The 71,039-nt window shown below is 41.3% G+C and overlaps 3 protein-coding genes and 6 non-coding genes across 10 annotated transcripts; 6 read left to right on the top strand and 3 right to left on the bottom strand.

The window, feature by feature from the left end:
- The first annotated feature begins 5,172 nt into the window (after positions 1 to 5,172).
- Positions 5,173 to 5,244, top strand: trnan-guu (transfer RNA asparagine (anticodon GUU)). Its single transcript has one exon. It is a non-coding gene; the product is annotated as a tRNA-Asn (tRNA).
- Positions 5,245 to 23,631: 18,387 nt separating this feature from the next.
- Positions 23,632 to 25,927, top strand: LOC148669972 (uncharacterized). 2 transcript variants are annotated; one of them, XM_088632525.1, is made up of 4 exons: positions 23,632 to 23,728; positions 24,441 to 24,541; positions 24,623 to 24,736; positions 24,845 to 25,927. In XM_088632525.1, exons 1-4 carry the CDS (start codon positions 23,713 to 23,715, stop codon positions 25,733 to 25,735), a joined length of 1,122 nt encoding a protein of 373 aa, XP_088488651.1. In that variant the 5' UTR covers positions 23,632 to 23,712; the 3' UTR covers positions 25,736 to 25,927. The 2 variants fall into 2 exon arrangements, with proteins under 2 accessions (XP_088488651.1, XP_088488650.1); XM_088632524.1 differs by having other exon boundaries at positions 23,646 to 23,728; positions 24,394 to 24,541.
- A 2,375-nt stretch (positions 25,928 to 28,302) lies between these two features.
- Positions 28,303 to 28,374, top strand: trnaa-cgc (transfer RNA alanine (anticodon CGC)). The gene has a single exon. It is a non-coding gene; the product is annotated as a tRNA-Ala (tRNA).
- Positions 28,375 to 30,128: 1,754 nt separating this feature from the next.
- On the top strand, positions 30,129 to 30,222 carry trnai-uau (transfer RNA isoleucine (anticodon UAU)). Its single transcript has 2 exons — positions 30,129 to 30,166; positions 30,187 to 30,222. It is a non-coding gene; the product is annotated as a tRNA-Ile (tRNA).
- Positions 30,223 to 31,945: 1,723 nt separating this feature from the next.
- Positions 31,946 to 32,017, top strand: trnat-cgu (transfer RNA threonine (anticodon CGU)). Its single transcript has one exon. It is a non-coding gene; the product is annotated as a tRNA-Thr (tRNA).
- A 1,918-nt stretch (positions 32,018 to 33,935) lies between these two features.
- trnat-agu (transfer RNA threonine (anticodon AGU)) lies at positions 33,936 to 34,009 on the top strand. Its single transcript has one exon. It is a non-coding gene; the product is annotated as a tRNA-Thr (tRNA).
- Positions 34,010 to 44,636: 10,627 nt separating this feature from the next.
- trnal-caa (transfer RNA leucine (anticodon CAA)) lies at positions 44,637 to 44,747 on the bottom strand. The gene is made up of 2 exons: positions 44,710 to 44,747; positions 44,637 to 44,682 (listed from the first exon to the last, which is right to left on the bottom strand). It is a non-coding gene; the product is annotated as a tRNA-Leu (tRNA).
- Positions 44,748 to 51,914: 7,167 nt separating this feature from the next.
- LOC148669966 (zona pellucida sperm-binding protein 3-like) lies at positions 51,915 to 52,992 on the bottom strand. The gene is made up of 5 exons (XM_088632632.1): positions 52,886 to 52,992; positions 52,587 to 52,687; positions 52,436 to 52,509; positions 52,086 to 52,268; positions 51,915 to 52,006 (listed from the first exon to the last, which is right to left on the bottom strand). The coding sequence occupies exons 1-5, from the start codon at positions 52,979 to 52,981 to the stop codon at positions 51,999 to 52,001; spliced, it is 462 nt and encodes a 153-aa protein (XP_088488758.1). The 5' UTR covers positions 52,982 to 52,992; the 3' UTR covers positions 51,915 to 51,998.
- Positions 52,993 to 53,246: 254 nt separating this feature from the next.
- On the bottom strand, positions 53,247 to 54,237 carry LOC148669965 (uncharacterized). The gene is made up of 3 exons (XM_088632640.1): positions 53,701 to 54,237; positions 53,484 to 53,599; positions 53,247 to 53,418 (listed from the first exon to the last, which is right to left on the bottom strand). Exons 1-3 carry the CDS (start codon positions 53,842 to 53,844, stop codon positions 53,295 to 53,297), a joined length of 384 nt encoding a protein of 127 aa, XP_088488766.1. The 5' UTR covers positions 53,845 to 54,237; the 3' UTR covers positions 53,247 to 53,294.
- Between the last annotated feature and the right edge of the window lie 16,802 nt (positions 54,238 to 71,039).

The following is a 71,039-nucleotide window of genomic DNA, read 5'->3' as shown; positions in this document are numbered from 1 at the left end:
CTACACGCACTTTATAACGCTGAAAATGATTCAGGAAGCACAGCAAAGTTCTATAACCAGCAAATGCATCTGCATACATAAAATGTCAATTTTTCAAAAGTAAAATCTTCAGCTTTGAAAGATTGTCATCTATATATTTTCGTTTTTCTCTTTTTTTACATAACACGCTTTCGAGAAACAAACTGTCTTGTAATGAAGACTGCATTAGAAAATGTGTATCTAGCTTTGTCAACACAACTAGTAAACTTCAGTTACAAATTCTAGTAACATGGCAATATATATAGTAATGACAAACTACATGATCCTGCTAATATTTAACTCAAAAGCACATTTCGATTCAAATATAAATTTTAACATTTACAACTTATATATTTCCACGTAAATATAATTAATGTAGCACAAATGCTACTTTCTAAAAAAGACAGAATGAAACTGTTTGTTTTGTGTTTCATGGTGATCCTCCTCTCGATACTAATGAAATGTTTAATATGATCCCTCGAGAAACAAAAAGGAGTCCATTTCCGCCTGGAATGATTGATGCCCCATCAAACATTTTGTAATATCCCCGGAAGTTTATACAGTAGAATCCTGGTTCGTGGCTTAAATTCAAGGTAAACAAGACTAAGAAAACGAGTTGGAAACTTGATGTCGAACTGGGATTTAAATCACCTGGAACATTTCACTACATTGGGCAGTATGTGCCAGGGAGCATTGCTTAACATGTCTTCGATTGCTCAGTTGGTAGAGCGGAGGACTGTACTAGAGTCAAGAGGGGATCCTTAGGTCGCTGGTTCGATTCCGCCTCGAAGGAAGGTGCTTTTTGTGTACTTTAATCAAAGAGTTAAAATAGCGAATCTTTTTCACTCAGACATTGATCAAAAGCTCAATAAACGACGAAGCAGAGGCTCCTGTTCCGAACTCAGCCCACGTCTGATTGTCTTGTTTTGGCCAATATCTGATCTTTGAATTAAGGGAATACTCTGTTTGCTTTGTAATTAAAAAAAAAACATACAGTACAAATGTCAATTTCATTTTGGTTTCAAGATCGCAATTTAGTGTGAAACATAAAAGCCAGCTGGATAAGCTTTATTATTTTCCCTCACGGGATCAAAAGGGTATCTATCTATAAATCTCTTATACGTCATTTACAATGGCCTTTCAACTAATAGCCCGTGCAGGGATCAAACCCTAGCTGTTGGTACACTACGAGTTGCGTAAGGCTCTGTAACGCGCAGATGAGAAACTAACCTCTGCTTCTTCATTATATACACAGTAAGCTATATATGCGAGCTTACTGCCTCCTACGGGCTCTGTATTTGTTAGCGGTACAAGACCGGCCGTGGAGAAATAAAGTGAGGAGGGTGTGTACATTAAAAGGCTCATAGCGTCCCTGGAAGGGCTCAAACCACCACCCTTTTGGTTAACAACCGAACCACAAAGACGCATGTACAGCTTAACACTTCTCGGTCTCAGTGAAAGTGATACACTCCGTAAAATTTCCAGAGATTCATTTATTTTAAAAGGAAAATCACCAACAGCGGCCGAGATCTACTGGAGTTTTTTCATTCTATACTGTGATTTCTGAAGGGTACCCTGTGAAAATACGAGTTTTGACGAGAAGGGATGGACATATAAGGTCAAAAGGCTTGGGGAATTGAACTTTAAGGTGAAAGGCTTGACTGCGGGTTCAGTAGCAGCAGAACCTGATCAGTATCAGTTGACTCCGATATACATTGAAAATGAACTTGGGGATTTAGAGTCAGACGTGCTACCGTTGCACCATGGGGTACTTAATTTAAAAAAATAGAAAAAACAATCAGTGTTCCTGGATCTGTAATTGAGAACAACACCTGCACAAGAGCTGCGCAGGAAGAATAAAAGCCGTAAAAGGTGATGGTCATCCTGTCACCGTAACTTAGTTGGCGCAACAGTAGCGTGTCTGACTCCAGATCAGAAGGCTGCGTGTTCAAATCACGTCGAGGTCAGCTGTTACCTTTTCAGGTTCTGCTGGTCCTGAACACGGAATTCACACCATGCAGTTGAGTTCTATCTGTACACCACATAGATAATCTAAACAAAATAGAGCAGTACAGGACACGCAGTGTGGAGCTCACACAGGCTTACAGTCTCCAGCATTGGAGTGAAGAGGAAAAAAAGAACTTTGTTTTTTTTTTAAGAGAAAAGGCACAGATCACATCTGCTTAACATCACGTCCAACTTTACATCAGATAATGGAATCACGGATGTTTCAGATAACTTTTTTTTAATACAGGTTCAAGCAAACATGAAAGTTAATGAGTTTCCGGACACTTTTGTTTTATTAAAAAGTGTCTGAAGCCTGAAAATGTAATTTGAAAAATAAATAACCGGCTATTGGACATTAGCAGGTGCTTTTTGTAACGATTTGCTATTTCATGCTGGAAAACAAAGGAAACAGACCCAACGTTTGCTTTCAGGTGCGGTTCATTACATAATATACATCTATTACTGAGGAGCTTGAATAAAATTTACACGAGCCAGGTAGAAGTCGAACCTACAATCTTATGATCCGAAATGAGACGCGTTGTTTAGTAAACCGCTGGCATTTCACATGACCTGAATTTCCCCATAGTGTGCTCAGCGCCGCTACTAGTAATGCACCGCTCCGTCTAAAATTTCAAAGTGAGAAACGTGTTTTCTGATTTTTTATGAGTTTTAAAATATAATATATTTAAATCAGACAAGGGGTTTATGTTTTGCACTGAAATTCCGATTGACTGAGGATTCAAAGAAAGACTGTTTTCTTCCACAACACCGTATAATTATCACATCCACCAGACTCTCCAACCTCTCCAGACCTTGCTGGTTGAGCAATTGCTCCGATAAATTAGGTCACGTATCATGTTAAATCATTTCTTCTCAACACAACATTTCCTGGTGCACGTTTTCTCTATGAAAAAAAAGACATTTTTCCCTTGCACGATTTCTCGTTTTTTATCAAAGCGTGCAGAAATAAAAAAGAAGAAGAAATAGTGTCGCAAAAGAACTCTGTCGCCCTTGGGAGATATCAAACGCATTGGACATGAAAATGCCAGATAAAAGCCAGTTCTCTTCGTTTCTCAGTGTCGGGGCTGCTACAGTGCCTTGCGAAAGTATTCGGCCCCCTTGAACTTTTCAACCTTTTGCCACATTTCAGGCTTCAAACATAAAGATATAAATTTTTTATTTTATGTGAAGAATCACCAACAAGTGGGACACAATTGTGAAGTGGAACGAAATCTATTGGATTTTTGAAACTTTTTTAACTAATAAAAAAATGAAAAGTGGGGCGTGCAAAATTATTCGGCCCCTTTACTTTCAGTGCAGCAAACTCACTCCAGAAGTTCAGCGAGGATCTCTGAATGATCCAATGTTGTCCTAAATGACTGATGGTGATAAATAGAATCCACCTGTGTGTAATCAAGTCTCTGTATAAATGCACCTGCTCTGTGATAGTCTCAAGGTTCTGTTGAAAGCGCAGAGAGCATCATGAAGACCAAGGAACACACCAGGCAGGTCCGTAATACTGTTGTGGAGAAGTTTAAAGCCGGATTTGGATACAAAAAGATTTCCCAAGCTTCAAACATCCCAAGGAGCACTGTGCAAGCGATCATCTTGAAATGGAAGGAGTATCAGACCACTGCAAATCTACCAAGACCTGGCCGTCCCTCTAAACTTTCAGCTCAGACAAGGAGAAGACTGATCAGAGATGCAGCCAAGAGGCCCATGATCACTCTGGATGAACTGCAGAGAACTACAGCTGAGGTGGGAGAGTCTGTCCATAGGACAACAATCAGTCTTACACTGCACAAATCTGGCCTTTATGGAAGAGTGGCAAGAAGAAAGCCATTTCTCAAAGATATCCATAAAAAGTCTCGTCTAAAGTTTGCCACAAGCCACCTGGGAGACACCCCAAACATGTGGAAGAAGGTGCTCTGGTCAGATGAAACCAAAATTGAACTTTTTGGCCACAATGCAAAACGATATGTTTGGCGTAAAAGCAACACAGCTCATCACCCTCAACACACCATCCCCACTGTCAAACATGGTGGTGGCAGCATCATGGTTTGGGCCTGCTTTTCTTCAGCAGGGACAGGGAAGATGGTTAAAATTGAGGGGAAGATGGATGCAGCCAAATACAGGACCATTCTGGATGAAAACCTGTTGGAGTCTGCAAAAGACCTGAAACTGGGACGGAGATTTATCTTCCAACAAGACAATGATCCCAAACATACAGCAAAATCTACAAAGGAATGGTTCACAAATAAACGTATCCAGGTGTTTGAATGGCCAAGTCAAAGTCCAGACCTGAATCCAATCGAGAATCTGTGGAAAGAGCTGAAAACTGCTGTTCACAAACGCTCTCCATCCAACCTCACTGAGCTCGAGCTGTTTTGCAAGGAAGAATGGGCAAGAATTTCAGTCTCTCGATGTGCAAAACTGATAGAGACATACCCCAAGCGACTTGCAGCTGTAATCGCAGCAAAAGGTGGCTCTACAAAGTATTAACGGAAGGGGGCCGAATAATTTTGCACGCCCCACTTTTCATTTTTTTATTAGTTAAAAAAGTTTCAAAACTCCAATAGATTTCGTTCCACTTCACAATTGTGTCCCACTTGTTGGTGATTCTTCACATAAAATAAAAAATTTATATCTTTATGTTTGAAGCCTGAAATGTGGCAAAAGGTTGAAAAGTTCAAGGGGGCCGAATACTTTCGCAAGGCACTGTATGTAAAAGAGGCAATTTGCTCTGAGCGCAGGTTCAGCGCTTACTGAACGCAGATGTCTCAGAGCGGTGTGTCCAAGTGGCTGTAAAAGGTGATGGGTGCCCTGTCACCGTAGCCTAGTTGGTTAAAGCACTTCTCTATTAACCGAAAGAACCGAGATTCAAATCCCAGCCGTGCCTTTCTTCTTATCTTGTAGTACAGAACGTATCATTTCGGGCAATCACAAAGGGCTTGATTTCGTTAAATGCATGTGTTCATTTCCTTTCTGGAAAACTTGTTTTTGATTAAATTCACACAGCTTGCGAAAAATGAAATTCAATTCTTGGTTATCAGTGCAGAAGAAATATTACCGTCTGGCAAAATAAACGGTAAGAGATTTTTTTTTAACCGAAAACTTGTGATTCGAGAAAATACCCTACCAGTCATTGTCTGTGGCGCAATCGGTTAGCGCGTTTGGCTGTTAACCGAAAGGTTGGTGGTTCGAGTCCACCCGGGGACGGGGTTCTTTTGCGATGTAAACGTTGTCTTCAGTCAATTGGATATCTCAGCGAAACCATAACCATTTTAATATTTGCAGGAAATGCGAGTGTTTAACACGTGTCAGGGTCACCGGGAAATGTCCAATAATGCCCAACATTGCAACTCCCCAGAAAACCATATTCACCCAAAAAATATTATCGTCGAATCTTCATTTATATTCCAGTTGAATCCTCTGCTGAAATATTTTAAAAATACAATGCAGGTTTGTTTGAGAACTTGACAAGCACTGTTACGATGGCACTGTGCATAAATATGTCAAAAGGATTTTGATATTTTGACATATTTATCTTAAGTTTAAACATAAATACTATACAGTCTATTGTAATTTTAAAATATGTTAGCTGAGGATGCAAAGGGGTGAAAGGGAAAGGTCAGAGGGTATAGTAAAAACGAGGTTAGGATTGGTGGAGGTGGTAGGGATGTTGATGGTTTTTCTCTGTAGAGGATGATTGAGTTTTTTATCCTTCTCTGAAGTGAGAAATTGGAAGAGTTGGGAGTTGAGGGATCTGATGAGGTTAGTTATAAAAGGAAGTTGATGTGGAGCTGTTACCTGTTAGCCGTAAAACTTCCTAACGTCTTTGATATTGTCATCAAAGATAAACTGCAGTAAGCAAAGATAAAGAAAATTATCTTTGCTTACTGCCCTGTCTTTCTCACACCTGAAGAAGGCTCTACGGCCAACAGGTAATGTTTCCTTTCTTCTCTTTTCAGCATGGAATAATCCTTTTTTCAGCATGCGTAGGCTGTTCCTTTGCAGCCTACGCATGCTGACACAGCTACTCACCTGATATATAACTTTCCTATAATCACAACTATGAATGTCCACTGTGGGTATTTTTTCCATTATTATTTATTTTGGCATTGAAGCATATTTATGTAATACCGAAGTGTCATAATCACTGAAAAACATATTTTTTCATTTAGAAAGAATTAAAAAAATATAAATCACTATGAATTACATTTAACCTGTTCTGATCTAGGTTTTCTATATACTTTAACATGCCATGTTCAGAATGTCACAACGCAGAAATGCAACAGTGAAGTTTTGTAATTACAAATGTTCGTGATGAGTGATTTTGTCTCTCTTACCTTAGTGTCAGAATACTAAGATGTTTTGGTAATGAGGAAGGAGGGAAAAAGTAATTCAGCAGAAGGGGTGCTATTTTGTCGACTATAAATCCTCACATGCCATGTTTAGAGGGTCATATTAAAAAAATGGTACAGTAAATTTTCTTATACTTCATGATTTTCATAATTTGTTACCTTGTGTCTCACACCTTTGTGTCACAATTCTGAGATGTTTTTTTCTAAACAGGGGCCATCGCAATACAACAGAAAGAGCAATTAGCTTTTCCCTATAAATTCTCTCATGCCACATTCAGAGGGTCATATTTTAAAAATGGTACAGCAACATTTCCTGAAGTTCAGGATTTTGAGAGTCTGTTACATTGTGTCTCACACCTCAGTGGCAGAATTGTGAGACAATTTTATAATCAGGAGGGAGGGTCATAGCAATAAGCAGAAAGTGTCATCACCCTTTGCTCATCCTCCGTTAACCATATATTCTCATATGCTATGTTCTAAATGTCCCATTGTAAACTGCTATAATAACATTTCTTGCAAAATGCAAGATTTTGAGACTTTGAGAATTCACGTTTTGCCTTTGTCTTATTTACTTGTTGTCTAACATGCCAGTTTGTGTTATTGTGAGTTTTGAAAATTGGTTTTCGATTTTCTGAAATGTGTTTCATACAAAAATGCAATTTGGATAATCATTACTTACATATTCCCCTTTACTGAGGATATGTGCAGTAATCAACTCGGATTAGTATTTTTAAAAATGACTATAGAGAGCCATCTACAGGCGAAAGGCGGCATAACATCACAGCAGCAGCACTTAAGGTGGAACGAAAAACGCGAATAAGAAGCTGGCGAATAAGCAGCCAACTTCAGCCTCGTTAATGCAGCAGGATTGGGTGAGGTAGAAAAATATTTCTTCCTCTGAATCCTAACATTTTTGTTGGTGTTCTAGGACTTCTCGCCTCAGATTAAGCTGCCAATACATCACTTATTTCTACTCCATCAATATCAGCAGTGTTATCAGTACTGAGCCCTAAGTGTAGGTCCTGTCATCATATAAAAACTTGAACGTATCGACTGCATTCACCTGAAAAAATCTGATAAAATTGAAAAATACATCGGAAACAAATTTGCACTGTTTTTTTTTTCAGATCCAGAAGAGAATCATCATGAGACTCAAAACAGACCTGTTTTTAATTCTTTCCAGGAGGAAAGATTATTCAGATGCAAACATGGGTCCAAAATCAATGTACTCACCTATCGCTGTTGCTTCTTCAAATCCTTCAACTGAACGTCAATATTGAGGGATGATTTCATACAAATTTTGGTTTTCTTTTAAAGCAAATTTTATTAAAATATGAGCCTCTATTATAGTTGTCTTGGATGTTTCGCAAGGTATAATAGTTGTGCATTGGGAACAAAAGGGAGACTTACATGGATTTTATTAGGTTTTAGGAATCAGAAAATGTATTTTTACACGTTTATGCCTACGAGCAGAAATAACTTCCTGCTTTCAACGCTTTAATTGTTTCCGCTTGTAATCTCGAACAGAGAAACCCAGTACTGACTCACAGAAACGCCCCGGAGTTTCTGTGTTCCTGGGATTTAAGAGGGATGTATGAAGACAGTAAAGGGGAGTTTTTTTTTTCCCGCTGTAGAAGGCGGTGTGACGAGTCTGGAGGGAGGAGACGCGCATTCCGCACGGGGAGCGCAGAGCAATGAGTTTCACCTGCAGCTCGCCGAGTCCTGTCCTATATAACCGCTGAGCCCGGACACACACAGCGTCTCCAGCCAGTGTTGGGGATGCACTATATCAATAGTTTTTTTTTTATGCAGAAGCTGGGATCTTATTCTTATTCTTATTCTTATTCTTATTCTTATTCTTATTCTTATTCTTATTCTTATTCTTATAAGTGGATTATTGGAGTTAGTGGTTACTATGCTAAACTGGCGCGAATGGCGCTTCTATTTCTTCTGTCTGCTCAAACACTGCTGGGCAGAGCTTAAATTAAAACCCTTTTTCTGAAACATTGAGTGTGAGGGGTAACAGGTGGAGTTTATAGCCAAATAAAGGGCTGTATTGGATGAAAGTAGTAGATTGCGTGAGTGACGAGTAACGAGCTCGATCAGACCCAAACTCCATACGTGCGGTAAAGTAAAGAGTACAGATGCAGCCATTCAAAATGGGTGGGGTATTCCGCAGCATACCCCGGTGGGCGTGTCGCGGTGTCACGCAGTATCACGTGGTTAATCGCGTCATTTGATGCCATGCTGGAAACTATCCGCGTCACCTTGTAAAACCGCCGGGGGGAGCTTAACCTCTCATGTACAGCATTTGAGCTTTTAATTTTGAACTGTGTATTACAGTATGTTAATCATCAGTCATTAAAATGTTGGTATATTTTATTAAAGCAAGATTGCTCAGTTGGACAAAAGTACACAACCTACCTTTATCAGAAATATTTATGCATCAAAGCCTTTACCGAAGATGTTACTAATAGTATTAATAATGAATGACTTTGGACAAGCTGTATGCTCAAAGTATAATTTCTTTAGCACATTTGTACAAGCACTTGCAATCTGTCCAAGCCATACTTTGTCAGGCATTTTGTTTTACTTCAACAAGCATAAAAACTCCCTTGCTTTTAACAGGGCGTTTCATAATTTCTAACTATGAAAATTATTTAAAATGCGACACCTATCATTCAACTAGAGCTCAAAATATCACAAGGATCCTCAAGAGCACAGCAAAGACTGTATTAAAAGATACTTGTATGTATCAACGCTTTCTTTTCCGTATACCTGATTTTATGGAATCACTTCAGAAGGGTGTCAGCCAGTCAGATTCCAGGAATCGGTACTTTAAAGGAAAAATACACACTGGTATTCCATTTCTCCCTAACAATTTTAAGCATCCAAGTATTTAACTAGCATGTGAAATAGCATGTGAAAAAGTGGTAGTTTTAAGCTTTTCTGCTAATATAATATGGAATCACGTATCTAAAAAATTGAATAACGATATGATTATATTCGTGTACTGCGACAGGGCTGTGTAGGGCTGTTTCGCCTCTCTCTTCATGTGACTTCCCTTGTAGCCTACTGGTCTATGTGCCCGATTACCAACTCACGGGTTGTGTGTTCAAATCCAGCTGGTGCTGGACTTTTCTCTTAAGAAACATTTCTTCGAAAAAATAGAATAGCGATAGTATGGACAGTCAATTGACTTTTTTTATTTCAAAATATCACAACATGATCGATTCTAAGTCATTTTTGATAACAATGAATAGTCACCTTCTTGCCTTCTGACAACGGTCCCTGCTTCTGCTTCCTGGTTCTATTGTGTGTGTGTGTAATAGAGTAAATTTTTATAGAGAAATGGAGGCTGGACAGTATGCGTTACAATATAAACATTTATATTGATTTAAATCGCAAACGTGTGTTTAATTATGTGTTTTTTTTATCATAATCAGGCTAATGCAACATAAATTGATACAGTATCTTTGTCTTCTAAGTATCTTAATAAACTTTCAGCATAACTTTCTACCCGTTTAGATTTATATCTCTTGGGATTTTGGGATCAAACGTGGAAGGATTAGATTGTAATCATTTTTATTTTTCAAGTACGTTTTAGAAAAGTGTAATCTATACCTGCCCAGACTGAACGCCTTCCTATACCCCGCCTTTCATTCCTGTAATGCTCTTCCCCACGCACCCCAGCCGGGCGCTCTTCGGCCTCTGCCTGGGAGGAATGTATATTTTGATATTTACACCCGGCGCGGCACTGAGGGAGCGTCTGCATTTAAAACTTAGTTTTTAAAATTAGTCAAGCAATATGAAGCATCTCCTTTTACTTTTAAGTCCCTTAAATACATTGAGCACAGCTTTCTCACCACTTAAGATTGCTTTTTGATACCATCCTTACACAAAGCAGAAACTTTCCGATGACATACAGTACAAGTGGAAAGATTACAGATTTTAATCGTCTTTAATTTTGTTACGTTATACGTTTCATCTAAACAAACACCACAAAACTATTCTCGATTGTATGTCTGAATGTTATGTTACACCTACAGTAGTTTACTGCTTTAAATACATCGAATTAAGAAAGTTATGTGTAGCACTTTAGATCTTTTTTTCTGAACCAGGGAAAATCTGATCATGTTTCTCTATAACAATAATAAAAAACTTTATTTTACATATCACTTTTAAAAGTGGCATCTCAAAGCAATACAGTAGATCGAAAAACAGTTAAAAGGGACCAAAGTAAATACCAGGCAAACGCGTTTTTAATAAAATGCTTTTATTCATTCAGCAGAGAGAGACACACACACCGGTTTCCATTGACAAAATTGTTTTTTTTTCAATTCCTTTTGTCTAACAGGAATGTTTTGTTTGTGGTTAGACTAGAGGAAAAGAGCTCCTCCTTCTACGAAGCATTTCGTTGATCCGATCACAAATTCTTTTCCAGTCGCACGCAGTAAGGGTTGTAAAGTGCTGATTCTTATGGAATGTGTTCCACCGGGGATTAAAAAAAATATTTTTTTTTAATCGCGTATCTAAGAAAAATTGCAGTATAACTTTGTTCATGCACATCATTATACAGTATCTCATTTTGTATTTCGATAAAAAAAATCGTTTGCCCAGCCACTATTGTTGTTATTGTTTTTATCCTGTAAAGCGCTTTGAGGAGCACAGCTTTCTCACCACTTTCTCACCTTCTCACCACACCATCCTTACACAAAGCAGAAACTGATTGTATTTTCCGATGACATACAAGTGCAAAGATTACAGATTTTAATCGTCTTTTTTCTGAACCAGGAAAAATCTGATCATGTTTCTCTATAACAATAATAAGCTTTATTTAACATTTCACCTTTAAAAGTGGCATCTCAAAGCAATAAAGTAGATGAAAAAACAGTTAAAAGGGACCAAAGTAAATACCAGACAAACGCAAATGCGTTTTTAATAAAATGCTTTTATTCATTCAGCAGAGAGTGAGAGGGACATCCAGCAGAGAGAGACACACACACACCGGTTTTCATTGACAAAAGTAATTGTTTTTTTTACATTTTTTTTACATGTTTTGTTTGTGGACAGACTGTCCACAAATGTGAGACTCTCTCTCAGACTTACATTCCCGAATGTCCTCCGCCCTGGTCAACAATCCTAGGAAGAACACGAAACAGCCTGTTAATAAAATTGTTACAATTTTGTTCAGTCAGTTCTTCCTCACAGAATTTATAGATCGCATCGATCAGTTCCTGCTTTGTGACGGGCTTAGCAGTTTTCCGAGCGTAGTCTTTCAACGAATGCCAAACCATCTCTATCGGATTTAGATCTGGTGATTCGGCTGGAGTTTTCACCCAGTTCACTCCTTCTGCTATAAGCCTCGCCCTTGCTGCTGTGTGTTTCGGTTCGTTGTCTTGAAAGAGACGGTGCCTTGATCCAAACTGCTCCCTGATATATGGGGCGGCATGGTGTGTGACCACGACTTCCTCGAAGAATACACGGTCCATAATTCCTTCGAAAATAAGAAGTGGTCCCGGGCCTCTTCTAGATATACCCCCCCAGACATGAACCTTCAGTGGATGTTTGGGCTTTGGCTTGTCCACATGTCTCCCCTTTTTGCAAAATGCCATTGTTGAAAACTGTTCCAGAGCCACTGTTGTTTCGTCGGTAAAAAGTACATCCTGAAATGCCTCCCCCTGTTCAATCCATTGGAGCGCTTGCTTGAGTCTTTCCTCTTTGTTTTTTAGTCTTATCATGGGGCATGTGTTGGTTTTTCTGTATCTCCATCCAAGCCTCCTGCGTACTCTTCTTATCGATGTCGGGCTAATGGTCGCACCAAAGTCAGCCCAGAGCCGTCTTTGGACTTGCATCGCCGGTAGCTCATCATTTTCATCAGTCAGTTTGTCGATAGCTCGCACAATAGGACTTGAAAAAAAAGAGATCAACAGTTAGTTTTAAAAATAATGTGCGTAGTTGTATTTACATGCAAGAAAGGAATTTTTAGAAATTTATTTACCTTTGAATCGTCCTCGGTTTAGATTCTCTTTGCCTCCTCTCCCCTTTATAATGCCGTCTCACTGTGCTTTCAGAAACGAAGATGTCCATCAAAGCCAACTGCTGTACAATGTCCCGTGTTGACTTCCCGTTTCTCTTCATCTTCATTATTTGGTGTGAGAGAGTCTTCGTGATTTTGGTCATTGTCTATCTCCTTACCAGAGCGATACAGTGGTGCAGCTTGAATTCTGTACCTATATACTGTATGATATGGTACAGATAAAACTTACACTATACCGATGAGCTAATGCCAGGGAAAGACACTCCTATTTTATTTAAAACACAATACACCAGGAAATGTGTCTGATGCATTAGCAAGTTAAAACAATTGGGTCGAAAACCTGGGCGTAACACCATTTCCTTTTTCTGATCACTCGCTTTCTGGATACACGTCTCACCTGTCCTGTTCTTTGTTTTCCTGGTTTGCTGATTAAGCCTGCTGCGGTCCACTCCTACCCTCACACCTAAAGAATACTATTTTAAATTTCATGGCACAGTTCATTAACCATTGTATGTGCTGTCCGTGCCCAAAACGCAATTTTAAAAAAAGTCAAAAACCGCGCTCAAAATGCAATTTAGAGCTCTCTGGCAAGAGGAGACACCCAAATCAATGTAACATGCCACAGTTTGTGCATGAACAGGGTTATACTGCCTATTCCCTTTGATACCCGATTAAAAAAATAAAATAAAAAATGTTTTGAATCCCCGGCGGAACCAGGCATCCATATGAATCAAGTAACAGGTTTATTCCATGCTGAAAAAAAGAAGAAAGAAAACACATTCCATAAGAATTGACTGAGCTCCTATTCTTTTTATGCTCAGCTATTAAGATTTCCCTTCAGTGGTAAAATTCAATATCTACAACGGGCACAGTAAAGACGTTTACTGTACTGTAAGTCTTTCTACGACAGACCAACGGACTACGAGTGCCCCCGTCGGTCAACCAATCACATACCGCGGTACCCCGCATCATCATGCGTCACGATGCGCGATGCCGTAGCCAATTACTTCCGGTACGTGTCTGTACCGCGCACTTTGAATGGCTGCATCTGTACCTCCTTGTGATGCATCAAGAATACACAAAACTAAGGAAGTCCGTTTCCGCCAGGAAGTGGAAAAAAAACGCGCTATGGTATCTCAAATTTGCGATTTCGAAATTAACCCCATTTAATTCTGTCCTTTTGTTATTGTAATGGATTCAGGTTCTAGGGCTTGTGCACTTGCCGCTCCCGCCCTAGTTCGTGCCTCACTGTATAGGCTCGAACCCAGGTCTTGCCAACTAAGTTACGGCAGCGTGGGGAGTCTGGTGAGGGCCACAACTTCCCGGGGTGTGAGCGCCAGCCGCGGCCGGGTATCAGACTGGTTGTCCGGCCAGCTGGCTTATACGCTGCACAAGCCAGCACGTGTGAGCTTTAAGAGAAGCAGGACGCTGGTACCTGAAATGGACTGGCAGTGGCAGGCCGACTTGGTGAACATGAGAGACTACAGTGAGTTCAACGATGGTTTCTGTTACATCTCCTCACATATAGACATGTTGTCTAAATATGCCTGGGCCGTGCCACTGAAAAGTCTGGAGGTGTCGTGACAAATTATTTCCGAAATATATTTCAAGAGGGTCGTACTCCTAAAATGCTACAAACTGATGACAGAAAAGAATTTCTTAACAGGACCTTCCAAAATGTTCTCAAATGTGAGAATATTGAACAATTCATTATGGCCAGTGATGTGAAGGTTAGTGTAATAGAGAGGTTTAACAGAACTTTTTCCACAGCACGTTTCATTTCATGTATGAGCTGATCGATGTTGCAGTAGTACCCTCTAGGTAAGGTACATGTTCATCAGCGATTAGACTATATGGACAGAAAATCTTCATCTTGATCAAACGTGTTTAGCGTATGCGGATAGTGCAGCTCGACCAGACCCACTTCCCAGCTCCTGTCCAGGTCAATCGCCTTTGCCAGATGCTCTGTGAAGCACGCGCTGGTGTTCTTTGGAAACATTTTTGAGGATGAATTACTGGCCAGCGTAACCTAGAAGACATTGGGGTTCATTTTTCAGCACCTCTATATTTCTTTGACCTCGGAAGCCTTTACCCAACTATTGAATTTATCGCTCTATCTGCGCCACTTTACCAAAATCTGTTTGTTTTTTTCACGCCCCCTGGCTGCTTTAATCTTTTGGATGCGATAGACGCTCTCAGAATTGGGGTTTATCTTCTGTAGCTGTTCTGCGTAGAAAGAGCCCTTAATGTCATCGCCTGCGTAGTCCTGCAGTTTGTAATAGAGTCTCAGAGCCGGGGTCCGCTCTTTGACAATGAAAATTTCATCTGTGAAGGTCTGTTCATACCCCTTCTCAAACATTCCCTTTTATTTTGGACACCCGCACATGATCACCTACATTAAATGAAAACTTTGACGGTTTTCGCTTAAAGTGTTCGCCATAGACGGTTCTCCACATCTCAAGGGAGTTATCAGTCGTAACAGAAGCCGTGGGTCGTTTAATAGTCATGTGGTAACTATGATTATAAAAGTAAATAAGATCAGACAGATCGATATATCGAAAGGTGTTTTTGTGTGTCAGGTACCTCCACATTTTTGTTTTAATAGTTTGGTTAAACCTCTCTATCACACTACTGCTCTGTGGGGGAAGGAGGGACATCCACCCTATAACAACACCATTGGTTGTAAAGGGGGTGGGACATGGGGTTTTAAAGTTTTGACAGACGCTGCACACCACAGTGGGGCAGGCTTGAGTTTTAGTAGCTCTCAGTTACCAGCATTGGCTAGCAAGGTGCCCGGTACGTTGATTTCGGCCATTGCCCCTGTGAACACATCCCAATCTTTTAGCTTCTTACCGGCCTCAACTGATTGCTGTTGTGTGAGAGCCCTGACAAGATCAATCATGTGAGAGCCCTCAACGGGTGCCCCTTTGTACACAAATTTTCTTTAATTCCCAGCTATTAACGGTTTATTGTGTGCCATAATCTTTAACAATATCTCGGCATTTCTCTGGAACCACTGAGACGCACTGTCTAAAATATACCCAAAATCAGCGTCGGTCGATGACGGCTGTTGTGGTGATGCGTGTGATAGATCGGCGGGTGCATTTTCGGGTCGTACAACAGTTAAAGTCCCCTCTTCAGAAACTTCCTGGCATACTAATGTCAAATACCGTTGTAACAGCTGATTATATAATTTCACGTTTTCATATTCAGGCAGATGCGAGTTCTGAAAAATGTCTCTCATTTCGTCATCCAACCTGCGGGTTGTTATTTTTCTCACATCGGTTTCTTTGCCGGACCAGTCTAGGAGTTGATTGAGCTGTTTTTGAGGTACAAGGTACATTTTTTTTCAGTGTGGTCCATTATCGGTGTTGTAGAAGCTCCGTAATCAATGGTACTACAATACTCAACAGTGTCCCGATAAAACTGCCGGACTGGTTCACCAAGAGTCTCTTTCTTTTAAGAGAAAGACCCCTTTGACTCAAAGTCTTTAAAAGCTTATGCTTTCTCTTCAGGGTCCCAAACTGCTTGGCAGGCTTAGCTATTGCCTGTACAAGATCATCTGAAGCCCCACAGAGAATAGCTTTCCGGTGACTGGGGCTGGCTTTTACCAGAAAATGCAAGTGTCAGGTTTCTCCGAACGCGTGAAGCCATGACGATGGCCCGAACGTGTTTTTTTGACTGAGTCTGTGGTTGCGAGATCACCGACTTTTAGATTCTTTAAATACATAAGCCACGGGTACATCTGGGGGGAAAAGACCTGTTCACAAGCGATAGTCATCTGGGGTGTCGGCATTTAAATCCACCAACAAGTAACCGAAAGGTTTTTTTAGTAGCGTCATCAAACGCTTCCAAAAAAATCTGGCTTTACCGGGATACATATGCCGTGACAGGGTTGTAATCTGTAGTTTATCTCTAGGGTTTTTAAACAGCACCATGTACTTTGTATTTAACGCTATGGTTCTACTTTTCCGGCCTTGACAAAACACATTTTGGACGATATACATGATGCTGAGGTTTCAGTGGTGTACGTATTTTGTAAAAGCTTTTTCTATCTCATCATTTTCACACGCAGACTCCATCAAATCATCAACTATAATCAAATTTACTCTATCCGGTGGCAGTAGCTGGTCATCGGAAAACGACGTCGGTAGCCCTTCTATAAACTGAATGTATGGAAATTTCACAAGCAACTCAGCGGATAGAGGTTGCCAGCAGCTGTAACACCAGACTATGTTTTCGGGTTTACGAGTCATAACAGTATCACTGTTCTCCAAGAGCTGTTTTATAAAATAACTTTTACCGCAATTCGAGGGTCAGGAAAAAATGCATGAAAAAGGGTGTTTTAACCTGACATCCATCGTGTTAATATCCGTAGGGCAACAATGTCAAATTTTCTTGCAGCACCCGCTTGTCGTACACCACCTTCTGGGTTTTCTTTAAGGTCCGGGTCTCAATGCGCCAATCCTTTTTAACACGCACGATCATCGGCTGTTGAATAGAAATGTTTAAATTCCCGGCACTCTGCATAAGGATTAATGCCATAGTCAAAAACCAAGTCCCGCAGACTCTCAAAGTTAACTTTTTCACAATTGTTCACATTGAGCGTAATGCCTTTCACCTTTAAACAGGCTTTCCCACCAGACAGCTTGTACCCGTACGACTTGGGTCCTGTTGATACAAACTCGGTGATGTGTTGTCCAGCAGCTATTTCGCTGGTCAGCTCACCCAAATAGTCACCCAGCCCCGGATTCCACTCACCCTCCCGGCTCACAAAGATAACGGAATCTGTGTCGTGGTACAGACAGTGGCCTTGCAAAGCGTTTAGCAGATTGTATAACTCCCAGCGGGCATAGGCGGTTGTAAAGCTAGCGATGAAAATGTTAGTGTTTGAATGGCCTGTATAGTGGTGTTTAGTGTTTCCACGTAACACAGGCTGTGTTTTCATTGATAAACTCGCAGGCTGACACCTCATGATATGGCGTAAATAAGTACCCGAACAATTCATCGGGGTTTCTCACAATGGTGGTCTGTGGTAAATTGTCTCTTTGTCCATACTTCCCCCACAAACTGTTCAAGGCAATTTTTGAAAGCTGTCTTTTGGCCGGATTCTTTTTAATGTTGCCGGGGTCCAGCCGGACATCCTCTTTTTCATAATATTCGCTGATATATCTTTGTTGTTTCGCGACATCTGTACACCCCTCTGGAAACCCCAAAGCTTCCTGTTTCCCTTTCAGATGCAGTTTGATGTAGTCAGTAAAAAGATTGTGTGAGGACTTTTCGAAATGTCAAATTTCATAAATTTTACCCACTCTATACCCCAGATCTAAGGCCATAATTCAGGGGCGCACCAGACACCAGTCAAGGCGCGATCTTCATCACCGTGCTCACAGGGGGTGGTCTGTTTTGTTTCACCACATGTACGACAGTGTTGACAGTTTTTTTGTCAATTTTGGTTGGAAGAACTGGAAAGTACAAACATCTGGGTGGGTAAACTTTCACCTTTGCTAAACCGAAATATTGTTTTAAATCTCCAAAGTTCTTATAAATTATTCGGGGGTGCCCCAGTGGGTATTTTTTAGTTCTGTTCACAAATGGATACAGACTGGTGAAATCATAGTAATGGATTTTTTCACCGGGCTGCGCTGTGTAATGCAAACAAATCTCATTTGTTCTCCCCCCAAAAAGCGACCCGCTGTTAGAAATTTACCCAAGTCTCCATTTTCAACAAGCATGTCTCTGAACTCGTGCTCCCACAAAACACGCACGTTAAAACCTCTCATTTTGAGAAAATTAATTTTCACCATCGTCTTTCTGTACAACCAACCAAAAGTAGTGTTTGTCAGCGGATTAAAATCGTTTAAAATCGTTTTTACAATAACAAACGCTACAACCGTGAAAAAAGCAACCGTTGAACTCAAAGGCTGTCGGCACTCCGTCAATTACAGCATAACCATCCAGAAAATATGGGCCAACCTTGAACTCACCGGCCGTGGTTAACGCGTGTTGGATTTTAACGGGCTCTGTGTGTTCGATGTACATACAGTGCCTTGCGAAAGTATTCGGCCCCCTTGAACTTTTCAACCTTTTGCCACATTTCAGGCTTCAAACATAAAGATATAAATTTTTTATTTTATGTGAAGAATCACCAACAAGTGGGACACAATTGTGAAGTGGAACGAAATCTATTGGATTTTTGAAACTTTTTTAACTAATAAAAAAAATGAAAAGTGGGGCGTGCAAAATTATTCGGCCCCCTTGCGTTAATACTTTGTAGAGCCACCTTTTGCTGCGATTACAGCTGCAAGTCGCTTGGGGTATGTCTCTATCAGTTTTGCACATCGAGAGACTGAAATTCTTGCCCATTCTTCCTTGCAAAACAGCTTGAGCTCAGTGAGGTTGGATGGAGAGCGTTTGTGAACAGCAGTTTTCAGCTCTTTCCACAGATTCTCGATTGGATTCAGGTCTGGACTTTGACTTGGCCATTCAAACACCTGGATACGCTTATTTGTGAACCATTCCTTTGTAGATTTTGCTGTATGTTTGGGATCATTGTCTTGTTGGAAGATAAATCTCCGTCCCAGTTTCAGGTCTTTTGCAGACTCCAACAGGTTTTCATCCAGAATGGTCCTGTATTTGGCTGCATCCATCTTCCCCTCAATTTTAACCATCTTCCCTGTCCCTGCTGAAGAAAAGCAGGCCCAAACCATGATGCTGCCACCACCATGTTTGACAGTGGGGATGGTGTGTTGAGGGTGATGAGCTGTGTTGCTTTTACGCCAAACATATTGTTTTGCATTGTGGCCAAAAAGTTCGATTTTGGTTTCATCTGACCAGAGCACCTTCTTCCACATGTTTGGGGTGTCTCCCAGGTGGCTTGTGGCAAACTTTAGATGAGACTTTTTATGGATATCTTTGAGAAATGGCTTTCTTCTTGCCACTCTTCCATAAAGGCCAGATTTGTGCAGTGTAAGACTGATTGTTGTCCTATGGACAGACTCTCCCACCTCAGCTGTAGTTCTCTGCAGTTCATCCAGAGTGATCATGGGCCTCTTGGCTGCATCTCTGATCAGTCTTCTCCTTGTCTGAGCTGAAAGTTTAGAGGGACAGCCAGGTCTTGGTAGATTTGCAGTGGTCTGATACTCCTTCCATTTCAAGATGATCGCTTGCACAGTGCTCCTTGGGATGTTTGAAGCTTGGGAAATCTTTTTGTATCCAAATCCGGCTTTAAACTTCTCCACAACAGTATTACGGACCTGCCTGGTGTGTTCCTTGGTCTTCATGATGCTCTCTGCGCTTTCAACAGAACCTTGAGACTATCACAGAGCAGGTGCATTTATACAGAGACTTGATTACACACAGGTGGATTCTATTTATCACCATCAGTCATTTAGGACAACATTGGATCATTCAGAGATCCTCGCTGAACTTCTGGAGTGAGTTTGCTGCACTGAAAGTAAAGGGGCCGAATAATTTTGCACGCCCCACTTTTCATTTTTTTATTAGTTAAAAAAGTTTCAAAAATCCAATAGATTTTGTTCCACTTCACAATTGTTGGTGATTCTTCACATAAAATAAAAAATTTATATCTTTATGTTTGAAGCCTGAAATGTGGCAAAAGGTTGAAAAGTTCAAGGGGGCCGAATACTTTCGCAAGGCACTGTAAGCCATTGAATGCTGGGTGTAGAAAATCGTTTTTGCTGGCGGTGGTAATTTTCATGGGGTAGCAACGCAATCGTCTCTTCCTGTAAAAACATAAGTCTGAACATGGCCATGCAGACACTAGCGATGGTCACAAACTGAAAGGGGTCGATGCAGACAACACAGGCGGCCCCTAACTCAGTCATGAGTGTCTGTCTGGTCATATTCATGACCTCGTCCCGAAACCTGATACAGCCTTCTCTTAGAATTGCCACATCCAACTGGCAGTAACGTTTCAACTCTCTCTGTAAGTTAAACACACTTCCCCTGCATTCTTCATACCAAACCAAAAACCCGGCTTTCTCGCTCGGCAGCATGTAGTTAACGCCGTAAAGTTCTGGCAGCGGCAGCGAGCCGTCATAATTTTGGTTTTCTGAAGTGTTCATCAAGTGTGGAAAATGACCCTTAGCCCCAGGGAACCCCACGGCGGCCGGCAGTTTGCTTAATTTCATAGGTAGAACGTTTAAAGAATCGATAAATCTGATGTTCAGAGCTTTTACGGTCATACACATTATCTTACCACCCTGATTAATTAGTTCAACGTCCATCTTTTCAGCTAACAACTGTCTGATTACTAGGTAATTGTCATATCCCTTGCCATTGTGCGATATAAACGTATGGTTTTTGAAACGTCTATCGATAAATTTACACACAAAATCCTTTAGACAAGTTTCACCATAAAATTCCAAGCTTCATTTATTGACAATATGAAGGGCGTGGACGTAATTTGGTATGTGTTTCCCCGTTTCTTGCATGCATTCAAAGTCGAAAAAAATGTACTTGTTTGAAATTTTGGGGTTGTCCAAAGGCGGTATGTAGCACAAATGTGTGTCAGGGGTGTCGATCACGTTGTTACAACGCGAGCACATTTTCTCTTTACATTTGTGACTTGCGAGGTTATAAACCCCACATTTCTCACAAAAGACCCTGCGCTCACACTTACTCACACCCGTCGCCGCATTCCGCAAGTGTCTCGCCAAACACTGAGAGCTACGACAAAAGACCTTACAGGCCGGGCAATTCTGAATTTCTGCAATTTTGCAACACTGGGGATCTAAACAGGTTTTACAAGCTTTAACACAGGTGTGTGCGTTCTTGTGGCTATACGCCACATGGCAGTTAGTGCAAAAATACGCCGCCCCCACAAAAGCTTTAATATTTAAAACCCCATAAAAATGCTCTTCATGCAGTAGAACAAAAAGTATTTTAGAATTTGGTGGTGTGGGCCCCGTTGTAAAATATTTCCAATCACCCTGGTCGTGGTACAAAATTTTTATGTCTGACAAACTAATTTTCCGATTCTCTGGAAAACCCAACTCTTTGTGCATTCGTTTAGCGCTCTGTAACATTTCCCTATCGGTACAACCTTCATTCAACAAACCGTACACACACCCGGCGAAACACAGATTACCGCCCGTGTAATGTAAGTCGATAAGGTGCGCTTTTTTCTGAGCAATTACCCGGCTGTACAGAACGGATTTAAATCTTCGGCGGGCACCCCTCTGCATATTCCTAACTATCGTCACCACTAAGCGGAGGCTGTCATCGGTGAGAACCTCTGTGTGGCTCTGTAAGAGGTCCGAGATGTGGCTTAAAAAATCGGCAGCATTTAATTCTCCAGGGTGTCTCCTGCGTGAGAACAAGGGTTTGTTAAAACCACCCGCAGTCAATCGCAGCTGTACAAAATCATTCGCCCCGATGTTTGGAGAAAATTCATCCAATATTCTCTGGACTGCACCATGCACAGCGTCTATAGCCTGTACATATGACATTCTTCATGGTGCTCTGTTGCTCTAAAATTATTATAAGACCTGTTATAACTACGTATACGCTCCAGGAAAACTAAGGGGTCTCTATTCGCCCCTGCACCGCCACCAACCTGATTCAGATCGTTCAATACAACCGGTTCTCGGTTACCGACATCCTGTTCTGCTACAACAGCCTCGGGCCTTAAGTTATTTTCTACCACGGCATTCTCATTGCGTGGTTCGGGCGGCCCTTGGGAAATCTGATGCCTCTCTCTGAATCTTTGACGACACAACAAACATGCTTTTGCCAGTTTAATTCTTTTATTTATGTACAAAAGCTTGCGGTTGGCAAGCGGTCGGTCTTTTAAGCACTTTTTAGACCGCATGTTTAGTCATTTATCACCGGGGATTTGCACCAATGAAGTATGAAATATCATCATCATGGTCTGAAATCCAGAGTTTAGAGCGGCATCTTCTGTAGAAATTATATCTAAAGAGGTTAGCGGTGAAAACCTGGATCTGTTTTGGAAACAAGGTCTGTACACCGGCTAAAACCGCTCTTAGACGCTCTAAAGCTCGTTTTTTGGCAACCTCATTAGTGATCGCCGTTGATAGTGACTGTGTAATACTGCGCACTGAATCTAGCACATCACCCAACACAAAGTCTTTAGGCACGTTATGATTTCTCTCCGCAGGCTTGACACGTCTGGCTTTGGTCAGCGTCTTAACAGCCGTCTCCGATGCAGTGACCACCTTGGGGTCCGACGTTTCCGCCACATTTGTTTCACCGCTCGTCGATACAGCGGCTGTGTGAAAAAATAAAAGACTTTTTATTACCACGCCAATGCTCCACATCTCAAAATCAGAAAACTACACGGTGATAAAAATAAAAGACTTTTCAACACAACAATTAATGAAATCTAAACTGTCAAAATCAGAAAACTACGATAACTATGATAAAAACGCCACACATGTGGTGCATCCTTACACACAGGGCTCCGGGTGAATGGAACAAGTTACCCGGACATGTTGTTACACCGGTTTCCTTTACGGCTGTGGTGGCGCTACTAGAGCGTGGTTAACGGCCTGTAGACCCTTGCACAGACCAGTCGCTTTTAACTTTAAAAGCTAAGCAGTTTTAAAATAAGGTTTTATAACACTCCCAAACAGAAAACTACGCGATGTAGGATCTTTCAGCGAATTAACATCCTAACAAAAGAAGTAACGTTTGCCATAAGTGGATCATAACACATCTTGACCACGCTTAAATTATATTAACCTTTGCTTGTTGATTTCAGACGTTTTGAGCTCGTTGACCCAGTTAACGTGTTGGCGCGTCGCAGTTTATTTTTTGAAGGTCCGGGGTCTGCACGGAGTGGGAAAATACCATTAGTGAAAGAACTCAACACCGCAAATTACCAAAAAACGGTTGTTGGTTTTTTTTATTATAGACACGTTTAAATGGCCATGCTAAAAGAATGTTTTATATAATACCGACCTCTTCTCTCAGGCGATCTGATAATATGCCCCGCACCCTCTGGTATGGCGTGAACATCTGTCTCCACAAGGTTTTGCGGTGGGATTGTAAACCCCAAACGAGTTTTTTTAAATGTGTAGCGACTTGTCCCTTCTCCCGCGTCTGTGGAATAGACACACGAGTTTTGGTGTGGAGTATATACCCCGGTGTCTTTAAGACTCACATGGTCGTAAAGTGTTATTCAAAACATTGTCGTAAATACTCACCAGTGTTGGACTGTGCGGTAACTGGCCTTTTTACAGCTGTGGTTTTTGGGGCTAATGGAAATGAATAGATACACACAGTCACGACCACATTATGGAGCAACTCCCTGGTAATTCCATTATAATAATTCAATATTGTCTAGTATACAAATATTATACAACGTTTTGTAACTATATCAAACATGAGACATGCATCGTGACGTTGTAATTGTCTCACAAAAAGCCGGATATTCTTCTAAGAACCCCCCCCCCCCACATAAAACCATTAATCTTTGGTATCGTTGGGTGTGCACGTACTGGGCTGTAGAAATTAAGAAACATTTTAGAAAACGTTTTAGACCGTTATAATGTTAAAATCTATATTATTTTAAGACATACAACGGTGTCTAAATTTCATAGCTGTTAAACGTGGTGAAAATGTGTCGCGCTGTCTGTGTTTGATTCACCAACAGACCGCTAAGAATATTATCAAACAAAATGTTTTTTATTAACGCTATAAGAAAACTTATCTGTTCTTTATAGGGACGTGTTCACAAAACAAGCTTGACGTTTTGAGGTTTTATTTTTTAATAATGTTAAGAACATTTTTGCGTGAAATACATGGTGTGCTTGTAAATGAGAAAACTTAAAATTTATTTTCTGGGGAAACACAACATTTGTGTTTGCATTGTGTGTTAATACTTTAAAACTTATAAACAGATGTGTGAATACTTTTCGCGCTCGATAAATCGGGGGGGTCATCACAACCAATTGAAAAATGTCTTGTGTTATGTAGGCGTGTTACACCATTGGCGCATATTCTTAAATGCTCCGGCCTGACAGGGTCGCAGTGCGTGCTTGGAGCTGTCAGACACCGCAGAGGTGCTGAGATGGCTTCTTTGTGTGAAGAAACAACGGGGTCCGCTACTCTACAAAGTCAAGAGGTAGGCGGCTAAAATATTTTTCTGATCGTACTTGTATCGGTGCTTAGCCTATGTCATTTTAATACTTGATCTTCTTTTTAGCAAAACCCGACCCCACCCTCTACACCCTGTGACAGCGGCGGGGGTGTGAGTTCAGCTGGGGTACCAGATGTTGAAGAACTGCCGGGTGCTAGCGATGATGCCACGCTACAAATGGTAAATATTAACGAAAAACCTTAGCTCACAAGCGCGTTAAATGCTCAATATTTTAGGTACAAAGCATGTCTATTTTGTTAAGCCTTCCTTTTCTTTTTCCTTTAATAGAATAAAGAGGATGTGGACGGGTCAATCTTCAGCCTACCGGCACACGTGAATGTCTCGTGTCTATGCTTGTGTGTTCGCCCAAATGTTAATAAAGCTGATGCCTATGTCCCTAATGAGCCCGATGTTATGCCCCAGGTTGTGAAAGCAGTAGTTTATTGCATCTTCAAACACTGTTTAAAGGGGGTCCTGGTTGATGACTGCCCGGCCTGTTTGATTGACCATCCCGGGCAGCGGGGTCACACATGCCTGTCTGGCGGCTACACAGATGGGTCTGAAGACGTGACGTTTGCCGCTTTAGATATTTATAAGTCTCTCAGTTTAGCCCGAATTTTATCGGCTGTTCTGTACACCGCCCGGTGTCTGGGTTCGTACACCATTACAAATGACACTGAGCGGCGCATAAAACAGTTGCTAAAAAATATAATTGAGGACCGCCATCGTCCGAAGAATGAAGAATTTCGAATGTATACGTCTGAATTCTTACTAAGAGTGCTTTACACACTTCTCTCTACAAAGCTTGATATGCAAAACAAAGAGTCAAATGCTAATGTCCTTAAATTTGTTAAAGAGATAGATGTGTATGTCAAGAACTTGAGTGAAATTATTGCGGATCTGATGTTTTCAGATCAGAAAAGGAAGCCTGAGGGGTTCTACAGTGTGTATTCCAAAATACAGCGTGTTTTGCTCAGAACCTGTGGTAACACCATCCCGCTGATTACGCAGGCAAATTTTTTTGCCCTGCTAGATTGGATCGCCCAGTGTGGTTCGCATGGCTTTAGACACGGAGAGCGGAAGGGGGTTATGAATGCTTTTTCAGATGCTGCAAAGTTTCTCAGCAATGTTGGGGTGGTGGTTATGTGTAGCGAACTAATTTTCCGCACCAACATTTAATTGTTGAATGCAAACAGGAGCCGGTAATGCATGTGTGCTGCGTTGTTTCACTGTTTGAAAACCCCCTGTTGAAATAAAGCGGTTCACATTTCACATACTTGCAAACTGGAGTCTGTAACTTGTGTAAAAAGTGCGGCTGCGCTGTTTCGGTGTTTGAAAACCCCCTGTTGAAATAAAGCGGTTCACATTTCACATGGTGTTTGTCCTGCGAGTTCTTTCCGTGAGACTTTACGCAGTCAGTGTGTGTGTGCATGATTGCACCCCTGCTGCTTTGGAGACACGGCTTGTGCAGGCGGACAACCACTGGGCCACCCGGCCGCGGCTGGCGCAGCTCACACCCCGGGATCTTGCGGCCTGCAACAGACTCCCCGCGCCGCCGTAACTACCTGATTTCCTAGGGTTATAATAGAGCACACTCAACCCCGCGGCAGACATGGTCCCCTTCCAAACCAATACACACCTGCACACACCTAAAGCGAGGGATGCGCCGCCTTGGGGCTTTGGGACCCTGAGGCTCCGGAACGACCGGCCGGGGGGAGGCGGGGGTTCCGACCCACACCATTGGCTCCTGAGGGGGCGGGACATGCACAAATAACAACACGCCATTGGATGGCAAGGGGCGGGACAACCAAACACCGTGGACGACCATTGGCTGGAAAAGGGGGGCGTGGTACCTGTCAAAAGTTTGACGAAAGGTGTCGCTTTATACTACTGATGTGCAGTGTGCCTTTCCTCTTGTCGTATTCAAGAGTACTCACTGTGTGAGCTCCTCACTGCGTGTTCTGTACTCTACTGTGATTTAATTTAGATGATTACGTGGAATAAGTGACAAGATCTACTTGAACATTTTTGGTTTGTGAAATGAAACACTAAATACACTACTGTAAATACAAGTAATGGACATTTAAAATAACCACAGTACAGCTAGAACAGTGAAAGATAAAAGACTATTTAGAATGACATTCACAATAGACTTAAGAACAGTTCAACCACCTGAATAGGGACTTGAACCCTGGGCCCTCAGATTAAAAGTTTGATGCTCTACCGACTGAGTTATCCGGGCTCTGAAAGAAAGTTGACACTGTCGGGATCCTCGCAAGTCACGTGTCTCTTGTGCGGAAGAGCAGTCATTACCTGACCCGTCTGGAATGACCACTGACAGACTTTATCCAGAAGCGACGGCACCACTCCCAGTAGAATGAGTGAGAAATACAGCATGACATGGGTAGGTAAGGGGCTCCCACAATCCATCTTTCCTCACATTACTGATTTTTCTCAATAGCATTTTGACCTTTTTTCACATTCAGATTTTTTTCACATTTAATTAAATCTTTTAATCAAAAACATTAAAAAGAAAACAAATGGAACATTTTTTGGAACAATAATTAAAAAAAACTTTCAATGCCTTGGTTGTACAATGCCATACGTGGGCACACCCTTTATAAAGGGAGTTGCAACAATGCTGAAATTTAAAGAGCATTTCTGTAGAGAAAACAGCATTTTTTCTGCCTTGATGTTAAGCTTAGGGAGTCTGTCTTTTAGAAATTATATTTCTTAACACCTTGCACAGCCTCCCGACAGACTAACAAATATTTTTTGGAGAAATTGGCTCACACACCAGAAAACACTAACGTTTATTTACGTGAGAGTATGTAAAACTTTAACAGATGTTCATGGTGTTTCACACAGGGTGTTACCTGTTGTAGTGTTTCCAAAGATGTGTTAGCGGACCACAAATTATCTTGAAAAGATTTGGGTTTGTACTGGCTGGGATTCAAACACGACTTAATTATTTGGAAGGCACCTGTACCACCAACGCACTTCCGAGAAGCACCTGGAAATTATCACAATCCTCTCTCTCACCTACAAAGTTATGGAGACACAGACGTCCAATGAAAACTCAAGGCTCCACTCAAGGCTTTATTCACTCAAGGCTCCACTCTTTTGTTGTGATGTCATTTTAATTAATATTAGCTTTGATAAGGTGTCATTTTTGCCTCTTAAAGGTCAAGTCTGCTCCTTTCTTCCTGGTATAGAAAGAACGTGTTCCATCTTTGTTTAAAAACACCACTAAAAGTAAATTATTCAGCTCTACCGCCTGTGTGCATTGACAAGACATCTCAAAAGGACATATTAAATAAGAACACGATCCTTCCTGTTACCATTCCTGTGCCGGGGCGTTGTTTCACCCTTTTACGTTAAATCATCAGTACTGCTGTTTTTCTATGCATAGTTTAATCAAGAGCACTTAAAAGATGCAAAAAGCTTTCAAATAAAATAGAATTGAAAGACAGTCGAGTAAGGAGGTAGAAAAAAAGCACTCCCCCGTCTGGGAATCAACCACCGTCGCCCATGTAACTGGATACAAAAATAACAGATTAATTTGTGCCCAGTCTCTTGAAGCTTCGATGCGATTATTTTTCCTTCCTTATTTCTTCATTCCTATGAATTTACTCTGTAGTAGAAGAAACGCGAAAGTGGGAAACTGCAGGCATTCTTCGTGAGTGGTGAATTGTGATCAGTGAGCATTTCCACATCTCTAAGTCTGTTCCATAAAATTTTTCATTGGGGATGTAGCTCAGTGGTAGAGCGCATGCTTCGCATGTATGAGGTCCCGGGTTCAATCCCTGGCATCTCCAGGTGCTTTATGTTATAGTACTCACATCGCAATCTTCTGTTGAATTAGAACTCTTTGCTCGTGTTCAGAGAGAGACAAGTTTACGAAATTAAATGCAGGCACACTCGACGTGCTGCAGAGTTGCGCTGCTGTTTTAAATGTACCTCATTTAGTTCTGTTTAATCTTAAATTATTTGAACTAATAATTTAGTTCAAATTCAGGAAATCCAGAGATTGCTTCACACTTGTCTTGGCTGTTGCAGAAAACACCTGTTGAATCTCACCCCGGATTTCCTGAGAGATTATTCAGCGAGCGAATCCTCCTTCTGAACTCCGCACTAAACTGAAAGCTTCACGAACTCCTCACTGCGTGTCCTGTACTGCTCTCGTGTAAATGTTAAGCACAGCCATAAACACACTTTGAACTTTTTCCGTTTGTTAAGGTAAATGCAAAAGAGCATGACAAGTATTGATTGTATAAAATATCCATGGCACAACTCGAGAAAGTACTGAAGGACTACACATCGACTCTTGATGATTACAAGAGATTCAAGAAACACAACCGTCCGCACCTGGGTTTGGATCCTGAACACTAGAGTTAAAAGAACATAAGTGATGGATATGACCTATAAACTCTCTTAATTGTCTTATAGTTTATGAAATAAAACAATTTCTTATACTTTCTTACTGTTGATAGACGATTTATTGAATTTTAACAAAATCACAATTACAAACGTTTTCTGTTAAACTGTTATTCACATATTCTAACGTAGATAAACGTTAGTGTCTTCCAGTGTGTGAGCCAATTTCTCCAAAAAATATTTGTTAGTCTGTCGGGAGGCTGTGCAAGGTGTTTAGAAATAGAATTTCTAAAAGACAGACTCTCTAAGCTTAACATCAAGGCAGAAAAAATGCTGTTTTCCCTACAGAAATGCTCTTTACATTTCAGCACTGTTGCAACTCCCTTTATAAAGGGTGTGCACACGTATACAACCAAGGCATTGAAAGTTTTTTTTAAATTATTGTTCCAAAAAATGTTCCATTTGTTTTCTTAATGTTGTTGATTAAAAGATTTTATTAAATGTGAAAAAAATCTGAATGTGAAAAAAGGTCAAAATGCTATTGAAAAAAATCAGTAATGTGAGGAAAGATGGATTGTGGGAGCCCCTTACCTCCCCATGTCATGCTGTATTTCTCACTCATTCTACTGTGAGTGGTGCCGTCGCTTCTGGATAAAGTCTGTCAGTGGTCATTCCAGACGGGTCAGGTATGACTGCTCTTCGGCACAAGAAGAGATATAACATCAGAGCAGCACCATTTAAGGTGGAACGAAAAACGCGAATAAGAAGCCAACTTTAGCCTCGTAGCAGACCCTGGGAGGCACGCTCAAAATAATCATCTTTCCCAGTACTTAAGAGTCATATTTAGATCGCTTTACTGCAATTTTATTTGATTGATGGGAGATGTGAAGCCATCGACCCTGTACTGCGCTTCACATTGTAATTGAAGCCATTTCTCATGCTTCTCTCAGTGTCGGGGCTGCAATTGCGTGTAAAGGAGGCGACTTGAAAATGTCGCTACAAAAAAGTTAATTTACTTGTCCGACCACCTCCCTCCGTCCCCCTTTGCTGTTAGCACAATTCTTTCAGTTTCTTTTCTTGTATTTTCCTTGATATTTTACTGTTGCTTTTCCCCATGAGGAGATGGATCCACAACCGAAACTGTTTTCACCCTGTTTGTGCAACTTCAGTCTGTATGAGGAGCGCATTTTGCACAGCTCCAGTGGCGCAATCGGTCAGCGCGCGGTACTTATACAGCAGTGCACAGCGGAGTCATGCCGAGGTTGTGAGTTCAAGCCTCACCTGGAGCAGTGTCTTTAGCTACTGAAAGCAACTGTCGAGTTTAGATACTCTTAGGTATCTGATGGAGATAAATTAACATCAAACGAACAAGTAAAGGTAAAGGTTTACTTCGAGTCACAATCAAAGAAGGCTCCACAGCTGAAACATTGTGTTTCCTTCTCTTTTCAGCATGGAATAAACCTATACTTTTTCCTTTGAAGCCCACCCATGCTGACGCAGCTCCCTACTTAAAGTACCATCAGCTGTGTACCTCCAGTTGACCTGTACACAAATATATGAGAGAGGTCTACTGAGACGAGAGGAGCACTGGACTTGATAAAGCTCTTGCATTAGATTATGTTTTTGTTGTTCCCCAGATTTGTTTTTAAATGTTCTTTTTCTTTTGAAGTTGTTGCATTTGGTTGTTTTTTTATAGTTGTTAGACAACTACAGGGATTTACCGAGGTTCCCGGAAGACTTCTCGTTTTGTGTTTGTTGTGTTTTCGGGTTACAACTATTTTTTTTTTCTGTTAATAGGACCCCACGCATTACTATGGGACTAGTTAATTTTAGTTCTTACATTGTACCTGAAATGACCTCAATAACTACTACTCTGTTTCCCTTTTTTTTAAAAAAAGGCAAAACTGATGTTTTGTTTCTCCTTGTTGCTGATTGGTAGCTACAACGGGTGAGTTGAAACAAACTTGGCCTCTGAAATTTTTCAGCAGCTCTGTACTGAACCTGTTCTCAATTGCAACAAACCTAAAATAACAGCTGCTGCCCATTAGATGTTACTGAAGTAGCAGACTAAGCGGAACAATAGATTACATTGGAACTGTCCTGAGTGTAGTGGAATAATATCGTCATTAAGTAATGAACTGATGCACCACTTGTTTGAAAATTATTTTTATATTTAACTAAAATTGCTTTCCAGACACTACAATTATTCACAAGGAATTTTATCAATACATATTTTATTAATAAAAGCATGATATCTTAATAATAAAGTTTAATGTTATCTTTAACATTAGTACTTTAGTAGCTGTATTATGCTTTTGGGAATTTCCAGGTGTCCTGGTGGAGAGAACTGAAATTAAGGAAATACATAATTAAAGGGGTGTAAGTGGATCTACAGAAGCTCAGGATGCCGTGAGGCGTGCTACATTACTGCACTGTATCGGGGTTCCCGTGCAGCGGATTTTCGCCAACCTCCCTGGAGAAAAAGGTACATATGAACAGACTGTAGCTGCCTTAGACGCTTACTTTACACCGCGGAGAAATGTGGTTTTGGAACGGCATAAATTTAGGCAGAGAACTTAGTCTCAGGACGAATCTGTTGTTGCTTTTTTGACTGCACTAAGAGAACTGGCTAAATCTTGTGACTTTGGAGTATTGGAAACTGACATGTTAAGATATCAACTTGTGGAAAAATGTGCACATAAGAGACTATAAATTGCTGCAGGAGGAAGGGCTGACTTTAGAAAAGCTCTTACAGTCGCTAGAATTCATGAAGCAGCTCAAGCAGAATCAAGAATGCTTTCTGACCACAGTGACAAAGTGACACTGAACGGGGCGCTCGCTCAAAGTTTACAAACAAAAGCCGAGCAGCAGGACGCAGTCATGCTAGAGAAATAGAAGAACAACCAAGTTTAAGGACAAGTATCCCTTTTATTGTTGTTGCTGCATCCAGGCGATGTAAACCAGATTCAGAAAAAAATAATTTGAACAACATTATTCCCACATTTACTCGAAGGCGTGGTGGCTGAGTGGTAAGGCGTCGGTCTCGTAAACCGAAGAGCGTGGGTTCAAACCCCACCCGTGCCTGTTTCATTTGTCACCGCTTTCCTTTAGTTTCAAAGTCTAAAACTAAAGTCAAAAACTCGCAATGTAGGGGTCTCAATAGTAAGAGGACATAACTGTCGCCAGTGATTAGTATTCTTGCATATCCTGCTTTGTTTTTTAGTCGACAATGCTTGTCTCTCTTCACACCCATCTTCCAAATGATCGCCTCAGCATTGGGAAGGAACGTGCACTTGGTACAGCCCCCCACTCCATGGTCTGATCACAAACGGATCGGGTGAGCTGTCAGTCCAGGTTGGAAGTAACGTTCGAAAGCACTAAAAATCTGGCTTAGGAACGAAAAGACCGTGTTTTTTTAAACGAGTAAACGATAAAATAATATACTGCCTGCAAGACTTGTCAAGTTCAAGTCCAAGTTTATAGTCATTATACTCATACACAGGTATATGGTATAACGAAATGCTATTTAGCTAGCTCTCGGACATAAGTAGTACAAAGAAAAAAACACAACAACAATACAATTGTATAACAAAAGACAGACAGAAACAACAGCCAATGTGCAAAAAACAACAACAGGCAGTGTACAAAACAACAAAAAGGTAACAGGTTATGTGCAAAAACATGCATCAAAAGAATGAAATAAAGGGATAGAAATGATGGGGAGTGAGCTTTTGACATGTATGGTAGAGGTAGATTTTCAATGTGTGTTTGGGTTTTTGGTAAGAAAGAAGGCACCGTGAGGTTCAGATCATAGGTGAGAGGTGAGGAGAGAGTGAGAGAGGCTGGGAGTTTAATAGTTTGATAGTGTGGGGGTTAAAACTGTCTCTGAGTCTGGTGGTCCGGGCCCGAATGCTCCGGTACCGTTTTCCATGTCATGCTAAACGCCACAAATTGTGTTTGTCCAGTCGTATCAATCGTTCTAAAGTTACAGAAAATCGGATGCGACTGGTGCAATGATTGCACACATATCTTTAGAACAGTCGAGCGGTTTAAAACAGCAAATTCACAGCTTTGTGTCTTTTAAGCTTTGTGTTTCGCTCTCCAAATAGAGGCACGGGTTTAAATCCCACTTCTGACAGTCAGGCGTTTTACCCTGTCTTTTTTACCTGCCTTTACACTGTTTCAGTCTTGTTGTGCTCACTGACAATCACAGTACGAGGAAAACGGAGAAACTGCTTAGCAAAAACATAACGGACAGAAAAAAGCTTCGTAAACACGTGAATGTGATTAGCAGCAGTAAGGTATGCATTCAAATGTTTAAGGCAGATTTCTAAAAGCAGAAGAAGAAAGGTGCAGCCTTTGTGAGAATTCGTGGGTTTTTATGCTGCTTGGACTTCTTTCAAGCCTATGAGGTGACCCCCGTTTTATTTTCATTTTCAAACTTCAGAACCGAATAACGAAAATGTTTCATGTGTGACAGCATTCCGTTGCAAATACCGTTTCCACGATGTATTCAGCGACGGGAATGAAATGTTTTAGTGCTGGCTCAAATGCGAGGAATTTCAGAAAAACCTGGAAAAGCAACGCTTGCAGTAAATGACATATCTAAAGCGTGTAGTCAGCATGAGCAGAACAACGCAATGCTCTGTAAAAACGATCTGAAGCCGCAATTACTCTTTTATCTCAGGCAGTTCATTCCGATACGATGTTTCCGCAGACTAAATGAAATGCCGAACTCCAAGCATCTTGTTGCCATTATTGTACTCCTGCTGAAAGAAGAAAGAAAGGTGTCGTAAATGAACTTTGTCGCCCGTGGGAGATGTCAAGCGCATTGGACATGAAAAGTGCCGGATAAGACCCATTTCTATACGTTTCTCTTAGTGTCGGGGCTCCTATTGAATCTAAAGGAGGCAACGTGCTCAGCCAGCCGACTCAGCGCTTACTGAACGCAGGTGTCTCAGAGCGGTGTGTCCAAGTCGCAGTAAAAGAGGGGTATTCTGCCGGCGCCGTGGCTTAGTTGGTTAAAGCGCCTGTCTAGTAAACAGGAGATTCTGGGTTCAAATCCTAGCGGTGCCTTTCTTCCTGTCTTCTCGCACCGTTTATTGTTATAGAGAACATGCTTCTGCATTACCTCAGTCAATATCACCGGGAATGTGAATAGAAATGTAAACATCAATATTTCTGCTCTCTCCTGAGAAACACAAGTATAGAGTCAAAACACAATAAATAATGCTAAAAAATTATTCAGTTAACACCCAGATGTGACAAAACACATTTAAGACTTACATCCCCTTTAAATATGTATTTCCTTAATATCAGTTCTCTTCCCTCCCCAGGACACCTGCAAATTCACTAGAGCATATTAAAAGCTGTGTGTAAGTCTTACATGTGTTCTGTCACATCTGGGTGTTAAATTAATAGATGTGTTGTGTTATTTAATATGATTTGACTCCATGCTTGTGTTTCTCGGGAGACAGCAGAAATATTGGGGATTTGCGGCTACAGAAAATAATGTGAACTTTACAGGCAAAAGTAAGGTTAAGTTAAAGAAACAAAAACGTATTGTCACCTTTTTCAACGTGATTTTTTAAGACATTTGTTCGGAATAGTATATCTTCTCGTGTCTGTGGCTGTTATCCTACAATAACGGTGGTGAAATAGCAGGAATGTGCGGAAAGAATCGGAGATTGAACAGAAGACTCATCCAGTCGATAGTAAGGTTGTGTAGGACCGCACACCCTACGATGTCAGTGTTGAGTAGTGAGGTTTAAAAGCTTCTTCACGAACCAGGAAGGAGTACAAACCTAAAGTCTTCTGATCCGTAATCAGACACGTTATCCATTCAAAGCCGCTACTATTCATGTGTCTTGTATGTGTGTCTAGTTACTACGTCTTTCATTATGCCTGGTTTAAAATAATGTATCTTTAAAACAGACAAAGGGTTTATGAGTCTCCCTGAAATTCACACACGAAGAATAAAAAATATCGCGTTTAAAAAGAATACAGAGATGCCGGCGATAGAAAACGGAGCGTCTTAAGTGCGCGCTATCACTGAACTAAACTCCCGATCGATAAGTTTGTCGGCGGCTTTTTAATTGTGTTAGGAAGAGCAAACAGTCCACAGTGTACATTTTAAAGGTCTAAGCAAAACAATCAGACGTGAGGATTAGGATTAGGATCCAGAACAGGAGCCTTTACTTCTTTATATACTGAGCTTTCGGGTGAACGTCAAAGTGAAAGACAAATTCGCAATTTTCACTTTTTGATTAAGGAACAAGAAAACACCATCCTTCGAGCTGGATTCAAACCAGGGACATAAGAAATGCCCACTGTTTTTGTCTATAGTCTTAAGATATAGCAATTGAGCTATCGAGAGGTCGGAAAGTAAACGCTTTTTCACACGTGTAGCCCAATGTAGTGTAGTGTTCCTCTATTTAAATCCCAGTTCGACGTCAAAATACTCACTCCCATAGTCTCGTTCAGAAGAAGAAATGGACCAGGCTTCCACTGTATAAACGTCCAGAGTTCTTATAAAACGTTTGAAGGGACATCAGTGCAGGCTGAAATTGACCCGTTTTCTAGTGGGATCAGGATCATATAAAACCTTTCTTTTGGATTGAGAAGAGGATCATGGAGACACTCAAAATATCCCTGTCTTTGCTTCTTTCAAGGATGAATGGAGTATTGAGCTGCAAGCATCGGTTTAAATCAAAACTCTCTGCTACTGCAGTTGCTTGTTTGAGAGTTTCTTCAAATCTTTCAGCTGAACGTTGATATCAAGAGATATTGACGGTAATATCATAGGGACTTTGGTTTTCTTTTGATCGAAAATTGTATTAAAATACAAGCCTCTTTCACAGTTGTATACAGATGCAGCCATTCAAAATGGGTGAGGTATTTCGCGGCATACCCCGGTGGGCGTGTCACAGTATCACGCAGTATCACGCGGTATCACGTGTGTCACGTGTGTCACGTGACTAACTATCCGGCGTCGCCTTGTAAAACCGCCAGGGGGAGCTTAACCTCTCATGTACAGCATTTGAGCCTTTAATTTGGAACTGTGTATTACAGCATGTTAATCATCAGTCATTAAAATGTTGGTATATATTATGAAAGCAAGATTGCTCAGTTGGACAGAAGTACACAACCTACCTTTATCAGAAATATTTATGCATCAAAGCCTTTACTGAAGATATTACTAATAGTATTAATAATGGATGACTTTGGACAAGCTGTATACTCAAAGTATAATTTCTTTAGCACATTTGTACAAGCACTTGGAATCTGTCCAAGCCATACTTTGTCAGGCATTTTGTTTTACTTCAACGGGGCATAAAAACTTCCTTGCTTTTAACAGGGCGTTTCATAATTTCTAGCTACGAAAATGATTTAAAATGCGACACCTATCATTCAACTAGAGCTTAAAATATCACAAGGAAAAATACACACCGGTATTCCATTTCTCCCTAAACATTGTAAGCTTCGAAGTCTTTAACTAACGTGAAACCGGAGTCAACAAGCATACTTTTAGAATTTGATTAAAAGGGAATATAATATGGAATCGCATATCTCAATAATTTAATAACGGTATGATTATATCCGTGTACTGCGGCAGAGCTATGTAGGGCTGTTTCGCCTGCCTGATCATGTGAGCTCTCTTGTAGCCTACTGGTCTAGGTGCGTGCACACCAGCTGGTAGGTTGGGTGTTCGAATCCAGCTGGTTCTGGACTTTTCATTTTTATTTATTTATTTTTTAATCGCGTAACATAAACATATTACCGTATGCAAACTGTACTGTATACAGTATGTATATGTATATTTAATGTCTTAACTGTGCCCGTTTAATTGAATTTAATAAACATATTTAACACGAACATTAAGCTGCTTACATCTTCCGCCTGAGAACAGTCACCCGTTGCTACCCAACGCAGAATGGTGATTGGCTGACACCATCTGACACCCCTCTGATTGGAGAAAAAAGACGTGCTGGTGTGCTATACCAGGAAGAGGATTTCTTTCCATTCAAAACGTGTATTTTAAAAGTTTAAGAAGTAAAAACCTTACAGCGTACACAGATTTCTAAACTGATCAGGATCGTTATCTTTGTCTTATGCATAATAATGTTCACCGCTCTGTCCAGCAAATTAATAATAAACTTTATTTTATATAGCGTTTTAAACGAATAAGAAATTAGATTGCTCATAAACCTAATCACTTGCTTTTTCTTTTTATTTAGGCTCAGATTTCAACTATAGATCGTATTATTAATAACCATAATAACAACCAACTGTAACGCTTACGGCCGACAGGGCGCTGTGTAAGAGCCGGCGTACCAGAGCGGGTGACGTCACCGCCCTTCCCTGTGATAGCAGGACCACAGCTACTGGGCTGTGGAGAGATCTCTCTTTGGCTCACGGGGCTAGGTCGCTGCAGAGAGACGCGGAAGTCCCGGGTTCGAGCCCCGGAGGGTGCAGGGGCCGACCAGATGCGGCAAGGGCGCCCGCCTGAGCCCCGTTGCGTTACATTGGTGTCAGAAGCGGGGCGGGATAGCCCTTCGCCGGGGACGGCGATTTAAGCGGGGGAGAGTGTAACGCTTACGGCCGACAGGGCGCTGTGTAAGAGCCGGCGTACCAGAGCGGGTGACGTCACCGCCCTTCCCTGTGATAGCAGGACCACAGCTACTGGGCTGTGGAGAGATCTCTCTTTGGCTAACGGGGCTCAGGCGGGCGCCCTTGCCGCATCTGGTCGGCCCCTGCACCCTCCGGGGCTCGAACCCGGGACTTCCGCGTCTCTCTGCAGCGACCTAGCCCCGTGAGCCAAAGAGAGATCTCTCCACAGCCCAGTAGCTGTGGTCCTGCTATCACAGGGAAGGGCGGTGACGTCACCCGCTCTGGTACGCCGGCTCTTACACAGCGCCCTGTCGGCCGTAAGCGTTACACTCTCCCCCGCTTAAATCGCCGTCCCCGGCGAAGGGCTATCCCATCCCACTTCTGACACCAATGTAACGCAACGGGGGCTCAGGCGGGCGCCCTTGCCGCATCTGGTCGGCCCCATCCCGACTGGAGGCTCGAACCCGGGACTCCCGCGTCTCTCTGCAGCGACCTAGCCCCGTGAGCCAAAGAGAGATCTCTCCACAGCCCAGTAGCTGTGGTCCTGCTATCACAGGGAAGGGCGGTGACGTCACCCGCTCTGGTACGCCGGCTCTTACACAGCGCCCTGTCGGCCGTAAGCGTTACACTCTCCCCCGCTTAAATCGCCGTCCCCGGCGAAGGGCTATCCCATCCCACTTCTGACACCAATGTAACGCAACGGGGGCTCAGGCGGGCGCCCTTGCCGCATCTGGTCGGCCCCATCCCGACTGGAGGCTCGAACCCGGGACTTCCGCGTCTCTCTGCAGCGACCTAGCCCCGTGAGCCAAAGAGAGATCTCTCCACAGCCCAGTAGCTGTGGTCCTGCTATCACAGGGAAGGGCGGTGACGTCACCCGCTCTGGTACGCCGGCTCTTACACAGTGCCTGTCGGCCGTAAGCGTTACACAACCAACAAAAACAACCATATAAACATAATGGTGGTGCTGGACCTTCCAGTTTTATTTATTTATTTTTTAATCGCGTAACATAAACATATTACCGTATGCAAACTGTACTGTATACAATATGTATATGTATATTTAATGTCTTAACTGTGCCCGTTTAAGTATTGAATATTCATATCTAATTTTACCACTGAAGGGAAATCTTAACATAAACATACAGTATATGGCTGGTCTCGGTACTTTAAAGAAAAAAATACGCACCAGTATTCCATTTCTCCCTAAACATTGTAAGCTTCGAATGAAACCACTAAATAAAGACATAAATATAGAAATCTTAAGATTTGTTTTATTTAATGTTGGTAGCAGGATGAACTGTCAGAGTGTATATTTTGTCGCAAAGTTGCTACAAGATGTTAACAGTGAAAAAGGTATTTAGAAATGAGTTATTTCAAGATGAAAAAGAAAACATACACGAAACATGGTTTCATTACGACCAGAATCGTTCTTGAGATATTTTTAACTTGATTTACAGTATTTGAGAGGTATGTCTTAACACCGATACTACAGTGCTTAAGTACTGCTCACGTATATGTTTCTAGGTTTATATTATGCATTTCATACGGTCAAATTACTTTTGAGCAACTAATAAGAAGCGCGAAACGGTATGCGTTTTACTTTCGTTTTGTGCTGGGACCCGTGGATTGATTAGAGATATCAAGTACATACAAGTCATTTTTTAAATGTTGTAGTTCGTCTTGAAAAAATGTTACGAGTACATCATCTATCAACAATTACACAGGTTCTGTTTCCATATTGCGGATTTTGGTTAGGTACAGTATTATCAAATCCACTGGCGCTGTGTGTTACTTTACTGAGTCCCAATCTGTGATTGAAACCTGTAAAACCGGTTTAATTCGTCACAGCCAGCACTCTTCAGGTGTGAGGGTCTTCTGCTCAGAATGAAACGCTAAAAATAAAATGTTTGTGTATATTCTAATGGTAGTGGGGGCAGGGTGTGTGGGAACAGGTTTGTTCTTCACACCTGAAACATTTTCTCTGAAAGGATTTTCTTCGAAGTTTAACCGATCTTGTTACAGCATGTTACAGTTTACTATTATTAACCATATTAATTTTAAGTGCTTAATGTAAAATCTTGTAAAAATATATTTTCATTGTTCAAATATACATTAATATACATTAAGTCTATCATATAATAAGTTAAATACAAAACTAAAGAAAAAATAGGGTTAAATATAATTCAAAATATTTTGCTAACAATGTTAACTGTTTATGAATAATAAAATGTATTAACTAAGGAGTAGGATGGCACAGTTGTTAGTATGTTTTTTGTTTTGTTTCTTTTTCATAAATACAACAGTAGTACCTGATGTCTCAGTGGCTTTCAAAATTAAATTATGCATGCAAACCTGTGAACTAGAAAGATAACTAAGATTTTAATACTAATTAAATGACCGCGGGCACTTCCCACCCCCCACCCCCCCTACATTCTCAGAGTAGAACAGACTAACCTTCTAATGAAAGACGGTCCACCCCCCACGGACAGGAAAAGTGCCCACAGGCACTTAAACTTAATATGGTCAGTAACGGTAAACAGTAACATGGTAAGAAGGAGCACGTACAAACGTTTTCGAAATAACCACATGTAAGACTCTGATCCTAAAAATGTTTAGGGAGAAAGTGGAATACTGGTGTGCTTCCAGAAGAATCAGTATGGCTCAGAGATTAAATAAAACTTCACAGACATTAACGAAGAGCATAACGCGTGTACTGTATACACTGCAAGTACAACCCAACTCTCTGCAGGAGTGCTGGCTGTGACGAATTGAACCGGTTTCACGGGTATTTTCAAAGTAGGAGGCGAGATTTCCAGCGAAAGACACCCCCCCCCCCCCCCTCAAAAACCCAGTAAATACAGTACTTACTAGTTAAAGGCTAGGCTCTCGACTACGGCGAAAGGAACCCTTCTTTCATTAGAAGACAATGAACATATTTTAGCCCTGAATGAATTAATAGCAAACATGGTTTACATAAAAGACATTTTTCCAAGAAAGTTTAGCCTTTGTCACTAATGAAACCACTAAATAAAGACATAAATAGAAAAATCTTAAGATTTTTAAAATACATGACTTTGCTAAAATTTATTTGAAAATAAAAACAATTACAACCGCCAGGGGAGAGAGAGAACAGGGGAGGGATGTTGGTTTTGCATAAGGGGCGGGGCTATGGAAAGTAGGTATGTTTGGGAATGTGTAGTTACATGTTCTGGCTGTTTGTGAATTATCGTTGTTGAGTATGGAGTGTTGAGGTATTGATTTTGTGTAATGCTTTATGTTGAAAATTGAGGTGGATTTTGTTTATGATAAACAGGATAAACTGGGATGGGAGGAAGGTTTGGTTTTGCATAAGGGGCGGGATTATGATAATTGGATGACTTTGCGAGTGTAAAATGGTTTGATTATTTGATTTTGTATTGTGGTTGTTATCTATGTTTTTGGTTGGTATTATGTTTATATGGTTGTTTTTGTTGGTTGGTTGTTATTATGGTTATTAATAATACGATCTATAGTTGAAATCTGAGCCTAAATAAAAAGAAAAAGCAAGTGATTAGGTTTATGAGCAATCTAATTACTTATTCGTTTAAAAAGCTATATAAAATAAAGTTTATTATTAATTTGCTGGACAGAGCGGTGAACATTATTATGCATGAGACAAAGATAACGATCCTGATCAGTTTAGAAATCTGTGTACGCTGTAAGGTTTTTACTTCTTAAACTTTTAAAATACACGTTTTGAATGGAAAGAAATCCTCTTCCTGGTATAGCACACCAGCACGTCTTTTTTCTCCAATCAGAGGGGTGTCAGATGGTGTCAGCCAATCACCATTCTGCGTTGGGTAGCAACGGGTGACTGTTCTCAGGCGGAAGATGTAAGCAGCTTAATGTTCGTGTTAAATATGTTTTTTAAATTCAATTAAACGGGCACAGTTAAGACATTAAATATACATATACATACTGTATACAGTACAGTTTGCATACGGTAATATGTTTATGTTACGCGATTAAAAAATAAATAAATAAAAATGAAAAGTCCAGTACCAGCTGGATTCGAACACCCAACCTACCAGCTGGTGTGCACGCACCTAGACCAGTAGGCTACAAGAGAGCTCACATGATCAGGCAGGCGAAACAGCCCTACATAGCTCTGCCGCAGTACACGGATATAATCATACCGTTATTAAATTATTGAGATACGCGATTCCATATTATATTCCCTTTTAATCAAATTCTAAAAGTATGCTTGTTGACTCCGGTATCACGTTAGTTAAAGACTTCGAAGCTTACAATGTTTAGGGAGAAATGGAATACTGGTGCGTATTTTTTTCTTTAAAGTACCAAGACCAGCCATATACTGTATGTTTACGTTCCAAAATTAATATCGTTTATGGCCTTCACACGCGTTACAGTATGCTCCTATTCTTTTTATGCTCAGCTACTAAGATTTCCCTTCAGTGGTAAAATTCAATATCTACAACGGGCACAGTAAAGACGTTTACAGTACAGTAAGTCTTTCTACGACAGACCAACGGACCACGAGTGCCCCTGTCGGTCAACCAATCACGCACCGCGGTATCGCGTGTCATCTTACCTGCGGTATCTGTACTGCGGTGTCTTTACCGCGCACTTTGAATGGCTGCATCTGTACAGTAATACTTTCCCTTGCATCCTAAAATTTCTAAATACCACAAAGTTACAACATATGGAATAGCATTTATTTTAAAATGTATTTTAAAATTTGCATTTATTTAGAGCTATATTTAGAGCTTAGTAAAGATAGCATTGCTAATATTGATGGAGTAGAAATGTAAGATGAATTGATAGCTTTTTCTGAACTAAAAAAGTCCTACAACGCCTCCTGTAACAGTAGCGAGAGAACAAAGGTTTGAGGGTGGGTACCCACCTGTATAAGAATAGTATTCTGCCAGTGCTGTGGTAAAGCTGGTTAAAAGACTTGTTTCATAAAGAGGAAATCCTGGATCCGATTTCCAGCGGTACCTTTTTTTTCCTGTCTTGTTTTACAGAACATGTAATTTGGGACACTCAAAGAGTTCTTGATTTGGTTTAATGCGTTTATTCATTTCCTTTGCAGAACAACTTGTTTTTTTTTTTAAATCATACAGCTTGCGAAAGATGAAATGCGAGCGAATTTTTTTGTTCACCAAAAGTATGTAAATGAAAAAAAGCGTAAGGTATAAGCATTTCTGTGATGCAATCGGTTAGCGTTTTCGGCTATTAATCCCCAGGTGGGTTTTTTGATCCCACCCAGGGACGCACTTCTTCCTATAGTAAACATCATCACCGCAAAATTTTAATTGTTCCGCAAAACCTGAACTATTTTGATATTTGCAGTAGTAAACAATTGAGTACCAGAGTCAACATTACCGGGAATTTCCAATAATTACCGACATTGGCAACTTGCAAGCAGTTAGTATTCACCCATAGAATTATATGTTCCAGTGAGTGAGGGAGAATTCACTTATGCTCCCGTTGCATCTTCAGCTAAAGTAATTTAAAAAACATTGCAAAATTGTTCGAGAACTTGTCAAGCAAAAACAACAGATCGCCGGAGTTCTATTTTAATATTTTCGTATATTTACCTTAATTTGAATATAAATGTTAACATAAACGCTGTTCAATATAATGTAATATTGTTGTACTTTTAAAATATTTTAGCTGAGGGTGAGAGGGGGGATATTACGCCTTGCCAAACATCTAAAATAACTGTAAAAGGGGATGGCATTTTAATAAAACTGGCAATCAAAAGAAAGTTACAATTTGTATGGTATTATACTCAATATCCCTCGATATTGAAGGTCAGATGAGGAATTTGAAGAAATTATCAAAGAAACAACGGCAATAGCAGAGGGTGTTGATTTTGAATCAGTGTTTGCACCTCAATAATCCATCAATCTTCGCTTGACAGGCTTCCTCAAGATATTCGGTGTTCTATACAAAAAATCGACAATTAAGCGCAAATGTGACAAGAGGCAAAGACTGCGGTAGAGGAGGAATAAACTCCACACGATGACTGTATGTATACGTCTGTCTAATATTCGGCCCCTGCAGGGGCATCATATTCGCTGAACTGCCTGCCAGCGTGTGTACGGGCTTATAATTCAAGAATATCAATGGTCAGTCGCTTACAACGGGTGTTTGTGTTTGTATTATTTAGAGAATTGAAAAAACATTTTCTAAACTACAGCTCGAATGAAATTTAAAAAAGTTTATTTGTCTCTTTGCTGTAACAACTGTGCCAAAACTATTCAGATACATCAAAATAGCATCAGAATGTAACTAGATTTTATTGGATTTTAGGAAATGTATTTTTGCGCATTTCTCTATACGATCAGAATACCTTCCTGTTTTCACCGTGTTTATTGTTTCTGCCTATGATCTCGGAAAGAAAGACCCAGTATCTGTTCACCGAAATATTCCAGGAGTTTGATATGGTTTGAGAGGAGTGTATGAAGGTAATGAAGGAGGGAGGACACGCGCATTCCGCACGGGGAGCGCAGAGCAATGAGCCGCGCCTGCAGCTCTCCGAGTCTTTTCTTATACAACCCCCGGGAGTCCGGGCACAGCGTCTCCAGCCAGTGTTGAAGGTTTACAGTTCAGAAAACGGCTGTCTCGAGCAGAAACTGATCTTCCTGCTTTAGTTAAGGTTTGGTTATTGTGGGGGTTTAGCGCTTGTATCTCTCTTCTCTTACTAAACACTATCTACTGTAAAGTATATAAATAGAAGCAAAAATGCAGCTAAAATACTTCAGTAAGGCCGAGCAGATAGGAAAGTTTAATAAAAATGTTCTATGATCTATGTTCTAGTTGCCCATATTTTTTAAACTCTCTGTTCGAGCTCTGATTTAATCCTCTCGGCTCCTGCCGCTGTCACCGGGAGAGTGGCTGCATTCCGTAGGGCTACAGGCTGATTTCGAGAAATCGAAGCCTATTTGACTTTCTGCTAATCACATTGAAGTGTTCACGAAGCATTTCCCTGCCCATCATATGCCCGCAAGCCGGTTTCTCCGTTTTCCTCTTTCTGTCGTTGTCAGCGAGCACAAGAAGACAGGAAAAATGCAAGAGAGGGAAAAGCTGTCAGGAGTGGGATTTGAACCCACGCCTCTATGCAGAGACCAGAACACCCAAGCAATGGAAAGACAGGAGTCCTTGAGTCTGGCGCCTTAGACCACTCAGCCACCCTGACGAGGTACGTCAGATGGTGTGATAAAAGCACCAGTAGTTCACAAAACAGAAATGCTTTGCTGGAGAAGCGCCACGTTGCCTAATGTTGCCTAAACGGATCGCGGAAATCAAATATTCGGATCGATTTAGAGTGTGCTTTACAGCCTTTGTGTAATATTTTAAATTGTTTTAAAAAAGTGTGTACTGTGTACTACGTTTAGGACTAGTTAGTGTGGTAGAATATGGAGATCATCTTCAGCTGAACCTTTGCTCAGTGTGGTGCTCAGGACTCAGGAGTATTGTTGTGGTTCTAATTAGCACGAACTGCAGGGGCTCTGAATCAGAACATTTCAATTTATCTGTTCAGTAAGTTAAAATGCAGGACATGTTAAAATCAGATTATCACTGTGTCTCTGTCCCGTTTGTATATAACCGAATGTTAAAAAGATACCAGTAAGGACACACAACTACTAATGCGGTACTTATTGGAAATAGCCCCAAAACAAGTACGTCCGGCAGCTGGTAGACCCCTGTAATAATTTTGCAGTGACACTTTGAAGATTTACGCTCTATTTAAATATTAATTTACTAAATTTCAGTTCTCTTTTCTCACACTCCCTGGCATAACTGAACTCTCACTCTCGCATACTAAAGGCTTTACATTCATAAGCTGTGATACAGATTCTAATAAAGACAGAATGAAACTGTTTGTTTTGTGTCTCATGGTGATCCTCTTCTCGATCCAAATGAAATGTTTAATATGATCCCTCGAGAAAGAAAAGAAGTCAATTTCCGCCTGGAATGATTGATGCTCCATCAAACATTTTGTAATATCTCCGGAAGTTTATACAGTAGAATCCTGGTTTGTGGCTTAAATTCAAGGTAAACAAGACTAAGGAAACGAGTTGGAAACGATGTCGATCTGGGATTTAAATCCTCCGGAACATTTCACTACATTGGACAGTATGTGCCAGAGAGCATCTCCTGACATCTGTTGGTAGCTCAGTTGGTAGAGCGGAGGACTGTAGTGGAAACAAGAGGGAATGCTTAGGTTGCTGGTTTGACACCGGTTCGAAGGAAGGTGCCCTTTGTGTATTTCATTCAAACAGTTAAAATAGCTGGTCTTTTTTCACTCAGACTTTGATCACAAGCTCAATAAACGACGAAGCAGAGGCTCTTGTTCTGAATTCAGCTCACGTCTGATTGTCTTGTTTTGGGCAAGATCTGATCTTTGAATTCAGGGAATACTGTCTGCTTTGTACAGTAATTCAAAAGTAGATACAAATATCACTTTTTTATTGTAGATATAAAGGTGTTCTCTGTTTTCAAAGGATAGGTACTTAATTGGCTTTATGATTTGGTTTTGATTTTGTATCGTTGTATTATTAAGTTTGTGCTTTTTGTGTTTTTAACATATTGTGAACTTATTTTTGAAACAAATGCTTACAAAAGCAGACATGGCACACATCTGTTTATACCAGCGGTGAATTGTATATTTTTATTAAGTAGAAGCTACTGCGCACTTCTGGGAGTATAACAGGTTCGATATAAAGTGGCAAAAATATAAAAGGGGAAAATACCCCAGACTGGGCGTAAAGGCCTCGTTGTGACTGTTGTTTTATTGTTGAATACGGCATACTGTGCACGAAATGTTGCAGAAACACAATCTGATAGTTAAATAATTAGTATGAGGCCCCGGATCCAAATATTAAGTGCTGATTTTTTTAAGTGATATCTTCCCTTCCTCTGGTAGAAGTAACACGATGTGAGCAATTGGTTTTTGTTCTTTTTTTTTTCACGTTGCGATCCAAAAAGCTTCAGATGCACAGTCTGACAGCAACCAAACCAGAATGGATTCTGCTGGGAGCCGGACTGAGCTCATTCTTGCTCCCTGTGCTGAAAACAGAATTAGCTCTTCCTCGAACATCGTCTACAGCTGCTGGATGGTGCTCTACGTCCTGCTGCTCCAGCAATTATTTGGACGAAAGACAGATCACTTGCGCGCTTTTAACCTTCTCGCAGCTACAGGCGAGACTGAAGCTGGCGATATAAAGGCACGCGCTGGTACACCTTCTCTAACTTTCACAATCGCGATAAACATTTTTTTAAGACCTTTGAAAAACTAGATATAGATAAAACTAGATAAAAAACATGAGCTTTATCGGTTTTTACATTAATCGATTTTGAATCAAATTTGATCTTTTTACATTGCATTTTACTTTGAAATGTAGCATGCATACCTAATCCACCAACGGACAGAGCAATATTTAACGTTGCCTTCAAGAGCTTCCAACGTGTGATGGATTTGTATGGGTGTCTGTATGATACCACTACAGCACTGGCGCAGGTGCAAAATCCACTTTCACAAGACTTTTTCAGTGTCTTCTCTCTCAAATGGACCGAAGCACAGGAGCCAATATTCGGGAAAACGACAGGTGTTTAAACAGAGGATGTCCCAATGTCTGGGACAATGCATTGTGATTTTGTATAAACGCAAATGGTTTCTCATTTAAAAGCCAACATCATTCTTTTTATCCCTGGCGCTAATACGCTACCATACATGCGAGCTGTTGTGTGAAAGAAAATTCATATGTGCGTAGGAAGGCAGAATAAAATCCAGAACTGTGTTGGTGACATTGATAAACAGGGCTCATGTTCACAACAAAACTTTACTGTATAAAAAGTTAAAATTCGTAAATATATAATTTTTAATTATGCAAGGTGTCTGTTAAACCATTCATGAAGGATTTTTAGACAGAAAAACACACCATTATATGAGAAAATATATTTACTATATCTGCATTTAACTCACTTTTTAACAATTTCAATTTCAAGGCCGATATAAATTGTTGCCCTGCTTTTTTGTCATAAATACACAAGCTTGTTATGTCTTGTGTCAGAAATAAACTGCATGAAATTTGCTAAAGCAACAAAAAGTAAGCGCCACAAAGAAGACAGACATTTGCATTAATAGTGCAATGTTATCTCAAGCCTTTAAAATTACTTTAAATGCAATTTGTTTTTCTCTGTGGCTCTAAGGTTTTGTCATTTACTGTAGTTATTCAGGAGAACATTATGTTAATCGTATAGATGAAACGTTTAATATATTCAGGTGGGTAGCTAAGTCAGCATGCGTATCTGCAAAGGAACAAGTAATATTGTAGGTTTATTCCATGCTGAAAAGAGAAGAGAGAAAACAAACCTGAAGAAGGTTTCACAGCTGAAACGTTGTGTTTTCTCTCTTCTCTTTTCAGCATGGAATAAACCTATTACTTGTTCCTTTAATATATTGTTCGGTTTGACTCAAAATGCTTTACTACTACAAGAGAGAATTATAGTATGGAGGATGAGACAAATTTATGATTTCTTGGAAGATGTTTTTTCTTTGCATTCGAAATGAATCGAAACTTTAGCGTGACACACAAACCCTTTGTCTTTTTTAAAGATATAATATTTTTAAACAGACATTATAGAAAACGTTTTTTTTTACTAAGCAATTTTGGCCGGGGGCGATGTATTACTAGTAGTGGCGCTGAGGTCACTATGGTGCAGTTGAGCACCGTAAGATTAGGGCCAGTGACGTAATGTATAACGCATCTGACTTCGAAACAGAAGATTGTAGGTTTGACTCCTGCCTGGCTCATGTTGCTTTTTTAACACGGTACTGTCTGAAGATCAGCTCCTGCTCTGAGCTCAATAGCAATGCAAAACTGTGCGTAACAAAGCTGGCGAGCAGCTGAACTTGTGCTCAGTAGTCAGTACGGTGCTGAGGGTTCAGTACTGGCGTTGTTCTAATTAGCACGAACTGCAATGGCTCTGAATCTGACCATTTCTATGGAAGCCCATTTCCGCCAGGGAGTAAAAATAAAAACGCGCTATGGTATCTCAGAATTCCGACTAAGTAACCGAGAATTGCGACTTAAAAACTCAGAACTTTCCGACTTTATATATCACATTTGGGACTTCGAAATAACCCATATTTCATTGTCTGTCCTTTTGTTATTGTAACGGATTCGGGTTCCAGGGCTTGTGCCCTCACCGCTCCCACCCTAGTTCGTGCCTCACTGCATTGGCTCGAACCCAGGCCTTGCCAGCTGAGCTAAAGAAGAGTTTTTTTTTAAAGTAAAAAAGAACATACAATGGAAATATTTAAAAAGTTTCAGCTTTTATAATTGTGAATTCTCCTGGATGTGAAGTGTCTATTTATGTATCTTATTTCATATTGTCTTCGTTTTTGTATTTCTGTTGTTTAAATAAAAAAAAAATTAAAAGCCCACCGTCCACTATTCCATCCGTGTACTATGGAAGCCTCACTACAGGAAATGGGATTCCATAAAAATTAGTGTAATTAATTTGATTTTTATCAGGTCACTGTACAAGACAAGTCTTCAGGCTTATAGATCCTATGATCTTGTACGATTCATCAATATAGTGTAACAGAACGGCCAACATACAATTTGTAGTTCAGGTGGGTAGCTGCGTCAGCATGCGTAGGCTGCAAAGGAACAAGTAATAGGTTTATTCCATGCTGAAAAAAGGAAGAAAGAAAATATGTTTTGGCGGAAACGTACCAGTAAACTTTACATTAACAATACCAGCCAACAATACATTATCATTTCACACCGGTTCTACAGGAATCTACAGCAGAGCCCTAAGTTGACTCCCAGAGTCCCACTGAGCCCATAGAATTCCACATCACCCATCACTCCTGCACACAGTCCGCTGAGAGCGCCTGTCCATAAACTACTGGATTGAGAATGGGATCAAATAATTCCCCATTTTCTTAATTCTACATCAAAGGACTGTTAAAGGTCTATTCGAAGGCATCGATTCGTATTCTTAAACCAAATGAACGACTGGAATAAGTTAATATTACTTATAAATAGTCGTGCTACAATACTCCAGTTGAAGGCACGCTTCTAGCTTTGTGGTACTCTGGTGCATCACAAATTTATGTTTGAATTTCTGTGGATGAACTACTATACAGTAGGTGTACCCTCGCTCACTTTCTTTAGCGACAGTCGTTGCTCTTCATCTGAGTGATGTATTTGCCTGTTTTTCAGTTCACTTCCCTGCAAGGAATATTTACCTCAGAGCTCTCTTTCACAGACTGCAGGCGCTATGTTTGTTAACAGGTGTTATAGTGATGACATCTTTCTGTATGATCAGGACAGGAGCTGCAAGTCCACTGTGTTGTGGCTGCAGTACAATTTTAGCTTATTATTATAATACTTTTTAACAGCGACAGATTCCTAAGATCACGAGGTGTTTATGATATTATTTCAGTATTTAGATGCTACTACATTCGGAACTGTCCCATAGGATTCAGTGTTCCATCAGTTTGGCACTAAACTGCTTAGTCTATTGCAGGAATTGTACTTAGTCCTGTCCTGTAGTGTCCTCTAGAGAGCAGCAGCTGTTTCCTTGGGCTCATTGCAATTGGGAACATTGTGATTACTGAGCAGGGGACTAAAGTCAGCAGACGAGCGAGTTGCAAATCGGTATTAATCTGGCGTACAGAGCTGCATGCTAATCTCTGGATCATCTCCAGTTAATGCGATGCTGTTCTTACCTTGCAATTGACCCAATCTGACTACTGGCACCAACAACCCTGTTATTACAAATAAACTTCTTGTGTACCTACCGTGATACATAAGTTTGGTGGAGAGGTTTGGCAGCCCATATTCAGTCAAAGGTGTGTGTGCAGATCACTGTGATATACAGGCATCAACAAACTGACATACAATATTAAATGTTTAACTGATAAAACCCAAATGAACCAAACCTGTATAAATTAGTGGTGGAAAGGTCTCTGAGCCTTTGGTAAGAACGATGGGTATATAACCCATTGTCCTCAAAATTTGGAAATGAATCCTTGAGCACTGCTGTTGTACCAACGGTCCTCAAAAGTGCTGCCATTACCCCCGTCCCATAAAAGCCTAACATTACCCTTTCTTGCATAAACTGTAGAACTTGCCTTCACATTTCAGTTGCAGTTTAATCTATTATCACCCTACTCCACACTTCATAACCTTCACTCTTCTAATTCTGGTCTCCTGTCCCCCAAGCCAGTCTACACTGTATGGGTGACAGGGCATTCTGCTGTTATGCCCCCAAGCTCTAGAACTCTCTCCCCAAGGATACCAGAGTCACCTTCCCTAAACTCCTTCAAATTCAGACTCAACACCTTCTTCTGTAGAAGAGCCTTTACTGAACTGGTTCCATTCTTTACCCCTCTGCTCCTACTTTCCTTAGTACCACCATCCATGGTCTCCTCTGTCTATTGGAATTGTTTTATCCTGTGTATTCTTATTGTAATTCTGTCAAGTGCTTTGAGAAGCCACCTTTGGAACCATTACATAAAATAGTTTATCCTAAATCCTTGAAGCTTTAATAGGGCAGTGCAGTAGGGCTAAAAATTGACAGTGTTAGTGGGCCAGCAGGATTTGTGCAAATTATAGGTAGTCACAAAGGGAGACTAGGATTCACTTGAAATTCATGACATGGGACACTGAAACAGGGGAGAGGCTTTGTGTAGTAAGCGTTCAGTCTCACTCTACATAGTCTGTATTGCTGGTAGAGGTGGTTGTGAACACATGTCTTGCCAGTCAAGTACTGGGATCTCCAGTCTCAATCCTAATACTTCCCGTGACTGTCCAATACTGCGAAACCAACACCCATAAGACAAGACCTCCAAGATTCTAACTGCACCATTATTCACTGATGTTTGTGCACCAGTATTGTTCTTCTGCTAAGGAAGGGAAGGCCTACTTTACACCAAGCCCCTGTTGACAATTCCTTCCTTGTGTTTCTTTTAGTCAGTTTGTGCAGCCTAGAATAGGACACCAGATCTCACTCTTACTGGGCACAACAGTAGCAACTCACACTCCATAAGCACTACCCCTCTTGGAAACGGGAGGATTTCCAGTATATTGAACACCTCCGTCTCTCCCACAGTAAAAAAAAAAAAAGTCACAAAGCCCTGCCCAAGGAATAGTGTGGCCATCTTCCCCCAGTACAACGCTTTATTACTCCAGCCATTTTCAGTCCTCATTGGCAGCAATATGGGAAGCATTCTTGAAAGGGGAACCCCCACAAATACTTCCATTGATTAATGGGTCTCACTTCCCTTGAATTCTTCCACCACATTCAAACCTATAAACCATAAAGAAACAAGGGCAGGCAGAAGGGTCTTTCACAGCTTTATTGAAATGTTGCCATTACAAGGCGAGTGGAGGCAGGAGAGTCACAAGGGCCAGGCTGGAGCCTTCATTCAGGCACCTGGGGAGCAAGAAGGAGAACAATCCAGCTGCACTGCAGGACACCCACCCCTACAGGAGCTCCTCCTGCCAGACCCTACCTGTCCACTGGCCAACATCTCCAAAATCCTCTGCCCCCTCCACATCCTCACTGGTGCTCTCAGCATCTTCACTGGAGCTCTGAGGGTCTCCTTCCTCATCCTCAGTCCAGTAAACTCCCACATCCAGAGGACCCTCTACTGGTGCCACAGCCACCCGACTACTGGTCACCAGGCTCCTGGTACCTGTGGACAAGTAACACCCAGGAGTGAGGGATCTGCTATACCCAGAGACCCACAGTCTACTCATCTAAACAGTCCCTTTGTCCAGCACGGGATCATTCCTCAGTTGTCCAAGCATGGTTGTCTCTTGGGCAGAGATGCATCCATAAGGGATAGAGAACCAGACCCACCTTCATTCCAACTGCCAGCACACCTGGACTCACAGCAGGCACAGACCTCATGGTCACCATACAGCTCCTCCCACCTGGAGGAGAGGAGGACAGGTGAGGCCTCCACCTGGCATGTCCCAGAGCACCCTCAGCAGGCTCCTTGCAGAAGTACCTCTTAGCCTCCCTGTTGTAGGTGCAGGACTTGGTCCCTGGTGTTGCTTTAGCAGGAGCCACAGCCATGACACCGTGCATGTACAGCTCAGTCACTTCATGCTGCAAGAGGGAAGGTCACAGCATTAAGGGATCAAGGCCAATAGAGGGACAGAGAAGGACCTTCTGCCATCAGTGAAGGCAAGCTGGCAGCTCTAGGCACTACAGCTGCCACAGTCTGGTTCACATCTAGATCATGGATGGAAAAGCAGACCATGGATCAGTAGAGCAGGAAGGCTGAGCAGCCTTTGAGAGCAGTACCTTCGTGGACAGCTTCTTCTGGAAGAGGAAGGCATCAATCGTGAAGCGGAGCACATCCTTCTGCTTGGAGGGGGACAAACCTGGACAGGCAGTCATCTGCCTTGCTGTCCACCATGCACCTGGGGACAAGGACAAGGATGAACCCCTGCAGGCTCTCAGGGCTCCTGCCCACCTCTCCTCCCAGAAGGGGCCGTACCCCAAGTTGTCGATCACGGGGAAACGGGGCTGGGAGTGCTGGTCCGGTTTCTCTGTTATGTAACACGCGTGGATGTACAGCCTCTGCTCCGCTGTGGCAAAGTAGGCAGTGGCCTGGAAGTACATGGGCTGACCCAGGAAGTACTCATCCTTAGGAGAGAGAGAGGCAGCATTACACCTGCACACGGCACCCCTTGCAGGCAGGAGGAGCCACTCACTCAAGGAGCTTACAGTTGGTGGTGAGCAGCACAAAGCTGTGCTTGTTCTTCAGGTCCTTGAAGAAGGTCCTTCTCCTGGCCCACGTGGGGACATAGCCAACCTTGTAGGAGTAGTGGAACCTGCAGGACAGAGTGGATGAGGGGCTTCTGGACACTTTCCCCAGCAGCAGCAGAGCCCTGCCTACCTGTTGTAGGAGCACTTGACAGGCACAGAGAAGGGAATGAAGCGATGCACAGGCGCACTGGAGGAGGGCGGGGCATAGCGGAGAGTGTTGGAGTACACCAGGCGGCCCTGGACAACCTGCAGGGTCACAGAGGAAGGGATATTCCCAGGAAAGGCAACCCCGACACTGGCCCTACAGCTCACATCGATACACTGCATGTAGATGAAGACCCGCTTACCGATCGCTCGGTGCCGCAACCGTGAAGCCCGTAGATGAAGTAGAAGTAACTGCGTGTGGTTCGGCTGACGCTGCAGTTGCCCAAGGTCACCTCCGATGGCCGACAGCTGAAGCCGAACAGGAGCCGACTAACCCTCACGTACATCCTGCTGGAGTCGCACCACACGGCCACTCCTCGGGTGTCCCCGATGGCCGGGCGAGCCGGCTGCCGCCCTCGCTGGGGAGGAAACAGGACGCTCTTGATGTAGGCGGGTAAGGGGCGGCTGCCGGCTTCATCTTCTCCTTGTCGAAGTAGGGCGAGTACGCGTCTCTGGACACGGGAAGGCGGCGGAAGTCGGGAGCCAAGGACTGCGAGTCGTTCTCGCTTGCAGACAGGTCTTCGGAGGGCGCATCTGCCAGGTTCAAGTCCTCCAACTGGGCTGCGTCTTCAGGAGCCGGGAGGTCGGCCTGGAGCGCTAATTCCCGAGAGTCCCAGCCAGCCGGCCCGGCGGAGATCAGTGCGGGGAGCCCAGCCCCTGCGCACAGGCACAGCATAAAGAAAAACAAGCGCATCGCCAAATTAACGCCCTGCTAAATTGCTACAGGAGTAAAATAAATAAACCAATAAACTGTGTTGAAGCAAGAAAGCATAAAGTGTGAATGCGGTGACTAGGTTTTTATACTGGCAAACCTGCTACCACACACCTGGTCACACTACCGCTCAATCAACACAATCAATTACACACAGAGACTCGGATTGTTCTCAGGGTCTAATTAGAACCTGCTTCCAGTCTGAGGCGGGACTCCGTGAAGCCGCCTGAACACTTCCCGTGTGTATCTGACCTCAGCGGAGGAGTTCCACGCAATTTCGACAGAATTAAATCACCCACACGTGTAAAATTTGCTCAGATTAATTTATTGTTCAATTCGTTTCTAATTTCCAAGGACAGTGTGTTAAACTCGCTGTCAGACAGAGTACGGAACATGCGACACTCCGTCCACACTTTCCTTTATCGAGGGGGCTGTTCTATCAACATGTACCGCAATGAAAATAATTTAACTATTTTTCATGTGTAATTGCATGTCATATTAAAATGTGTAATACAAGCATTTCTTTGTTTTCCAGTAAAGAAATACTGATCAGCTTTTGACATGATCTGATAATAATTTGTCTGATTTTCCAGAGATTGCTTTTGCTTCGCAGCACTGAGAACCTACGGAAGCCCGTTTCCGCCAGGGAGTAAAAAAAAACGCACTATGGTATCTCTGAATTGTGACTTAGAATCATAGAATTGCGACCTAAAAACTCAGAATTTTAACTTTATCTCTCACATTTGCGACTTCGAAATAGCCCATATTTCATTGTCTGTCCTTTTGTTATTGTAACGGATTCGGGTTCTAGGGCTTGTGCCCTTGCCGCTCCCACCCTACTTCGTGCCTCACTGTATTGGCTCGAACCCAGGTCTTGCTAGCTAGAACCCGAATCGTTACAATAACAAAAGGACAGACAATGAAATATGGGCTAATGTGAGAGATAAAGTCATAATTCTGAGTTTTTAGGTAGCAATTCTGAGTTACTTAGTCGGAATTCTGCGATACATTACTATGTAGGACACGTTAATGTAGAATCATTACTATGTCTGTCTCTTGTTTGTATGTAAATGAATGTCTTTGACAGCTTAATGTTAGTTTTTAATTTAGTTTTACGATGTAGGTCATGCGTTAACATATGCACGAGCATACGAAATGTCTCACTCCTGATTCAGCTCATGCTCCATAGGAGAGAAGAGATTCCTCCTGCTTCTCGTACAATCATATCAGAACAGAAGCCCGTGTCGCCCAGCTCTGATTCAAGAGCGACTCGCATCTTCAGCCCTTTTTTTATTCGTGATCCTAATTTTCTTTAGTTATGATCAATATTGAACTTTTTCTAAATAAAACGACAATAATCAAACATGCAGGCAGACTTTTAAAAAGTATTAGGAGCTGACAGGGTGCCCCTTTGGAATAGTTGTCAGAAAACGTGAGAAAAGGAAAGGTACGTAAGCTCTCACACAGCATTGGAGATTGGCATCTGATTGAAAAAAACAACTACCTGTCTCCCCAGCATTTAACGGTGCTGTTGTTTTGATTTTACATATTGTTAGCATTTTAATGAATTGTTAAAAGATTGATACACAAATCGCTAAATAAGAAAACGTAAAAACCCTAGCTGTAAGCAATTGGCCATTCATATTCCTGAATTTTAAATCCCTGTGTTTTTCTGTATCCGAATGCCTGGTGCAGCTAATTTGAAAGCAGAGTCTACCATTTACTGTATTGCAGAAGCGTATTGTTGCCACCAAGGAAAAAAAATCCTGAGTTTACAGGAGTAAAAGAGGAAACAAATGCAAACACCGTTTAGAAAAAACACACACGTCTCAGGCCTTAACCATGACAAGGATGGGATTTGAACCTAGACGAGCAGAGCACAATGAATTAGCAATCCAAAAAGTGACTCCTGTTTAATTTTTTTTTCGCTTGCTCGATTTATAGTACGTTCCTAAATCCTTATAACCGATAAACAAAACGGCTTCATGTGCCACAGCATTCTGCTGCAGGTACGGTTTGTACCGTGTATTGGGCGAACCCGAATGAAATATTTCAAATATGTGAAGAATTTCATGAAACCTGAAAAAAGAAGATCACAGCCAATGTCAACAATTCGGAGCCTGTAGGCAGCTTCAACAGAACAAAACGATCTGAAGCCGCAATTCTTTCACAGAGTGTATTGTGACACTCTACGCTGCTGCTTTTACTGCTACTTCGGCTGCCGTTGCTTTAAACTCTACTCAGCGGGCAAGTAAAGTTGTACAAGGAATAGACTACTTTGAGCCGTCCAAATTCCATTATGTGAATTTAAGCTTTTTTTTATTAATAACAGCATTAGTAATACAATGCGTGCTCAGAAACCTTACTTATTAGCTTATGAAGCAACAGTGTTTCGACAATTTGCGGTCTTCAAAAAGTAAACGCTGAAGTTTTTATACTTCCTTGTGAGCAGATCACCTTTGATTTAGAAAAGGAAAACTTACTCCCCTGTTGCTTTCATCTGAATCGAGACCCAAGCGCTAAGAAAGCTGAAAAATGCAGAAGTCATAAACCCGATTTTAATTTAGATACACATTTTCTAATGCAGCCTTCATTACAAGACAGTCTATTTCTCTAAAGCGTGTTATGTAAAAAAGAGAAAAACGAAAATATGTGGATGACAATATTTAAAAGCTGAAGATTTTACTTTTGAGAAATTGTCATTTTATGTATCTAGACGCTTTTCAACCACTGCTTTTAGAACTTTGCTTTGCTTCCTGAATCATTTTCAGTGTTATAAACTGGGTGTGGAAGTAGCGATCACTTTGTAGAGCAGTTGATAGACTGGAGCTGTTCAGACTACTCTTGTTATTTCTCAAATGCTTCCATCATTTTTCTTTCACGCTAGGACGCGAGTGTGCACGTGTTTGGTTTTCGTTTCACTGATTCTCATTGAAGATTCGTGAATTAACGACGAAAGAATCAGTTGCCTCGGAAAGCAGAAGGTTTGGTTCTCAACGATCTTGAAGACACGCCCATGTAGTGCAGCGTGTGATATTTGTACTATAAAAGACCAAGTGCTCAAAGTGACGTCTGCGTTTACCTTTTAGACTTTTCATCTCGGGCGCACTTTTAGAAAGCAAAGATAGAGCAGTTGTGTTGAACCAACTACAACAGCTGTTAGCAGAGTGGCGCAGCGGAAGCGTGCTGGGCCCATAACCCAGAGGTCGATGGATTGAAATCATTCTCTGCTATACATACTTTCAGTCTAATGAAGTGAATTTAAACTTTTTTTTCTCTCGTGTGTGTGGAAGCTTCACACTTACTGTATTCGTTAATCTTTACCAATAGCAGATGCCCAAATGTATCTTTGGTTGTTCTGTGATCCTTCATTTTGGTTGTTCCTCAATTCCTTCAAATTAACATCCATATCAAAGCAATTATATATATATTACAATTAAGGTACATATTAAAAATATCAACGCACATTTGTATAATTCTCATTTAATAATGATTGTCAAGGATTGTCAAGTTCTCCAACAAATCTGTGTTCTAATTTTAAAATATTTTTGCTAAGGATACAACGGGTGTATAAATGAATTCTCCCAACAGCCAGTTAAAGAAAAATTCCACACGTGAGGATGGTTTTCTTGGACATTGACTTAGGTACTGAATTGTTTACTTGTTTTAGTTGCACACGAGTAAAACACGAAGATTTCCTGCAACATTCAAGAGGGTTTGCGAAGAAATCACTTCAATTATTAGCGCAGATTATGTTTACATCATCACAATCTGAAGCACGTCCCTAAGTGCGTTTGACCCACCAGCCCTTTGTTTAACAGCTGCACAGGGACACATTCCCGTTGCTTTTCACAAATCACTGGCATTTTTTGCAGCATTTCTTCTGTCCTGAGAAGCAAGTTTTTGTATTTTATCTTTCAGAAGTTGTATCAATTTCTTGAAGTTCAGAAAAAACTTGTTCCAGAAAAGAAATGAACACTTGCTTCAAAGTAAACCAAGACGTATGTATCTCTTGCTGTGTGTGCTCTTATCTGTCCATCTCTCTCTCCTCTTGTCTTACTCTGGCAGTCTGTGCAGAGTTTCTGAAGGAGATGTAACACCACTTAGAAAAGAAGAAAAATTCTCAGGAAAATTCTCAGGCAGAATAAAAAATCATTATTCTCTTCTCAGTCAGATTCATAGCTCAGACTCACACTCAGACAGGATTGGGGCGGAGCGGTGGCTCTGTGGCTAAGGATCTGCGTCTGTGGCTGGAAGGTTACTGGTTCAAATCCCGCGGCCGGCAGAGGAATCCTACTCCATTGGGTCCCTGAGCAAGGCCCTTAACCCCAACTGCTCCAGGGGCACTGTACAATGGCTGACCCTGTGCTCTGACCCCAAGCTTCTCTCTCTGTCTGTGTCTCCTTGGAGAAAAAAAAAAAGCTGGGGTATGCGAAAAGACGAATTCCTAATGCAAGAAATTGTATAGGGCTAATAAATAAACATTATAGGATCTCAACTCCGTACTGCTCTCTATCCTCACAATCCAGAACCAGAAGATATTCAGACAATCAGTGCTGCTACATGAACAATATCAGACAGAACAGCCTGGACTCATGTCACATTTCCCCCTTTTATCCTTCCTCCCAGCCCTCTTAGAGACATAAAAGAGCTCCTGGTTCTCCTCTCTGTGAGAGGGCTCAGTGGTCACTGATCTGGCAGCTGTGGGCTCTGTTCCAGGTCGAAAGCAAGAAGGTTCTATTAACGCTTTCCAGGACTTCCAGCCCTTCAGTATTACTTTCCTTACTGTATGTCAGCCTCCCAAAATGTTTATAAATGTTTTATAACACATATGAGTGTGAAATTATCTTATTATTTATATATAGTATTTATGTAATAAACACCAGTAGTGACACTATGATCAGTATATTGATTATTTGTAGCCGATGGTCCGATGGTCATGTCTACAATAGTGACCATTTGACCAGTCTGTAGCTCTGAGCAGTGGGACTCAGATCACACAGAAGACCCGCCTGTGTGTGATTCCATACCAGCCCTGGGATTCAGCTACTCTCACAAATGTCTCACAGACCGTCTTATAAATTTACAATTAGATGAAGTCATGTAACAGTTTTACAGATAATTTAAATAATCAGACAGCAGTTTTGGCAGTGGATACATCTCCACATGGGGGAAAGAAACTGAAATATATGTGCTCACTGTAAAGTAGGAAGAGGTGGTCAGACAAGCAAAACAACTTTGCAGATAATGTGAAGTGACATTGTTTTGTGTCAATCAGCTCACAGATTTCGCTTCATGTGCCTTAAGCTGTGCAATTTGTATGGTTGTTGAATGAGATTGATTTCTTCACAAGCCCAGTCAATTGCCAGTGGAGAGCTTGCCGGCGCACACCTTCATGAAGACTCTCTTTAAGATTTCATTGTCAAGTCACCTCCTTTGCATACAATAGTAGCACCGACACTAAGAGAAAGGATGAGAAATGGCGTTTATCAAGCAATTGCAGTGTTTGTTTGACTGAGGATCCTTGTGTACTGAACTGGCCACTGGAGAAGTGTAGTGCAGTAAAACAGAAGGTTTGTGTCACTCAAGATTGTTACAGAACAGAACAATACAATTACAATACTTTTATGAGAGTAAATATTACTGGTGCATCACAGTTCTTATAATGGTGAAAACAGGAGCACCTTCTCTACATTTTTGACTGAAGTATTTAAACAGAAAGAAATACTATCACTATGCAATGTTCTAGTCTGATGAAACAATGTATAGAATTAGGTGACAATATCGGAATTCATTCAAATGCACAAGATTAATTTTCAGCAACAAAAAAAGTGCTTGGAAATATTTTACAAGAATGAAACCTTACAGTCACCTAAATAAACATTCACCCTCTACATTAGCAGAGAACAGTAGGACAGAAGGTTAGTGTCACTGGACACTGCGTCAGAGAGGCCGATCTCTTCTCCCTCATTATGCAGGCTTACCCACTCATGATGAACTGTACTCCAGCGATACTCAGCTGCCATCATCGACTCAGACATGACGTTCATGTACATATTATACCTTAATATGGCGTTACAATAATTTGATCAAAACAACTGGTGAATAAATAATAATCAAATATTTCTTTCCTTCTTTTAGTAGATAAAGACTTTATCCAAAAAAGAAGCATTTATTCCTTTCCTCTCCTACCAGCCCTTACAAGTCACCCAGTTTTTAATTTAGAGCTGGATTAAAGCTCTAGTCTCTTGGTGTGAGTTGGAACCCCACTGCTGCCAAATATCTCCAACTATCTCAGTGTTAAGAAGCAAAAAAACACACATTTGCTGCAGAAGTAACAGGAGAATTTGTGCCATTCAGCCTTATAGCGTGATGTCATTTTCTCATGCTCATTTTTAGATGCTTGTGATCGAATCTATGATTCTTATGAGTGTGCCCTCCATAAAGGTAGCACAGATATAACGTGCCAAGTTTTCAGAGAACCACATTAAATACAGGTCAGAAGAAGGCGACAAAGTGTCCGCTAGGCAGTTCAGCGATTTCAACGGTGTTCTCTGTTGACACCCGACGTTCTCCAAAAGAGTAAGGTGTTGGGAGTGTGGCTGGGTGGTCTAAGTGCTGGGGTTGTGGTCCATTTTCTTCGCTGGGTTAGGTTTGAATCTTGCCGCTGCTAAGTGTTGGTGGGTTAAGACCTTCCTTCTATTGCGACTTCAATGGGTAAAAGCTTTGCTTGACAGTCTGTCGAGAGACTGAACTAGGTGTTTCAAGATAGTCTTTGTCAGCTTAACATCAAGGCATAAAAAAGCCTCATTTTGTGTTCCCAACAGCAATGCTCTTTGGTCCCTTCAGCATTATGCAGGGAACAACATCTGCCGTGATCACTTTTGAGTCAGTGTGAATCGAAGTGTGCCGGAATTGTTTTTAAAATTGGTACTGTAGGCATGGTGCATTTGTCTGTGAAACTTGAATGCTGTGCTTTTTCACGCAGAATCATCGGCAGGAGCAAAGCTTATTCAATCTTTCTGCACAGCGCTCCATCAGAAATACTTTGTCCAAGTTTTGAAGAGACTGTGGGATTCTCTGCACACGTTCACATCGCGTACCTCAGACAACACCACCATTCGATGGGAAATTGATTCTGCTTCTTGCAGTTGTTCCTGTGGTTGCAGTAGTTACAAAGTTGCACTTTCCTCCACCTTCTGCTATAGTATTCACTGGGTGAGCTTCATCATTTGGCTCAGAAAGGTCAACTGTGCTTCGGAAAAAATCAGCTGCAGTGTCGTTATTTTGTCGGTGAGTATGGCTGTCTTTTAAAGCACATGAAAAACACGAGTTTGTGGATTTCTCCAAATAGCAACGAATTCAGTTGTGCAGTGCTTTACTGCTTTCAGAGGGTCTTTTATCGACGCTGCTATAGTAGAGAAGCGACATAATCACAAACGCAACCATTTGTGCTGGCTGTTTCACTAAGTATTAAGCTTTTTCAACTATCACATGATTTTAACTAATTTAACATCATCTCCAGGAGAGCACCTCGCACTGCTCACTGAGCTGATGTACAGTATGTGCCCATTTCTCAAAAATTAAATATCATCTAAACTGATTTTTTCTATTTTAAATGCTTTCCTACTCTTTTAATATTTCAGTTAAATCTTGAAGTACTTTCCATTGATATTAATCCTAGTCCCGATGAACGATTCTGGGACATGGTGTACCTTGAATAATGTTCTTATAGGTTTCAGTTTGGAAAAGTGCGCTCTCCAGAAGCTACCGAAACCTCTAATGGTCGCACAAAGCTTAATGCAATAGCAACGTTTGGGGTTGAAAAAGAATATTACTTGCTATTAATACGAACACTGTTACAGGAGGCGCGTAAGGACTATTTTAGCTCAGATCATCAATTTATCTTATATTTCTACTCCATTAATATCGCTATTGAGTGCTAAAGGTAGGTCCTGGCAATGCTTCATGAGATCTTCTTAAGAAAACTTAAACAAATATATTTCCAGTGCTGAACAAAAAGTAAAAAATACAGATTATGTGCAACTGATAAAATCTCTCTTCCAGGGATGTTGTAGCCACATGCAAATTACTTTATCAGCTTTAAAAGTTTCTTTTGCATTTATAAGACGATCAGCATGACACTCAAAACATACCTGTATTCAGTAAGTGCTGAGTCTGCTGGCTGAGCAAGTTGCCTCCTCACACATAATAGCAGCCCTAAAGCTAAGATAAATGAAGAGAAATTGCTTTTATTGGGCACTTTTCATATCCGATGAGCTTGACATCTCCCAAGGGTGACGGAGTTCTTTTGTGACACTGCTTTTCCCTTTTTTCTTCTTTCTGTACTCTGATGGAAAAAAAACGAGAAAGCATGTAAGGGAAAAATGTATTTTTTTCATGGAGAAAACGTGCACCAGGAAATGTTTTGTTTTGAAGAAGTGATTTAACATGATACATGACCTAATTTACTGTAGCAAATGCTCACACTGCAAGGTCTGCTTTACTATAAGAGAGAAGTAGAGTGAAAATGTCATAATTTCACTGCCTTGTTGAAGAAAACATTTTTTCTTTGAATTCTAAATCAATCAGAATTTCAGAGTGACACACAAACCCTTTGTCTGTTTTAAAGCTATGATATTTTAAAACTGATAAAAATGTAGAAAACACGTTTCTCACTTTTAGATGGGGTGGTGTATTACTAGTTGCAGTGCTGAACTCACCATGGTGCAATTCGGTTACATGATTGGCCAGTGGTTTAATGGATAACGCATCTGATTTTGCATCATGAGATTGTAGGTTCGACTTCTACCAGATTCGTGTGATTTTAAATCAGGCTCCACAGAAATAGATGTCCATTATGTGAATGAACCGCACCTGAAAGCAAACGTTGGGTCAGGTTTCCTTTCTTTCCTGCATGAAATAGCAAATTGTTACAAAAAGCACCAGCTAATGTCCAATAGCGTTGGTCATTTTAATTAACATGAATATACTGTAAGGTCTTGGTACATGGGAGTGGATTTCATCCACAATTTAAAAAAGCAAATAATATTTATTTTATTTAATACAAAAGTGACCTAAAACACTGTAACTTTCAGGTTAGCTTGAACCTGTAATAAAAAAGGGGCCTGGAACTTCCATTCTGTGATGTAACTGTCTTTAAAGTCGGACGTGATGTTTCACGGATGTGCAGTGTGCCTTTTCTCTTGTCGTGTTCAAAATGACTTGCTGTGCAATCTCTTGAATGTGTGTTCTGTACTGCTCTGTTATTTCATTTAGATTATCTATGTGGTATACAGATAAAACTGGACTGCATGGTGTAATGTCTGGGTTCAGCACCAGCTGAACCTGAAAACACATCAGCCGATCTCAACATGATTTGAACACACAACCTTCTGAGGTGGTGTCAGATGTGCTACCATTGCGCCACCAGGTCACGCCGTAGAAGTGCTTTTAATTCCCCCAAGGAGAAAAATCAGCGTCCCTGAAAAAGTGTTTTTTTCATTCTCTCCTGTGTGGAGCGCCGCTCTTCCAACGAGGGTCTCTTCTTCCCAGACCACAGATTATTCTTCCTGTCTGGCTCTCACACAGAGAGCAGACACACCGACTCCAATAATGTGTTTACTACATCTATACATTTGACCCCCTACAGCCCTGATATTCCTGGACAGGATCTCATATTGAGCAGTATTTCTCGCGTTGTGAACTTACAGTGTGTACACAATGCACTTTATACACAAAGTAAGTGTTTTTGTAACTCTAGGACGTTTTGTGAAAATGTTACTGGCATGCCAAAATTGCACCCTCAACTGAACAGTCCCACCCCCCTCAGTTTTGGATAAAAGGTTTGGATAAAAAGTTTTTGAACACTTTCACTTAACTTGCGCCGTAAAAAATAGTTGTACTTTGTCAATGGTCAGATAACTACACTAACCCCGAATTCACAGTTACTACATCGGACTGTTTGATGTGCAGGAGGGCTATCCGTCCAGGAACAGCATGTTACATAGTGTCTATGTTTTGGGGTGCCAACATTATTACGACCTTATTTGCTCAGGTGGACAACTGCCTTGCAGTAGTTTATCCTTATACTTACAATTGTTATATAACTAGGACTGTAGTTATAGAAGTTTGTACTTTCTGTTGGTTTTACAATGATTTCTTAATGATTCAGAACCTCGTTACTGTTGATGTTGTTGCAAAAATGAACACATATGGTTGATGCTCCAGGCAAAAATAATCACGTGAGTTCTGATGAACGTGGAACTGTTCTTCATCACTAAATACCAGATTGCTTGTCGTTATCTTCTAACATGAAATACTAATCAGTGGCATGCTTGCGAGAATTCACTTGGATGGTTGCAACGGCTCCGTTTAAACCAAAATATCACTGCCCCCCTCAGGATTTCAGATGCCCCCCTACAGATCATTCACCTGGCGCCAGTCCTGGGTATAATGATGAACATAGCTGCCTTGAAAGCAGTGAATCCGGGTGTGATTCCCACCTTATCCATCGACAAACCTTTTCCAATGAATCTTCGATCGATTTAGAAAAGTCTTGAAGCTGGTAGGCTAGGGAATAAGCACTGTTTGAGTACACTAAGGAAAATGTGATACTGTGCTGTGCTGCTCCAGTAGCCCAATTGGTCAGGTTGGGGTGCTTTTAAAGCGGAGTTATGCCAAGGTTGTGAGTTCAATAATCATGTGGAGTAGTTTTTGTTTTCAGCTACAGAAACTCGTTGTTGAATTTAAGTCTGTTCTTGTGTTGCTTTTTCCGCTCGATGGAGCTGTGTTAATGCAGGCACACCTGCTTCCACGTCAAGTTATTTTATTGTTGCTCACAAACCAACACACTGCAGACACCTCTGATATTGTCACTGCTTGTGGGCCACGTGTTCCTGCTGTCAGCCTACCATGTTCATGTACATCTAGAAATATTACTGTTACAGTATAGGAGCGAACAAACGAAACGAAAGCACACCAAGTTTAAAAAGGTCAAAATGTGTCAAAGCCCTTCCTCGATGAGGATGGGGTTCAAACCTACTTGTGCAGAGTATAATGTATTAAGAAGTTATTGCTTTAACCACTAGGCCACCTCCATACACGCTTTAGCCCCTTCTGGACATGAGTTGGCTCTTTCCCCATACACGAGGGTAATTTTCCTCTTCCACCTACAATTTCAACATTTACCTTGGGAGATGTCAAACCACAGAGCCTGTGCTGCTCTTCAGTGCCGGCTGTAGTGGACACCCCGTTGAACATAAAAAGCAAATTGAGCTCCTTGGACATAAGCCATTTCTCGTCACTTGCTCAGCGAGCAGGCTCAGCGCACACTGAATACAGGTGTCTCAGAGCAATTGAGATGTGTCCAAGTGGCTGTAAAAGGGATATTTGATACCAATGCCGTGGCTTAGTTCTCCGACAGCAGGCGAAGCAGCGGCCCGTTGGAGTATTCTCGGTCGCATTTAATGGGAACGTCATGGCAGCGTCAGCTCAAACCACCAAATGGAGACGGGCGTGCCGACAAGCTGACCCTGCTGATGCAGGATTAACACTAGGATGAGAGAATGCTGTTGCTTAGTTGGTTAAAGCACCTGCCTAGTAAACAGGAGGATCGTGGGTTTGAATCCCAGTGGTGCCTTCCTTCCTGTCTTGCTGCACAGTTTATCATTATGGACAGCAACATGCTTCTACATTAAATTTAATGGAAGTGTTCATTTAATTTTTGGAACAACTTGTTTTTAAAAACATCCATACAAATTGCGAAAGATAAAATACTCATCTGTTTTGTCAGTGCAGAGGAATTACTGCCAGCTGGCAAGGAAACGAAAACGATTTTTTTGTCTTTAGCCAAAAACCTGTGAATGTAGAAGAAAGGTGATGTGCGTTAGTTTCTATGGCACAGTCAGTCAGCGTATCCTTCAGTTAAACATAACGTTGGTAAATCAAAAGTCCCCAGAGACGCATTTCAAATTAATCCGACCTCAACACCGTCTCCCCTAAATGTGATGGGGTTTCTTTGGATGTCCTTAAGCATCCTGATAGTTGCAGAGATTTCAAACTTTTGGCACAAGTCAAACTACAAGAAGTTAATAGTTGAGCGCCTAAGTCAATATCACCGGGAATGTGACTATGTAAACTTAAATAGTATTCAAAATATTGCTATTTTGTTGTAGTTTAAAAAGATATTTTAGCTGGGGATCCTCAAATGATGAGGGTAGAAAAGAGAACTATTCGACACCATCAGGAGTGCTTAACGTGTGATAAAAGTGTTTTTTTAATCACGAAGTGAAAATAGTGAATTTGTCTTTCACTTAGGCGTTCATCAAAAACAATGAAGGAGAGGCTCGTGTTGATTTTTAAAATGTACACTGTTGGCTATTCACTCTTCTTAACACGATTAAAGAGCCGAGCTTAGTTCAGAGGTAAAGCATCTCATGCATCGTATGAAGCTCTGTTTTCTATCTGGATTTCTTTTTAAGCGTGATATCTTTTCTGTGATTTCTTTCGTTTGAATTCCCGCATGTGTGAATTTCAGCGAGACACGTAAACTCATTTGTCTGTATTAAAGAGATGCAATTTTTAAAACAGACAAAATGAAAGGCTTATTAACTAAATACACATAGAAAACGTGCACCTAATTGAGAAAATTTGGACTGGGGCGATGTATTATTGTAGCGGCGCAAGCTCACAGTGGTGCACTTGAGGAATGCGGTACAAGGGCCAGTGGCGCATTGGATAACACATCTGATTATGGATCAGGAGACTGTAGGATCGTAATGCTCTTAAACCCAGTACCATAACCGTAGTGTGTTCAGTCCTAAACAACCTTTCTATCGACTGAATAAGCCTCCTGTTCCATCTCCATCTTCTTCCCACACATTCCAGCTATTTCAGCACCGTTATTGTTGGACCACAGTCACAGATACGTAAGGGACACTTTTCTGAAGAACCGTCTTAAATAAATAACTTTGCAAAAGGTAACAATAATGCTTTCTTAACATAACCTTACATTTGGCCGTACAATACAATTTTCTGTACCCTCAAAAAAAAATCTTACTGCTTTCTCCTGAGAAACACAAGTTTAGTGTCAAATCACAATAAATAATACAACAAATATACTAAATTAACACCCAGATATGACAACACACAGCTATGACAGAACACATTGAAGACTTAAAAGCCCTTTAAATTTTTATTTCCTTAATTTCCATTCTCTTCTCTCCCCAGGATAACTGAAAACTAACTATAATAAAGACTGTATATGCATTACTTGTAATACAGCTACTAATAAAGATATACATGGAACTTAATTATTAATAAATAACACTTTTATTAATAAAAACATGTATTGATAACATTCATTGTGAATATTTGTGGTGTCTGGAAAGCAATTTTAGTTAAATATAATAATAATTTTAAGTGGTGCATAAGCTTGTTACTTAATGAGTACATTATTTCCATTACATTCAAGACAGTTCTAATGTGATCAATTGTTCTGTTTAGTCCGCTACTGAGTTGCTTAAAACCTATGAAGAGGTGGTTTAAGCTAGACTCCTAATGCAGTAACATCTAACGGGCAGCAGCTGTTATTTTAGGTTTGTTGCAATTGAGAACAGGTTTAGTACAGAGCTGCTGACAAATTTCAACGGAGTTTATTGTATATAAGTTTATTGCAATTGACCCATTGTAGCTACCAATCAGCAGCAAGGAAAAACAAACTTCACTTGTGCCTTTTAAAAAAAGGGAAACAGAGTAGTAGTTTATGTGGTAATTTCAGGTACAATGTAAGAACTAAAGTTAACTACTCCCATAGTAATGCGTGGGGTCCTATCAATAGAAAAAAAAAAAATTGTTGTAACCCGAAAACACAACAAACACAAAACAAGAAGTCTTCCAGGAACCTAGGTAAATCCCTGTAGTAGTCTAACAACTACAGAAAAAAAAACCAAACGCAACAACTTTAAAAGAAAAAAAACATTAAAAACAAATCTGGGGAACAACAAAAACACAGAGTCTAATGCGAGAGCTTTTTCAAGTCTTCAGTGCTCCTCTCGGCTGAGGGAGAGCAATGTGAGAGAAGTGTGGAATGGCATGCGGAAGATCTCCGGATACAAGTTGTCCGGCAGCCAACAGAGTGAGGGAAGCCTGGAGAGGGCCAATGAGCTGAATCTTTTCTTTAACAGATTCGATACAGGGTCCACTGTCCATTCACCTCACAGGCCTTTACCCCAGACACCTCTTCATGTCCTCAGTCACCCCATCATGAGATCCCTCCTACTCCTACTCCATCTTCCCCTGCCCTCCACGGCCTATCAATCACAGCTGACCAGGTCAGAAGGGAGTTGAGGAGACTCCATGCAGGGAAGGCAGCGGGTCCTGACGGTGTCAGCTCCAGGGTGCTAAAGATCTGTGCGGACCAACTGGGTTCAATGCTGCAGTACATCTTCAACCTCGGCCTGAGATTAGAAAAAGTTCCGATGCTCTGGAAGACATCTTGCCTGGTGCCAGTACCCACAAAGGGGCACCCTAAAGTCTTGAATGACTACAGACCAGTGACACTTACATCACACCTAATGAAAACTCTGGAAAGGCTTGTACTGGACCACCTCAGAACCCTGGTGAGTACAGCACTGGACCCCCTGCAGTTCTCCTACCGGTCACACTTGGGAGTGAAGGATGCAGTCATCTATCTGCTACACAGAGCTAACTCTCACCTGGAGAAGACGGGGAGCATTGTGAGAGTTATGTTCTTTGACTTCTCCAGTGCCTTTAACACCATCCATCTACCTTTACTGAAAGATAAGATAAGGGCGGCGCAGGTGGACACTTCCCTGGTGTCCTGGATTAAAGACTATCTGACCTGCAGGCCACAGTATGTACGGCTACAGAGCTGTGTGTCCGAACTGGTTGTTAGCGGTACTGGGGCTCCACAGGGGACCGTCCTTGCTCCATTCCTGTTCACCTTTTACACCTCTGACTTCAGGTACAACTCTGAGACATGTCATCTGCAGAAGAGGAATATAGGAGCTTGATTACCAACTTTGTGGGGTGGTGTCATCTTAACCGTCTCCAGCTTAACACCAGCAAGACCAAAGAAAAGATCTTGGACTTTCAAGGGAATAAGTCTCCGCTGAACCCTGTTTCCATCCAGGGTGAGGACATAGAGGGCGTACATTCCTACAAGTACATACCTGGATGATAAGCTGGAGTGGTCTGGTAACGGTCAGAGCCGACTCTATTTTCTTTATATTCTTTCTTTTTTATTATTTTGTTGTCTTTTGTTTTATAACTATTCTGATGTCTGTTTTTGCTTGTCTTGGGCTGGACTGCTGTAACACATCAATTTCCCTATGGGATTAATAAAGTATTATCTATCTATCTATACACCTGCATAGAAACGGCTGTGATCTCATCATGTGACAGAAACCCAGAAAATCCTGACATTGTACTTCAACTGTGTCTCAGTAAATAGACCCTGCAGCACTCTGGGTGCCAGCTAGCTCTCTAACCAGCACGCTGTAGAGACAGGAATTACACTTTGCTTGTGTTATGCACAGAATGACGAGCCTGAGTGCTCCCATATAGCCTAGTGGTTAGTATTCCTGGATTTCACTCTGGTGACCCCCATAATACTCTCTGTATTTAAAATGTGTGTCTTGGTATTTTGTTCAGTATCTGATACAGAAAAACACAATGAAGATCTTCCCACATTATAAGAGTATCTGTTACTGTGTGAAAGAATTAAGCGCTTTTGATTGCAACCATTAATTGCAATGACTACTGACATTTGCTCTGCTTTGAATAATCAACACACCACACCATGAGAAACCCTGGATTCCTGGTCACCACATAATTATAAACCAGCTACCTCTCGGTTGAGCATGAGACTCTTAATCTCAGGGTCGTGGGTTTGAGCCCCACGTTGGGCGCAGTGTAAGAATGTCATTTTCTTACAGAAGGTCCCGCTCATCTTTAATCACCTTATTGGTACCTAGCACTTTACACCTGTCACGATTGTAGTCCCTCCTCCTTAAGGACGCTCTGGCTCTTTCACTTTGGACCTAATTTTGTGCACCTGCCCCTTGTTCCAGCCTCCTTCCCATCCCTCTTAAAAGCCAGACACTCAGTCAGTTCAGGGCTCTGCATCTGATTTCCATATTGTGCTAGCCCTGGACCTGCAATCGCCTGGCACCATTATGTTTTTAAGTTTCTGTTCCTTTTCCTCCTGTCGGTTCTGACCCGGTTCCTGTTTTTAACCCGTGTGTTCTTTGATGGACTGCCCAGCATTGGACTTTGCCCGTTTTTTGGATTCCTCATCTGGATTAGCTCTGGATTGTTTGCCTCGGCCACACCTCCCCTGTACACCAGCGCACCAAGGACACGCCCCCCTAGAACTAAATGAGAATGCATGTATGTGGGCCAGTTAAAGATTATTATGAAGTTAAATTTCTTTCCTTGCTTGAGTAGATGAATCAAGGACTCTGCTCTCAACGTATTTTCACCAGACAGTACGACAGATAAACACAGTTAATATGTGCCACATTATTGTATGAAATTGCATGAGCAAAACACTGTTCATTATCGCAACCATTATTGGTATCTTAGTTCCTCTCTATTTGTTTTATACAGTAGAGTTTCTAAAAAAAAAAACATGCCTGTCAGAAGGCCGAAGAAACGAGGTGAACGTGATAACCACCGCACTATGGAAACGACAGTACACCCTACTCCCAGAGCAGGATAGGAGACTCCACATTCTACAGCTAATTA

This window comes from Lepisosteus platostomus, chromosome 5 (genome assembly GCF_059453375.1).
Source record: "Lepisosteus platostomus isolate fLepPlt1 chromosome 5, fLepPlt1.hap1, whole genome shotgun sequence".
In the NCBI taxonomy this organism is placed as follows: Eukaryota; Metazoa; Chordata; class Actinopteri; order Semionotiformes; family Lepisosteidae; genus Lepisosteus; species Lepisosteus platostomus.
This window is presented reverse-complemented; position numbering and strand designations above follow the sequence as displayed.

Coding starts and splice junctions, on each gene's coding strand:
- LOC148669972 (XM_088632524.1), top strand. CDS start 23,676: ATGGAAATGAATAGATACACACAGTCACGACCACATTATGGAGCAACT. Junction 23,729..24,393: donor CATTATGGAGCAACTCCCTG/GTAATTCCATTA, acceptor TGTGTTATGTAG/GCGTGTTACACCATTGGCGC. Junction 24,737..24,844: donor ATGATGCCACGCTACAAATG/GTAAATATTAAC, acceptor TTCCTTTAATAG/AATAAAGAGGATGTGGACGG.
- LOC148669966 (XM_088632632.1), bottom strand. CDS start 52,981: ATGACTGCCTGTCCAGGTTTGTCCCCCTCCAAGCAGAAGGATGTGCTC. Junction 52,510..52,586: donor TACAACAGGGAGGCTAAGAG/GTACTTCTGCAA, acceptor CCTCTCCTCCAG/GTGGGAGGAGCTGTATGGTG. Junction 52,269..52,435: donor TGCTGGCAGTTGGAATGAAG/GTGGGTCTGGTT, acceptor ACTTGTCCACAG/GTACCAGGAGCCTGGTGACC.
- LOC148669965 (XM_088632640.1), bottom strand. CDS start 53,844: ATGTACGTGAGGGTTAGTCGGCTCCTGTTCGGCTTCAGCTGTCGGCCA. Junction 53,600..53,700: donor GTTGCGGCACCGAGCGATCG/GTAAGCGGGTCT, acceptor GTGACCCTGCAG/GTTGTCCAGGGCCGCCTGGT. Junction 53,419..53,483: donor GTCAAGTGCTCCTACAACAG/GTAGGCAGGGCT, acceptor TCTGTCCTGCAG/GTTCCACTACTCCTACAAGG.